The 71285-nt window shown below is 46.3% G+C and overlaps 4 protein-coding genes and 1 long non-coding RNA gene across 6 annotated transcripts; 3 read left to right on the top strand and 2 right to left on the bottom strand.

The window, feature by feature from the left end:
* Positions 1 to 30421: 30421 nt before the first annotated feature.
* Positions 30422 to 33138, top strand: LOC125535900 (beta-glucosidase 26). Its single transcript, XM_048698971.2, has 10 exons — positions 30422 to 30813; positions 30929 to 31004; positions 31136 to 31207; positions 31300 to 31387; positions 31484 to 31727; positions 31829 to 31944; positions 32039 to 32256; positions 32342 to 32373; positions 32491 to 32593; positions 32701 to 33138. The coding sequence occupies exons 1-10, from the start codon at positions 30514 to 30516 to the stop codon at positions 32979 to 32981; spliced, it is 1530 nt and encodes a 509-aa protein (XP_048554928.2). The 5' UTR covers positions 30422 to 30513; the 3' UTR covers positions 32982 to 33138.
* Positions 33139 to 33337: 199 nt separating this feature from the next.
* LOC125535901 (uncharacterized) lies at positions 33338 to 35816 on the bottom strand. 2 transcript variants are annotated; one of them, XM_048698972.2, is made up of 5 exons: positions 35046 to 35808; positions 34788 to 34938; positions 34344 to 34687; positions 34161 to 34230; positions 33338 to 33721 (listed from the first exon to the last, which is right to left on the bottom strand). In XM_048698972.2, the coding sequence occupies exons 1-5, from the start codon at positions 35285 to 35287 to the stop codon at positions 33710 to 33712; spliced, it is 819 nt and encodes a 272-aa protein (XP_048554929.2). In that variant the 5' UTR covers positions 35288 to 35808; the 3' UTR covers positions 33338 to 33709. The 2 variants fall into 2 exon arrangements, with proteins under 2 accessions (XP_048554929.2, XP_087399384.1); XM_087543258.1 differs by having other exon boundaries at positions 34788 to 35816.
* Positions 35817 to 52732: 16916 nt separating this feature from the next.
* Positions 52733 to 55511, top strand: LOC125535964 (putative glycosyltransferase STELLO1). The gene is made up of 3 exons (XM_048699045.2): positions 52733 to 54525; positions 54673 to 54799; positions 54893 to 55511. The coding sequence occupies exons 1-3, from the start codon at positions 52919 to 52921 to the stop codon at positions 55367 to 55369; spliced, it is 2211 nt and encodes a 736-aa protein (XP_048555002.2). The 5' UTR covers positions 52733 to 52918; the 3' UTR covers positions 55370 to 55511.
* Positions 55512 to 55710: 199 nt separating this feature from the next.
* GUN5 (magnesium-chelatase subunit chlH, chloroplast, putative / Mg-protoporphyrin IX chelatase, putative (CHLH)) lies at positions 55711 to 61281 on the bottom strand. Its single transcript, XM_048699044.2, has 4 exons — positions 59670 to 61281; positions 59479 to 59561; positions 56855 to 58657; positions 55711 to 56750 (listed from the first exon to the last, which is right to left on the bottom strand). Exons 1-4 carry the CDS (start codon positions 61060 to 61062, stop codon positions 55896 to 55898), a joined length of 4134 nt encoding a protein of 1377 aa, XP_048555001.1. The 5' UTR covers positions 61063 to 61281; the 3' UTR covers positions 55711 to 55895.
* On the top strand, positions 58540 to 59306 carry LOC147983988 (uncharacterized). The gene is made up of 2 exons (XR_015615783.1): positions 58540 to 58679; positions 59045 to 59306. It is a non-coding gene; the product is annotated as an uncharacterized LOC147983988 (long non-coding RNA).
* Positions 61282 to 71285: the final 10004 nt, after the last annotated feature.

Genomic DNA, 71285 nt, shown 5'->3' with positions numbered 1-71285 from the left:
GTTAGTAACTCGAAATAAAAGCTACGAAATAAACGGAGACTAGCTAAAGGTGAGCTGACGATATGTGTTGGAAGTGTTTCCAATGTTGATATGATCAAGCAACGCACGCTCCCTCTACCATCGAGATTGGTGTTAAACCTAAATAATTGTTATTTGGTGTTTGCGTTAAGCATAGACATGATTGGATTATGCCTATCGCAATACGATTATTCATTTAAGAAGAATAATGGTTACTCTGTTTATTTGAATAATACCTTCAAATGGTCTTACACCTGAAATGAATGGTTTATTGAATCTCGATCGTAGTGATACACATGTTCATGCCAAAAGATAGTAATGATAGTACCACCTACTTGTGGCACTGCCACTTAAGTCATATCGGTATAAAACGCATGAAGAAGCTCCATGTTGATGGATCTTTGGACTCACTCATTTTTGAAAGGTTTGAGACATGCGAACCATGTCTAGTGGTGTATATGCATGAAGAAACTCCATGCAGATGGATCGTTTGGACTCACTTGATTTTGAATCACTTGAGACATGCAAATCATACCACATGGGCAAGATGACTGAAAGCCTCGTTTTCAGTAAAATGGAACTAGAAAGCAACTTGTTGGAAGTAATACATTTTGATGTGTGCAGTCCAATGAGTGCTAAGGCGTGTAGTGGATATCGTTATGTTCTTACTTCACAGATGATTTGAGTAGATGTTGAGTACATTTATTTGATAAATCACGAGTCTGAATTATTGAAAGGTTCAAGTAATTTCAGGGTGAAGTTGAAAGATCGTCGTGACAAGAGGATAAAAGATCTATGATATGATCATAGAGATGAATATCTGAATTACGAGTTTGGCACAGAATTAAGACATTGTGGAAATTGTTTCACAACTAATACAGCCTGGAACACCATAGTGTGATGGTGTGTCCGAACATCATAACTGCACCCTATTGGATATGATGCATACCATGATGTCTCTTATCGAATTACCACAATAGTTTATGGGTTAGGCATTAGAGACAACCACATTCACTTTAAAAAGGGGCACCACGTAATTCCGATGAGGTGACACCGTATGAACTATGGTTTAGAGAAACCTAAGCTGTCATTTCTTAAAAGTTTGGGGCTGCGACGCTTATGTGAAAAAGTTTCAGGCTGATAAGCTCGAACCCAAAGCGGATAAATGCATCTTCATAGGACACCCAAAACAGTTGGGCATACCTCCTGTCTCAGATCCGAAAGCAATATGGGATTGTTTCTAGAATCGGGTCCTTTCTCGAGGAAAAGTTTCTCTCGAAAGAATTGAGTGGGAGGATGGTGGAGGCTTGATGAGGTTATTGAACCGTCTCTTCAACTAGTGTGTGGAAGGGCATAGGAAGTTGTTCCTGTGGCACCTACACCAATTGAAGTGGAAGCTTATGATAGTGATCATGAAACTTCAGATCAAATCACTACCAAACCTCGTGGGATGACAAGGATGCGTACTACTTCAGAGTGGTACGTAATCCTGTCTTAGAAGTCATGTTGCTAGACAACAATGAACCTACGAGCTATGGAGAAGCGATGGTGGGCCTGGATTCCAAAATGGCTCGAGGCCATATAATCCGAGAGAGGATCCATGTATGAAAACAAAGTGTAGACTTTGGAAGAACTACTTGATGGTCGTAAGGCTATTGAGTACAGATGGATTTTAAAAGGAAGACGGACAATGATGGTAAATGTCACCATTAAGAAAGCTCGAATTGTCGTTAAGATGTTTCCCGACAAGTTCAAGGAGTTGACTACGATGAGACTTTCTCACTCGTAGCGATGCTAAGAGTCTGTTGGAATTATATTAGCGATTACTGCATTATTTATGAAATCTTGCAGATAGGATGTCGAAACATTGTTTCCTCGACGATTTTCTTGAGGAAAGGTTGTATGTGATACAACCAGAAGGTTTTGTCAATCCTGAAAGATGCTAATAAGTATGCAAAGCTCCAGCAATCCTTCTAGGGACTGGAGTAAGCATCTCGGAGTTGGAATGTATGCTTTGATGATGATCAAAGATTTTGGGTGTATACAAAGTTTATGAGAAACTTGTATTTTCAAAGAAGTGAGTGGGAGCACTATAGAATTTCTGATGAGTATATGTTGTTGACATATTATGGATCAGAAATGACGTAGGATTTCTGGAAAGCATATAGGGTTATTTGGAAAGTGTTTTTCAATGGAAAGCCTGGATTAAGCTACTTGAACATTGAGCATCAAGATCTATGAGGATAGATCAAAACGCTTAATGGAACTTTCAAATGAGCACATACCTTGACATGATCTTGAAGGTGTTCAAGATGGATCAGTCAAAGAAGGAGTTCTTGCCTGAGTGGTAAGGTATGAAGTTAAGACTTAAAGCTCGACCACGGCAGAATAGAAAGAAAGGACGAAGGTTGTCCCCTATGCTTAAGACATAGGCCCTACAGTATGCTATGCTGTGTACCGCACCTGAAATGTGCCTTGCCATGAGTCAGTCAAGGGGTACAAGAGTGATCCAAGAATGGATCACAAGACAGCGGTCAAAGTTATCCTTAGTAACTAGTGGACTAAGGAATTTTCTCGATTATGGAGGTGGTAAAAGAGTTCGTCGTAAAGGGTTACGTCGATGCAAGCTTAACACCTATCCGGATAGCTCTGAGTAGAGATACCGGATACGTATAATGGAGCAACAATTTAGAATAGCTCCAAGTAGAACAGTTATTTGGAATAGCTCCAAATAGAACGTGGTAGCTACATCTAGGAGATGACATAGAGATTTGTAAAGCACACACGGATCTGAAAGGTTCAGACCCGTTGACTAAAACCTCTCTCACAAGCAACATGATCAAACCCAGAACTCATTGAGTGTTAATCACATAGTGATGTGAACTAGATTATTGACTCTAGTAAACTCTTTGGATGTTGGTCACATGGCGATGTGACCTATGAGTGTTAATCACATGGCGATGTGAACTAGATTATTGACTCTAGTGCAAGTGGGAGACTGTTGGAAATATGCCCTAGAGGCAATAATAAATTAGTTATTATTATATTTCCTTGTTCATGATAATCGTTTATTATCCATGCTATAATTGTATTGATAGGAAACTCAGATACATGTGTGGATACATAGACAACACCATGTCCCTAGTAAGCCTCTAGTTTACTAGCTCGTTGATCAATAGATGGTTACGGTTTCCTGACCATGGACATTGGATGTCATTGATAATGGGATCACATCATTAGGAGAATGATGTGATGGACAAGACCCAATCCTAAGCCTAGCACAAAGATCGTGTAGTTCGTATGCTAAAGCTTTTCTAATGTCAAGTATCATTTCCTTAGACCATGAGATTGTGCAACTCCCGGATACCGTAGGAATGCTTTGGGTGTACCAAACGTCACAACGTAACTGGGTGACTATAAAGGTGCACTACAGGTATCTCCGAAAGTGTCTGTTGGGTTGGCACGAATCGAGACTGGGATTTGTCACTCCGTGTGACGGAGAGGTATCTCTGGGCCCACTCGGTAGGACATCATCATAATGTGCACAATGTGATCAAGGAGTTAATCACGGGATGATGTGTTATGGAACGATTAAAGAGACTTGTCGGTAACGAGATTGAACAAGGTATCGGGATACCGACGATCGAATCTCGGGCAAGTATCGTACCGATAGACAAAGGGAATTGTATACGGGATTGATTAAGTCCTTGACATCGTGGTTCATCCGATGAGATCATCGTGGAACATATGGGAGCCAACATGGGTATCCAGATCCCGCTGTTGGTTATTGACCGGAGAACGTCTCGGTCATGTCTGCATGTCTCCCGAACCCGTAGGGTCTACACACTTAAGGTTCGATGACGCTAGGGTTATAGAGATATTAGTATGCGGTAACCCGAAAGTTGTTCGGAGTCCCGGATGAGATCCCGGACGTCACGAGGAGTTCCGGAATGGTCCAGAGGTAAAGAATTATATATAGGAAGTGCTATTTCGGCCATCGGGACAAGTTTCGGGGTCACCGGTATTGTACCGGGACCACCGGAAGGGTCCCGGGGGTCCACCGGGTGGGGCCACCTGCCCCGGGGGGCCACATGGGCTGTAGGGGGTGCGCCTTGGCCTACATGGGCCAAGGGCATCAGCCCCAAGAGGCCCATGCGCCAAGAGAAGAGAAAAAGGGGAGAGTCCTAAAGGGGGAAGGCACCTCCGAGGTGCCTTGGGGAGGATGGACTCCTCCCCCCCTTGGCCGCACCCTTCCTTGGAGGAAGGGGCAAGGCTGCGCCCTCCTCCTCTCCCTTGGCCCTATATATAGTGGGGGGAAGGGAGGGCAAACCAATCTAAGGCCTGGCGCCTCCCTCTCCCTCCCGTGACACATCTCCCTCCTCCCGCATAGCTTAGCGAAGCCCTGTTGGAATCCCGCTACTTCCACCACGCCGTCGTGCTGCTGGATCTCCATCAACCTCTCCCTCCTCCTTGCTGGATCAAGGCGTGGGAGACGTCTCCGTTCCGTACGTGTGTTGAACGCGGAGGTGCCGTCCGTTCGGCGCTAGGATCAGCGGCGATTTGAATCACGACGAGTACGACTCCATCAACCCCGTTCTCTTGAACGCTTCCGCGCGCGATCTACAAGGGTATGTAGATCCACTCCTCCCTCGTTGCTAGATGACTCCATAGATAGATCTTGGTGACACGTAGGAAAATTTTGAATTTATGCTACGTTCCCCAACAGTCACAACGTAACTGAGTGACTATAAACGTACACTACGGGTATCTCCGAAAGTGTCTGTTGGGTTGGCACGAATCGAGACTGGGATTTGTCACTCCGTATGACGGAGAGGTATCTCTGGGCCCACTCGGTAATGCATCATCATAATGAGCTCAATGTGACCAAGTGGTTGATCACGGGATCATGCATTACGGTACGAGTAAAGTGACTTGCCGGTAACGAGATTGAACGAGGTATTGGGATACCGATGATCGAGTCTCAGGCAAGTAACGTACCGATTGACAAAGGGAATTGCATACGGGATTGATCGAATCCTCGACATCGTGGTTCATCCGATGAGATCATCAAGGAACATGTGGGAGCCAACATGGGTATCCAGATCCCGCTGTTGGTTATTGAACGGAGAGTCGTCTCGGTCATGTCTGCGTGTCTCCCGAACCCGTAGGGTCTACACACTTAAGGTTCGGTGACGCTAGGGTTGTTGAGATATTAGTATACGGTAACCCGAAAGTTGTTCGGAGTCCCGGATGAGATCCCGGACATCACGAGGAGTTCCGGATTGGTCCGGAGGTGAAGATTTATATATAGGAAGTCAAGTTTCGGCCATCGAGAAGGTTTTCGGGGTAATCGGTATTGTACCGGGACCACCGGAAGGGTCCCGGGGGTCCACCGGGTGGGGCCATGTAACATCCCAAATTTTCAATTTGGAATGTTATACATTAGATCATCATGCATATCATATTTTATTTGCTTTGGGTTTTGATCCTAGAAAATTCTAAGCAACTCAAGGACCCACGGAGAGAGTTGGGGATTTCGTTATTTTCATATTTGAGTTTTCTCAAATTTTGAGAATAGGATCATTTGATTTTATTTATTTTATCATCAATTATTTCTATTACAAAAATATGAGAGAGGGAATAAAATGACTTTCCCAAAATATAGAAATATTGAGGATTTAATAAAAAAATCAAATAGTTTTATTTCGGAGTTTTTTTTGTTGTTTTTATTTGAATTAGGAAAAATGCGCGTTTTTCAAAATTGCATTTAGGGCCCAAATAAATGTTCACTTTGTCGGGCTTGATTTTAGAAGCCCGGGAAAAAAATTCGGAATTTTTGGAGTCCGTTTAGTATTTCTTTTTATTTTTCTTCCGAGCGAAAAAAAACGCAACCGACTATGTGCCGTACTCGGCCAGGACTCCGCCTGGCCGGGGCCTTTATAAGCCGGGGCAAGCCAGCCCGAAGGCCCAGCCGCCCGAACCCTAACCCTAGCCGCCAGCCGCCGCCGCCGCCAGCCGTCGCCGCCCCGCCGCCGATCCGCCGGAGCCGCGCGTCGCCGAGGTTCGCCGCACCTCGAAATCCATGCCGTTTAAAAAAAATCCATTCGTCGTTTTTCTTTTTCGTCGGATTTTTCCGCGGTTATTTTCTGATCGTGATTTCTGATCCGATTTTCGTTTTAGTTTTTCTTTTCGCTTGTTTATCGGAATCAGGCGATTCAAGCGCCTGGAGTTTCGTCTCGAAACCCTCTATCCGAATAATCAACTTAAACAAGTTTTTGCTACTGTAAAATTTGACTTAGGTTCAGATTACTAGAACGAAGTTGTTTTCTTTCGCCGTTTGACTTTCTTTGCTTCGTTCGATTTGATTCCTTTTGCCAACCGGAGTTCTTAAGTTGAACCTTCTGGTTAGATCTCTTATTTGAGTTTTACCTGTGCATTAGATGAGTACTTATTGTATGCTTGTTTGTTTGCCTGCGATAGAGTACCCGGAGTGCGCCGCCTGTTACTTCGAATCGTTAGGTTTCATGGATCATCAGCAAGGCAAGTAACACTTTGATCATACCTTTTCTACAACCCAGTTTTTTTGCATTAGATCAATCTTCACACATTGCATGATTAGGATCTAATTAAACTATGGGATGGGAAGTAGATGAGGTAGTACCTATTACCTGTTTATTATCAAACCTTTGGGAGTTACTTCTACATTTGCTTATTATGCCATGCTATACTAGTAGACGTGGATTGGGTGAGTGAAATCCATGACAGATGTGAGATTGATAATTAATGGTTTATCTAAGCTGGCAACTTAAATACACATCTGGGTGGATTGAGGCACCTGGGTATTCCAGGACATGCCTGTTTTCTTTTGGACCGCCACCCAGGCTCAAAGGGATCATGAGATTTTTCAAACTAGAAACTTCCGTGTGCAGCCACAAGCCATTATGGGCTCTGGCATAGTTGATTAAGTCGTGCGAACTCTTACAGGGTAGACTAGCAGATGTAGGGGAAAGTAGGTGTACCAGTCTATCCATCGTAAGGTGCTAGCGCTTCTGAAAGACTGTGTCTCGGTCATCCGTTTCTCAAACACCATGTAGTGCGAGAAATCCAACGGAGGCGATCGAGTCTTGTGGGGAAAAGTGCGCAAACCTCTATAGAGTGTAACAAACTAATCATGATTAGCCGTGTCCCCGGTTATGGACATCTTGAGTATCTAGTATGTGGATTATCATGTGAATCTCAACATGTTACTCTAAAATTAATTTTGCTTGGGTTATGTTAATGATGATGCTTAATTGGGATTGAGAATGCTGTCAACCATTCTCAATGTTTAACAACCACCATGATAGTAATTAAATTTATTCCTTTTGAAGTAGGGAAAATTGGCTTTATGCAAAAACTGTAACCATAGAGCTTTCCACCAGCCAAATATGCATATAGTATAGCTGTTTCATTCCATTACTCTCTATGTGTTACGTTGCCAGCATATTCCATGTGCTGACCCGTTTTCGGGCTGAAACATTAATGTTGCAGACTTTTCAGACGATGTTTAAGGAGATTTTAGGTCGTGGTTCTATACTCAGTGATGCCGTTGGAGTTGATGGACTCACTTATCTTCCAAGCCTTCCGCTGTTATCGTAATTAGATGGCCTTAAGCCATATTTATTGTAATAAGTTCTCTTTTGAGACACTCGATGTAATAAGTGTGTGATTGCTACTCTGCTATAAATCCTCCGAGTACTGTGTGGTGTCAGCATTACTGATCCAGGGATGACACCGGAGCACAGAGATCAGACTGTTTGAGGTCTGGTCGCTACAGGCCACCTATCCCGGAGGGCCCCATGGGCTGAAGTGGGAGGGGAACCAGCCCCAGATGGGCTGGTGCACCCCCCCATGGGCTTTCCCTGCGCCTAGGGTTGGAAACCCTAGGGGTGGGGGCGCCCCACTTGGCTTGGGGGGCACTCCACCCCCCTTGGCCGCCGCCCCCTTGGAGATTCAATCTCCTAGGGCCGGCGCCCCCCTAGGGGTCCTATAAATAGTGGGGGGAGGGAGGGCAGCCGCACCCTAGCCCCTGGCGCCTCCCTCTCCCTCCCGTGACACTCCTCCCTCTCCCTGAGCTTGGCGAAGCCCTACCGAGATCACCGTTGCTTCCACCACCACACTGTCGTGCTGCTGGATCTTCATCAACCTCTCCTTCCCCCTTGCTGGATCAAGTTGGAGGAGACGTCTTCCCAACCGTACGTGTGTTGAACGTGGAGGTGCCGTCCGTTCAGTGCTAGGTCATCGGTGATTTGGATCACGACGAGTACGACTCCATCAACCCCGTTCTCTTGAACGCTTCCGCGCGCGATCTACAAGGGTATGTAGATGCACTCTCCTTCCCCTCGTTGCTAGATTACTCCATAGATTGATCTTGGTGATGCGTAGAAATTTTTTGAATTTCTGCTACGTTCCCCAACAGTGGCATCGTGAGCTAGGTCTATGCGTAGTTTCTATGCACGAGTAGAACACAAAGCAGTTGTGGGCGTCGATATTGTCAATTATCTTGCCGTTACTAGTCTTATCTTGATTCGGCGGCATCGTGGGATGAAGCGGCCCGGACCAACCTTACACGTACGCTTACGTGAGACCGGTTCCACCGACTGACATGCACTAGTTGCATAAGGTGGCTGGCGGGTGTCTGTCTCTCCCACTTTAGTCGGATCGGATTCGATGAAAAGGGTCCTTATGAATGGTAAATAGAAATTGGCATATCACGTTGTGGTTTTGGCGTAGGTAAGAAACGTTCTTGCTAGAAACCTATAGCAGCCACGTAAAAACTTGCAACAACAATTAGAGGACGTCTAACTTGTTTTTGCAGCATGTGTCGTGTGATGTGATATGGCCAAAAGGACGTGATGAATGATATATGTGATGTATGAGATTGATCATGTTCTTGTAATAGGAATCACAACTTGCATGTCGATGAGTATGAAAACCGGCAGGAGCCATAGGAGTTGTCTTTATTTATTTATGACCTGCGTGTCAACATAAACGCCTCTCCCTCGTTTCTAGATGACTCCATAGGTTGATCTTGGTGATGCGTAGAAAATTTTAAAATTCTACTACGTTCCCCAACAGTGGCATCGTGATCTAGGTCTATGCATAGTTTCTATGCACGAGTAGAACACAAAGCAGTTGTGGGCTTGGATATTGTCAATTTGCTTGCCATTACTAGTCTTATCTTGATTCGGCGGCATCGTGGGATGAAGCGGCCCGGACCGACCTTACACGTACGCTTACGTGACACTGGTTCCACCGATTGACATGCACTAGTTGCATAAGGTGGCTGGCGGGTGTCTGTCTCTCCCACTTTAGTCGGATCGGATTCGATGAAAAGGGTCCTTATGAAGGGTAAATAGAAATTGGCATATCACGTTGTGGTTTTGGCGTAGGTAAGAAACGTTCTTGCTAGAAACCTATAGCAGCCACGTAAAAACTTGCAACAACAATTAGAGGACGTCTAACTTGTTTTTGCAGCATGTGCCGTGTGATGTGATATGGCCAAAAGGACGTGATGAATGATATATGTGATGTATGAGATTGATCATGTTCTTGTAATAGGAATCACAACTTGCATGTCAATGAGTATGAAAACCGGCAGGAGCCATAGGAGTTGTCTTTATTTATTTATGACCTGCGTGTCAACATAAACGTCATGTAATTACTTTACTTTATTGCTAAAGCATTAGCCATAGTAGTAGAAGTAATAGATGACGAGACAACTTCAAGAAGACACGATGATGGAGATCATGGTGTCATGCCGGTGACAACGATGATCATGAAGCCCCAAAGATGGAGATCAAAAGGAGCAAATGATATTGGCCATATCATGTCACTATTTGATTGCATGTGATGTTTATCATGTTTTACATCTTATTTGCTTAGAACGACGGTAGCTTAAATAAGATGATCCCTCGTAATAATTTCAAGAAAGTATTCCCCCTAACTGTGCACCGTCGCGAAGGTTCGTTGTTTCGAAGCACCACGTGATGATCGGGTGTGATAGATTCTAACGTTCGAATACAACGGGTGTAAGCCAGATTTACACACGCAATACACTTAGGTTAACTTGACGAGCCTAGCATGTACAGACATGGCCTCGGAACACGAAAGACCGAAAGGTCGAGCATGAGTCGTATAGAAGATACGATCAACATGAAGATGTTCACCGATGTTGACTAGTCCGTCCCACGTGATGATCGGACACGGCCTAGTTGACTCGGATCATGTTTCACTTAGATGACTAGAGGGATGTCTATCTAAGTGGGAGTTCATTGAATAATTTGATTAGATGAACTTAATTATCATGAACTTAGTCTAAAATCTTTACACTATGTCTTGTAGATCAAATGGCCCACGCTAATGTTGCCCTCAACTTCAACGCGTTCCTAGAGAAAACCAAGCTGAAAGATGATGGCAGCAACTATACAGACTGGGTCCGGAACCTGAGGATCATCCTCATAGCTGCCAAGAAATATTATGTCCTAGAAGCACCGCTAGGTGATGCACCCATCCCAGAGAACCAAGACGTTATGAACGCTTGGCAGTCACGTGCTGATGATTACTCCCTCGTTCAGTGCGGCATGCTTTACAGCTTAGAACCGGGGCTCCAAAAGCGTTTTGAGCGACTCGGAGCATATGAGATGTTCGAAGAGCTGAAAATGGTTTTCCAAGCTCATGCCCGGGTCGAGAGATATGAAGTCTCCGACAAGTTCTTCAGTTGTAAGATGGAGGAAAACAGTTCTGTCAGTGAGCACATACTCAAAATATCTAGGTTGCATAACCGCTTGACTCAGCTGGGAGTTAATCTCCCGGATGACGCGGTCATTGACAGAATCCTTCAGTCACTTCCACCGAGCTACAAGAGCTTTGTGATGAACTTCAATATGCAGGGGATGGAAAAGACCATTCCTGAGGTATATTCGATGCTGAAATCAGCGGAGGTGGAAATCAAAAAGGAACATCAAGTGTTGATGGTGAATAAAACCACTAAGTTCAAGAAAGGCAAGGGTAAAAAGAACTTCAAGAAGGACGGCAAGGGAGTTGTCGCGCCCGGTAAGCAAGCTGCCAGGAAGAAGCCAAATAATGGACCCAAGACCGAGATTGAGTGTTTTTATTGCAAGGGAAGTGGTCACTGGAAGCGGAACTGCCCCAAATACTTAGCGGACAAGAAGGCCGGCAACACTAAAGGTATATGTGATATACATGTAATTGATGTGTACCTTACCAGTACTCGTAGTAGCTCCTGGGTATTTAATACCGATGCGGTTGCTCACATTTGTAACTCAAAGCAGGAGCTGCGGAATAAGCGGAGACTGGCGAAGGACGAGGTGACGATGCGCGTCGGGAATGGTTCCAAGGTCGATGTGATCGCCGTCGGCACGCTACCTCTACATTTACCTACGGGATTAGTTTTAAACCTCAATAATTGTTATTTAGTGCCAGCTTTGAGCATGAACATTGTATCAGGATCTCGTTTAATTCGAGATGGCTACTCATTTAAATCCGAGAATAATGGTTGTTCTATTTATATGAGAGATATGTTTTATGGTCATGCTCCGCTGGTGAATGGTTTATTCTTAATGAATCTCGAGCGTAATGTTACACATATTCATAGTGTGAATACCAAAAGATGTAAGGTTGATAATGATAGTCCCACATACTTGTGGCATTGCCGTCTTGGTCACATAGGTGTCAAACGCATGAAGAAGCTCCATGCAAATGGACTTTTGGAGTCTCTTGATTACGAATCATTTGACACGTGCGAACCATGCCTCATGGGTAAAATGACCAAGACTCCATTCTCAGGAACAATGGAGCGAGCAACCAACTTATTGGAAATCATACATACTGATGTGTGCGGTCCAATGAGTGTTGAGGCTCGCGGTGGCTATCGTTATGTTCTCACCCTCACTGATGACTTGAGTAGATATGGATATGTCTACTTAATGAAACACAAGTCTGAGACCTTTGAAAAGTTCAAGGAATTTCAGAGTGAGGTCGAGAATCAACGTGACAAGAAAATCAAGTTCTCGCGATCAGATCGTGGGGGAGAATACTTGAGTCACGAATTTGGCACACACTTAAGGAAATGTGGAATAGTTTCACAACTCACGCCGCCTGGAACACCTCAGCGTAATGGTGTGTCCGAACGTCGTAATCACACTCTATTGGATATGGTGCGATCTATGATGTCTCTTATCGATCTACCGCTGTCATTTTGGGGCTATGCTTTAGAGACTGCCGCATTCACTTTAAATAGGGCTCCGTCGAAATCCGTTGAGACGACACCATATGAATTATGGTTTGGGAAGAAACCTAAGCTGTCGTTTCTAAAAGTTTGGGGATGCGATGCTTATGTCAAGAAACTTCAACCAGAAAAGCTCGAACCCAAATCAGAAAAATACGTCTTCATAGGATACCCTAAAGAAACTATTGGGTATACCTTGTACCTCAGATCCGAAGGCAAGATCTTTGTTGCCAAGAATGGGTCCTTTCTAGAGAAAGAGTCTCTCTCAAAAGAAATAAGTGGGAGGAAAGTAGAACTTGATGAAGTATTACCTCTTGAACCGGTAAGTGGCGCAGCTCAAGAAAATGTTCCTGAGGTGCCTGCACCGACTAGAGAGGAAGTTAATGATGATGATCATGAAACTTTAGATCAAGTTGCTACTGAACTTCGTAGGTCCACGAGGACACGTTCCGCACCAGAGTGGTACGACAACCCTGTCTTGGAAATCATGTTGTTAGACAATGGTGAACCTTCGAACTATGAAGAAGAGATGGCGGGCCCAGATTCCGACAAATGGCTGGAAGCCATGAAATCCGAGATAGGATCCATGTATGAAAACGAAGTATGGACTTTGACTGACTTGCCCGATAATCGGCAAGCCATAGAAAATAAATGGATCTTTAAGAAGAAGACAGACGTGGATGGTAATGTGACCATCTATAAAGCTTGGCTTGTCGCTAAGGGTTATCGACAAGTTCAAGGGGTTGACTACGATGAGACTTTCTCACCCGTAGTGAAGCTGAAGTCCGTCCGAATCATGTTAGCAATTGCCGCATTCTATTATTATGAGATATGGCAAATGGACGTCAAAACGGCATTCCTTAATGGTTTCCTTAAGGAAGAATTGTATATGATGCAGCCGGAAGGTTTTGTCGATCCTAAGAATGCTGACAAGGTGTGCAAGCTCCAACGCTCGATTTATGGGCTGGTGCAAGCATCTCGGAGTTGGAACATTCGTTTTGATGAGATGATCAAAGCGTTTGGGTTTACGCAGACTTATGGAGAAGCCTGCATTTACAAGAAAGTGAGTGGGAGCTCTGTAGCATTTCTCATATTATATGTGGATGACATACTGTTGATGGGAAATGATATAGAATTCTTGGAAAGCATAAAGGCCTACTTGAACAAGTGTTTTTCAATGAAGGATCTTGGAGAAGCTGCTTACATATTAGGCATCAAGATCTATAGAGATAGATCGAGACGCCTCATTGGTCTTTCACAGAGTACGTACCTTGACAAGATATTGAAGAAATTCGATATGGATCAGTCAAAGAAGGGGTTCTTGCCTGTATTGCAAGGTACGACATTGAGCATGGCTCAATGCCCGACCACGACAGAAGATAGAGAAAAGATGAGTGTCGTCCCCTATGCCTCGGCCATAGGGTCTATCATGTATGCTATGCTGTGTACCAGACCTGATGTAAACCTTGCCATAAGTTTGGTAGGAAGGTACCAAAGTAATCCCGACATGGAACACTGGACAGCGGTCAAGAATATCCTGAAGTACCTGAAGAGGACTAAGGATATGTTTCTCGTTTATGGAGGTGACGAAGAGCTTGTCATAAAGGGTTACGTCGATGCTAGCTTCGACACAGATCTGGATGACTCTAAGTCACAAACCGGATACGTGTATATTTTGAATGGTGGGGCAGTAAGCTGGTGCAGTTGCAAGCAAAGCGTTGTGGCGGGATCTACATGTGAAGCGGAGTACATGGCAGCCTCGGAGGCAGCACAAGAGGCAATCTGGGTGAAGGAGTTCATTACCAACCTAGGAGTCATACCCAATGCGTCGGGCCCGATGACTCTCTTCTGTGACAATACTAGAGTTATTGCCCTTGCCAAGGAGCCCAGGTTTCACAGGAAGACCAGGCATATCAAGCGTCGCTTCAACTCCATTCGTGAAAGTGTTCAAAATGGAGACATAGATATTTGTAAAGTACATACGGACCTGAATGTAGTAGATCCGTTGACTAAACCTCTCCCTAGAGCAAAACATGATCAACACCAGAACTGCATGGGTGTTCGATTCATCACAATGTAACTAGACTATTGACTCTAGTGCAAGTGGGAGACTGTTGGAAATATGCCCTAGAGGCAATAATAAAATGGTTATATTTCTTTGTTCGTGATAATTGTCTATTGTTCATGCTATAATTGTGTTATCCGGAAATCGTAATACATGTGTGAATACATAGACCACAACACGTCCCTAGTGAGCCTCTAGTTGACTAGCTCATTGATCAAAAGATAGTCATGGTTTCCTGACTATGGGCATTGGATGTCATTGATAACGGGATCACATCATTAGGAGAATGATGTGATGGACAAGACCCAATCCTAAGCATAGCTCAAAGATCGTGTAGTTCGTTTGCTATAGCTTTTCCGAATGTCAAGTATCATTTCCTTAGACCCATGAGATTGTGCAACTCCCGGATACCATAGGAGTGCTTTGAGTGTGCCAAACGTCACAAGTAACTGGGTGACTATAAAGGTACACTACGGGTATCTCCGAAAGTGTCTGTTGGGTTGGCACGAATCGAGACTGGGATTTGTCACTCCGTATGACGGAGAGGTATCTCTGGGCCCACTCGGTAATGCATCATCATAATGAGCTCAATGTGACCAAGTGGTTGATCACGGGATCATGCATTACGGTATGAGTAAAGTGACTTGCCGGTAACGAGATTGAACGAGGTATTGGGATACCGACGATCGATTCTCGGGCAAGTAACATACCGATTGACAAAGGGAATTGCATACAGGATTGATCGAATCCTCGACATCGTGGTTCATCCGATGAGACCATCGAGGAACATGTGGGAGCCAACATGGGTATCCAGATTCCGCTGTTGGTTATTGATCGAAGAGTCGTCTCGATCATGTCTACGTGTCTCCCGAACCCGTAGGGTCTACACACTTAAGGTTCGGTGACGCTAGGGTTGTTGAGATATTAGTATACGGTAACCCGAAAGTTTTTCGGAGTCCCGGATGAGATCCCGGATGTCACGAGGAGTTCCGGATTGGTCCGGAGGTGAAGATTTATATGTAGGAAGTCAAGTTTCGGCCATCGGGAAGGTTTTCGGGGTAATCGGTATTGTACCGGGACCACCGGAAGGGTCCCGGGGGTCCACCGGGTGGGGCCACCTATCCCGGAGGGACCCATGGACTGAAGTGGGAGGGGAACCAGCCCCAGATGGGCTGGTGCGCCCCCCCCCCCATGGGCCCCCCCTGCGCCTAGGGTTGGAAACCCTAGGGGTGGGGGCACCCCACTTGGCTTGGGGGGCACTCCACCCCCTTGGCCGCCCCCCCCCTTGGAGATTCAATCTCCTAGGGCTGGTGCCCCCCTAGGGGTCCTATAAATAGTGGGGGAGGGAGGGCAGCCGCACCCTAGCCCCTGGCGCCTCCCTCTCCCTCTCGTGACACTCCTCCCTCTCCCTGAGCTTGGCGAAGCCCTGCCGAGATCACCGTTGCTTCCACCACCACACCGTCGTGCTGCTGGATCTTCATCAACCTCTCCTTCCCCTTGCTGGATCAAGTTGGAGGAGACGTCTTCCCAACCGTACGTGTGTTGAACACGGAGGTGCCGTCCGTTCGGCGCTAGGTCATCGGTGATTTGGATCACGACGAGTACGACTCCATCAACCCCGTTCTCTTGAACGCTTCCGCGCGCGATCTACAAGGGTATGTAGATGCACTCCCCTCTCCCTCGTTGCTAGATGACTCCATAGATTGATCTTGGTGATGTGTAGAAAATTTTAAAATTCTGCTATGTTCCCCAACAGATGAACTGCAGGCCCTCCCTAAACTACATGTCAAGTGCCTCTCTGCTACCATTGCGTTCAGTTTCGACAGTAGCATTCAGATTCCACAATAAATTTCAGTTTCGATAGTTAAGTTCAGAGTCAACAGTTTTTACTTCATCTGTTGTAGTCAGGTGGTTTTTGGTGTTGTTAATTTTACATCCATTTTACATCATCTATTGGAGATGCTATTAGAATCCCACTTGAGATTGACGATGTCTGTCTTGTGCTGCTTCAGCCTTGACATCTTACAGTTCACCGGAGCTGCTCCAACGACAGAACGATCCATCACAACAGAGCAGTGCCCTGGACGCCGTCTACAGATTCCTCAGATCTTCCTCCACACCTCCGACAGCCACCTCTGTCTCAACTGCTTCAGTGACCAACCCAATGATGTTGAGGTCGACACGGCTACAGCAAAGAGGTTGTACACTTGTTGCATCACTTATTACTATGCATTCACGTCGATCCATCAGGGCTATTTTGGTTCAACGAAAAAACATCGATCCACTGGTTGTTACCATCACTCTAAATTTCTGCATGCTCTCCTTACATAATCTCACCATATTTTTTTCGTATGCATGTCAGATATTGTACACAGTCATGCTGAACATGTAGAGAAAAAGAGAAGAGTTTTGCATGGCAATACAATGTCATGGAGACATCGCTCCATGGTGGGTTCAATGGCAAGCCCTCCCCACCCCTCTCCAGATTGTAATCCAGAGGAAGATATCTGTTCTGAGGCGGATTCGGACACCGCTGACCACTCCTATTTACCCCCCAAGGTGTTTGCTCTACCTTGGCATGATGATGTTAGTCATATCATGCATATTTTGCCTTGCAGTGCCTACTTTTGACATCATATATGTCATCTGCTTAGTTTAAACATGTTCTGTAATGCCACCTGTTTAGTTTCTATATCATATATGGGAATTATGCAGTCTCATGTCTTTTAGTTAGCCATAATATATGTGAAATGTGCAATGCCATCCTGTTTAACCAGGGATCATATATTTGAATGATATCTTGCCCATCCTTTTCTTCATTACATTTCCATTTGTCGACAATGTTTGTACATTAAACTACTCTTCCTGTGAATCAACCATTTGGGTGGGAGATGGAAAAATCTGGAGTGAAAACAAGGCCTTCAGAGCAGACAGTGCTACATGTCGAAGCAGATCTCTTGTTGGGTCCCGATAGCTCCTCAGAGATGGATTCAGAGACAGATGACCAGTCCTATTCCCCTACTGAGGTGTATGCTCTAACTTGGCACGGTTATACTGCTCATATCATGCATACAGTGTCTTGCATTGCATAGTTTAGACATCATATACACAATATTCAACACCATGTTCTTAGTTCAGACATCATATCGAATGCCCTCTGTTTAGCATATAAATCACATATGTGAATTAAATGATGCGATCCTGATTACTTAGATAACATGTAGGTGAATTATGTCATGCGATCCTGTTTAGTTATTCATCATATCTTTGAATTATGTTATGCTATGCTATCCAGTTTAGATAGACATCATATATGTGAAATTATGTCATGCTATCCGTTTTAGTTGAACAATATACATGTCAACTATTTCATGCCCTCTTTTTTCCACACTATCTATTGCATCTGTCTCTCATACAATGTCTGTACATTCAACTATGTTTCCTGTTTATCAGCCATTTGAATTGGAGCGGGTGATGCCAGTATCTAGCGGACTAAAAACACGGTCTTCAAATAAAAAAGTGCTACCTCTTGGTGGAGATAGCACCCCGGTTGTACATGCACAAGAACCAGCCCTACCACACATAACACAAACTCTCGCAGATTGTACCCCTACTACGATGGACAGAGAACCAGCTTCACCCAATCTAACCCAAACACCAGCCGATAGTAACCCAGTTCCTGTTGACACAGCACCATCTCCACCACAGAGCTCCCAAACAAGAGTAGTTAGTAAGGCGGCTCCAGTGCCCAAAGGGCCAGTACTATCACGGCGAACCCCAACTCCACCAGTTAGTACGCCTATTCCTGTGGAGGAAGCACAACCAACTAGTCGTAGTTTAGCATCTATTGCATTTGATGTTGTTAAATCGTATGTGCGTATCTTCCCATCTTGGAAATATTATACTGAAGATGAAGAAAAATGCCAGTTGCAGGTGTTTGTCCAGGAGTTATGTGTAAGTAATGTTATTCATGGCAATTACTTTGCTTCGTCCCATACATCCTACCTCCATGATGGTTATAATACAGCAAATTTTCCCATTTTTCTCTATAGAGAAGGATCGATTTGGAAAGTCTGGATGAGGTAACCTGTGCTAATACCTCTGCTATCTTCAAGAATGCTTGGTGGCAGTATCAGAATTACCTAAAGAAAATGTACTTCACCGGCAAAGAAACTCATCAAATTCCCTTACGTTCTCCTGGGAAACATTTACTGGACGATGACTGGGAACGCCTTGTTCTGTACTGGTCCCGAACCAAGAATGTGGTAAGGTCTATGAGCTCATTTTCTATTTTTAAGTATTATATTCTTGCGTCTTACTGTACTCTGTTCATGTAGAACAAGTGCCTAAACCTGAAGAACAACTGTTCTAATTTAAGATTCCATTGCTACCATACGACATAGATATATGTTTGTTTGATGCTTTTATTATGTACTAGTACTTGGCAATAGAAGACTTGGTAGTTTAATCCTGTCCACCTTACTAATGAACTGGTTCACCGAAATGAGTTTCATATACTAGTACATGCTAAACTTGTTATGTGTCTGCTTGTTTCTTCTTTTAGAATGCTGACAGAATATTGGGGAAGAGTGCCTTATTAAGCAGCGGTAAAGGAAGTAATGTAGATAAGGTTCAGGATAGTGACACATCCTGTCTTGGTTTAGTGTTGGAGTTACTGGCCACTACCGCTTGCACAAGCTATTCAAACTCACTGTCTGAATCAGTTCGGTTTCTTGAGTCTCAACTACAAGCTAAAAGACATCGTCCAGTTGTGCTGCGACAAGAAGCGGAAGGACTGCGAAAGTCCCTGGAGCATTCAGATGCATACTTTCTGGTGCAACAGCAAGCATTGGAGGATTTTAGCGCCAAACAGGACAAAGCTAATCAGCTTGCTAAGCTTATTGCCAGCATGGTGGATACCCAGGATAACGTTTCTTGAGCTCTTCTGAAGTTGTTCCAGTTATGCTCTTGTTTTGCTGCCGTGTTTATTTGCACTGGTGGCCAATTTTGACGGCCAGTGTATATGATATGCTGCTTTGTTCCCTATATTTGCACTGGTGGCGAACTTTGATGCCCAGTGGATGTAATATGTGTAATAGCCGTGATAGCCTAGCGTTAGTTGCTTGCTTATTTATTTCCTTGCTGTCTTGTTTATTTGTTTGCTTGTAGTCATTGCAGTTCTTTTTCCGCGGTTAACTAGTGGCTCCAATAACCTATTTTTTAAAACTAGGCCACAATAACCATGGGCTAATATTTACTATAGTGACACTGGGCCTCCTATGGGCCGTAGAAACAGTGGGCCTTCTACGGGCCATAGAAACAGTAGGCCTTCTATGGGCCGTAGAAACAATGGGCCTTCTACGGGTCGTATCATCAATGGGCCTTATACGGGTCGTATGATCGATTGGCCAAACATGGGCCAATAACAGGCCGCATTATGGCCGTAAACGGGCTAGAGTTGGAATCGTCCGTTCATGGGATGACCGTAACGGGCCATCATTAATAGGACGTATTTGATGACGCTATGAAAACGGCCCAACGTATTAACGGACCACAAACGGGCCGACTGTAACCACGGGCTGAATTTGGCCCACTAGCAGAAAATGATAGTAACGGGCCGTAAGTAAACGAATGCTGGAAATGAGCCCAACAATAAATGGGCTCTGAGAAGGCCGAAAGATAACATGGGCTGGACACGGCCCAACGGAATAACGAGCCGTTAATGGGTATAAAGTGATACACTGTTCATTACGGGCCAGTTTCACCACGGGTCGTTAATAGGCCAAGAGTTACATAGGGCCTCATATGGGCCGAAAGACGTCATGGGCCATACATGGGCCAAAAGTGAAAACAGGCTGGAATCATATTGGATGGCCCAGATGATGCTACTGGGCCTAATTCGGATAGGGCGTAACGGGCCTTGGGTTAGCGGGTTGTAAATGGGCTATATGCGAACAGGCCGTTAACAGGCTTTCCATGGGCCGGCCCGCCACCTTTTGACTAAGTCAAACGGGCCGGCCTTTTCACAGGAATGGGCCTCTGTTGGGTCGTGCCATGTGTCGACGTATCATAGGTGTCTTCTGTCCAATGAGTGGATGACATCTGTCCCAACGATGAGCCCACACGTGTTTCCTCCAGCTAATGATGATTTTACACGTGGAAAATCCCCATTGGTCGGGGCTATTAACGGGTTATCGGATCCAAAACCCGACCCGATAGCTTAACGGCATTCCGTTACAGTGGATGCCACGTGTCGGTCACCCTTGACGAAACCACTTCTGTGACGCGCGATTTATCGTCATGGAAGTGGACACTTCCATGATGATAATTTTGGTAATGTCATGGAACACTTCTACGACAGCACAGGTATGACTATCTTGATTCTGTCATAAATTTGTCATGGATGTACATGCATGATAAAAAACGCGACCTACTGTGACAAACACGTATCATCACGGAAGTGTATTTTTTTGTAGTGATACTTGTGGCACTGCCGTTTAGGTCATATCGGTGTAAAACGCATGAAGAAACTCCATGCAGATGGGGTTTTGGAATCACTTGATTATGATTATGAATCATTTGATGCTTGCGAACCATGCCTCATGGACAAGATGACTAAAACTCCGTTCTCCGGAACAATGGAGCGAGCCACTGACTTATTGGAAATAATACATACCGATGTATGCGGTCCGATGAGTGTAAAGGCTCATGGCGGGTATCGTTATTTTCTGACCTTCATAGATGATTTGAGCAGATATGGGTATATCTACTTGATGAAACACAAGTCTGAAACATTTGAAAAGTTCAAAGAATTTCAGAGTGAAGTGGAGAATCATTGTAACAAGAAAATAAAGTTTCTACGATCTCATCACGGAGGCGAATATTTGAGTTACGAGTTCGGCCTTGATTTAAAACAATGTGGAATAGTTTCACAAACTCACGCCACCTGGAACACCACAGCGTACTGGTGTATCCGAACGTCGTAACCGTACTTTATTAGATATGGTACGATCTATGATGTCTCTTACCGATTTACCACTATCGTTTTGGGGTTATGCATTAGTGTTGGAGATATGCCCTAGAGGCAATCATGTATAATGATATTTCCTATGTGTTTATGAATAAAGATAGTCCTTGGACATTATCAATGATGTGTATCAGCAAGTATGTGACTTGTTTGTGGGACTATGTATTGTATGATGACTGTCCTAAAAGGTCCCTAGTTGAAAGGGTTGTGTGGACGCGCAGCCAACTAGACAAGCATATGACACGGTCGATGGCTTGGTCTCACTAGCCATGGAGTATTGGATGCTAACCGGATAATATGGACTTGGAAGGATCTAGTCGGATTCAACGTAGTCGGATCCGAGTCGAGATAAGGTCCGAGTCGGACAGACCCAACTATGAGACGCAGCGATATGTCATCTGTGAGTCTTCAGTACAACATATGTTATATGTCCTAAGACCTGAGCTGGCGCATGTACTCGGGATGGTGATAGACTTGCTTTGGGATGACCAAACGCTACTCCGTAATTGGGTAGTTATAAAGGTAGGTTTCAGGTTTGTCCAGAACCATGCTGCGAGACGTGGTCGAGTAAGATGGGATTTGCCCCTCCGATTAGGAGAGATATACTCTGGGCCCCTCGTGTGATCCGACCAGGATAAGCATGGCCATGCGACAAGGATTATGAGATAATCCGGTTTGTGGTCGGCATCACTGGAACGAGAAAGAGGTCGGGCTAGCACAAGGATGACAGACTCGCCTTGAGCCCGACAACATATATCGTGTGGCAAAAAGAATGGAATTATGATGTACAGGTTCACCTAACCAGCTTCATAGTCTGTTGGTGTTCGACATGCCTTGCTAGAGGCCGCTACTAACTATGCAGTTCGGAGGTGATCCGAACTGCGACCAAGCCGGCTTGAACCTAAGGGGTCATGCGCTTAAGGGAAGGAACCTACGAGGTCGGATCCGAGGACACTGGTCGGATGTGGTCCGAGTTGTATTCGGATTGTGGCCGAGTAGACTTATGGGCTTTAGGGTCCGTGCAAGGCCGAAGTGTTGAGCCTGTGACGGACGCCTATATAAAGTGGAGGTGCTTCACACTCACGTGATTGATCGCTTCGGCGCTGTCACTAGGGTTTGCATGTGTTGCGAATAGACACCTCCACTTGCCGCCGGTTGTGTGATCGGACCTAGCAGTCCGCCGCACCACGTTCCTCCTGCACGCATGGATACCGTTAGAGGCGGTGCACTTGCGCCGCTCCGGTGAACCTGTACGTGGGGACCGACTACCGGCTGTACGAGGGAGATCGGACGAGGAGGAGATGATCCACGCGGACACGCTGCCCCAACTCTTCTTCCGCTGCACGGCACTACGCGTCTAGTGGTAACGAACTGTGATCCATCTCCCGTAGCATGTTCTTGGTTGTTCTACGTGTAGGAAAAATTTAATTTGCAGTCGACGCACCCTACCGTAGAACCCAACAATTAGAGACAGCTGCATTCACGTTAAATAGGGCGCCACCTAAATCTGTTGAGACGACACCGTATGAACTATGGTTTGGCAAGAAACCTAAGTTGTCGTTTCTTAAAGTTTGGTATTGCAATGCTTATGTGAAAAAGTTTCAGTCGGATAAGCTCGAACCCAAATCAGAGAAGTGCGTCTTCATAGGATACCCCAAAGAATCTGTTGGGTATACCTTCTATCACATATCCGAAGGCAAAATCTTTGTTGCTAAGAATGGATCATTTCTAGAGAAGGAGTTTCTCTCGAAAGAGGTGAGTGGGAGGAAAGTAGAACTTGATGAGGTAATTGTACCTTCTCTCGAATTGGAAAGTTGCTCATCATAGAAAACCGTTTCTGTGATACCTACACCAACAAGAGAGGAAGCTAATGATAATGATCATGAAACTTCAGATGAAGTTACTACCGAACCTCGTAGGTCAACCAGAGCACGTTCCGCACCAGAGTGGTATGGTAATCCTCTTCTGAAAGTTATGTTACTAGACCATGACGAACCTACGAACTATGAGGAAGCGATGATGAGCCCAGATTCCGATAAATGGCGTGAGGCCATGAAATCTGAGATAGGATCCATGTATGAGCACAAAGTGTGGACTTTGGTGGACTTGTCCGATGATCGACAAGCCATTGAGAATAAATGGATCTTCAAGAGGAAGTTAGATGCTGATGATAGTGTTGCTATCTACAAAGCTCGACTTGTCGCAAAAAATGTTTTCAACAAGTTCAAGGTGTTGACTACGATGAGATTTTCTCAATCGTAGAGATGCTTAAATATGTCTGAATCATGTTAGAAATTGCCGCATTTTATGAAATCTGGCAAATGGATGTCAAAACTGCATTCCTTAATGGATATCTTAAAGAAAAGTTGTATATGATGCAACCAGAAGGTTTTGTCGATCCTAAAGGTGCTAACAAAGTGTATAAGCTCCAGCGATCCATTTATAGACTGGTGCAAGTATCTCGGAGTTGGAATATACGCTTTGATGAGGTGATCAAAGCATATGGTTTTATACAGACTTTCAGAGAAGCCTGTATTTACAAGAAAGTGAGTGGGAGCTCTGTAGCATTTCTGATATTATATGTGGATGACATATAGTTGATCAGGAACGATATATAATTACTGGATAGCATAAAGGATACTTGAATAAGATTTTTTTCAATAAAAGACCTCGGTGAAGCTGCTTATATGTTGAGCATTAAGATCTATAAAGATAGATTAAGACGCTTGATATGACTTTCACAAAGCACATACCTTGACAAGATTTTGAAGGAGTTCAAAATGGATCAGTCAAAGAAAGGGTTATTACCTGTGTTACAAGGTGTGAAGTTGAGTAAGACTCAAAACTCGACCATGATAGAATATATAGAGAGAATGGAAGTCATTCCCTATGCCTTAGCCATAGGTTCTATAAATTATGCTATGCTGTGTAGCAGACCTATTGTGTACCTTACCATGAGTTTGTCAAGGGGGTACGATAGTGATCCAGGAGTCGATCACTGGACTGCGGTCAAAGTTATCCTTAGTTACCTAAGAGGACTAAGGAAATATTTCTTCGTCGTAAAGAGTTATGTCGATGCAAGCTTTGACACTAATCCAGATGACTCCGAGTCTCGATCTGGATACATATTGAAAGTGGGAGAAATTAGCTAGAGTAACTCCATGTAGAGCACTATACACATAGAAAATTTGCAAAATACATATGGATCTGAATGTGGTAGACCCATTGACTAAACTTCTCTCACAAGCAAAACATGATCACACCTTGGTACTCTTTGGGTGTTAATCACATAGCGATGTGAACTAGATTATTGACTCTAGTAAACCCTTTGGGTGTTGGTCACATGGCGATGTGAACTATGGGTATTAATCACATAAAGATGTGAACTATTGGTGTTAAATCACATGGCGATGTGAACTAGATTATTGACTCTAGTGCAAGTGGGAGACTGAAGGAAATATGCCCTAGAGGCAATAATGAAGTTGTTATTTTATATTTCCTTATATCATGATAAATTTTTATTATTCATGCTAGAATTGTATTAACCGGAAACTTGATACATGTGTGGATACATAGACAAAACACCGTGTCCCTAGTAAGCATCTACTAGACTAGCTCGTTAATCAAAGATGATTAAGTTTCCTAACCATAGACATGTGTTGTCATTTGATGAACCGGATCACATTATTAGGAGAATGATGTGATGGACAAGACCCATTCGTTAGCTTAGCATAATGATCATTAAGTTTTATTGCTATTGCTTTCTTCATGTCATATACATATTCCTTTGACTATGAGATTATGCAACTCCCGGATACCGGAGGAATACCTTGTGTGCTATCAAACATCACAACGTAACTGGGTGATTATAAAGATGCTCTACAGGTATCTCCGAAGGTGTTTGTTGGGTTGGCATAGATCGAGATTAGGATTTGTCACTTCGAGTATTGGAGAGGTATCTTTGGGCCCTCTCGATAATGCACATCATAATAAGCCTTGCAAGCAATGTGACTAATGAGTTAGTTGTGGGATGATGCATTACGGAACGAGTAAAGAGACTTGCCAGTAACGAGATTGAACTAGGTATGGAGATACCGACGATCGAATTTTGGGCAAATAACATACGATGACAAAGGGAATACCGTATGTTGTCATTACGGTATGACCGATAAAGATCTCCGTAGAATATGTGGGAACCAATATGAGCATCCAGGTTCCGCTGTTGTTTATTGACCGAAGAGGTGTCTCGGTCATGTCTACATAGTTCTCGAACCCGTAGGGTCCGCACGCTTAACATTCGATGACGATTTTGTATTATATGAGCTATGTGATTTGGTGACTGAATGTTGTTCGCAGTCCCGGATGAGATCACGGACATGGCGAGGAGTCTCTAAATGTTCGAGAGGTAAAGTATATTGAACGATGATATTCGGACACCAAAAGTGTTTCGGGGGTACCGGGTGCATATCGGGTCACCAAAAGGGGTTTCGGACATCCCCCGGCAACTACATGGGCCTTAATGGGCCAAGAGGTGGACAGACCAGCCCCTAAGGGGCTGGTGCGCCTCTCCCATATGGGCTGGCCAAATTGGAGTAGAAAAAGGGGAAGGAGGAAAGGAAAAAGGGAATAGGATTCCCCCTTCCCCCTCTTCCCTTCCTACTCCGAATAGGAATAGGAAAGGGGGGAGGCCGAATTGGGAGGACCCCAAGTAGGATTCCTCCTACTTGGGGCGCCCCCTTGGCTGCCTCTCCTCCCCTCCAACCTATATATATGAAGGGGGGCACCGCTAGAACAGACAACAAACATTTTTAGCCGTGTGCGGCGCCCCCCTCCACAGTTTACGCCTCCGGTCATATTCACGTAGTGCTTAGGCGAAGCCCTACGCGGATCACTTCACCATCACCGTCACCACGCCGTCGTGCTGACGGAACTCTCCCTCGACACTTTGTTGGATCAAGAGTTCGAGGGACGTCATCGAGCTGAACGTGTGCAGAACTCGGAGGTGCCGGATGTTCGGTGATTGATTGGTTGAATCGAGAAGATGTTCGACTACATCAACCGCGTTAAGCTAAAGCTTTCGCTTTCGGTCTATGACGATATGTGGACACACTCTCCCCCTCTCGTTGCTATGCATCTCCTAGATAGATCTTGCGTGATCATAGAAATTCTTTGAAATTGCATGCTACGTTCCCCAATAGCAGCCATGTAAAACTTGCGACAACAAAGTAGACTACGTCTAACTTGTTTTTGAAGGGCATGTTGTGATGTGATATGGTCAATACATGATGTGATATACGTTATTGTATGAGATCAAAAGCACAAGATGATGACGGCCATATCATGTCACATATTTTGATTACATGTGATGTTATCTTTTATGCATCTTATTTTGCTTCGTACGGCGGTAGCATTATAAGATGATCCCCCTTCACTAAATTTTAATGTAAAAGTATTCTCTCTGAGTATGCACCGTTGCTACAGTTCGTCGTGTTGAGACACCACGTGATGATCGGGTGTGATGGACTCTACGTTCACATATAACGGGTGCAAGACAGTTTTGCACATGCGGAATACTTGGGTTAAACTTGACGAGCCTAACATGTACAGACATGGTCTCGGAACACTGGAGACCGAAAGGTCGAACGTGAATCATATAGTAGATATGATCAACATATAGATGTTCACCATTGAAGACTACTCCATCTCACGTGATGATCGAAAATGGTTTAGTTGATTTGGATCACGTAATCATTTAGATGACTCGAGGGATGTCTATCTAAGTGGGAGTTCTTAAGTAATATGATTAATTAAGCTTAATTTATCATGAACTTAGTCCTGATAGTATTTGCATATCTATGTTGTAGATCAATAGCTCGCGTATAGCTCCCCTATTTTATTTTTGATATGTTCCTAGAGAAAACTAAGTTTAAAGATGAGAGTAGCAATGATGCGGACTGGGTCCGTGACCTGAGGATTATCCTCATTGTTGCACAAAAGAATTATGTCCTTGATGCACCACTAAGTGACAGACCTATTGCAGGAGAAGATACAGACATTATGAACGTTTGACAAGCTCGGTATGATGACTACTTGATCGTTTAGTGCACCATACTTTACGGCTTAGAACCGAGACTTCAAAAATGTTTTGAACACCATGGAGCATATGAGATGTTCCAAGAGCTGAAAATGATATTTCAGACTCATGCCCATGTTAGAGGTATGAAACCTCTGACAAAGTACTTTGCCTATAAAATGAAGGAGAATATCTCAGCCACTGAGCATGTGCTCAAAATATGTGGGTACTACAATCGCTTGAATCAAGTGGGAGTTAATCTTCTAGATAAGATAGTGATTGACAGAGTTCTCTAGTCACTACCACCAAGTTACTAGAACTTTGTGATGAACTATAATATGCAAGGGATGACGAAAATGATTCCAAGCTCTTCGCGATGCTGAAATTGGCGAAGGTAGAAATCAAGAAAGAACATCAGGTGTTGATGATTAACAAGACCACTAGTTTCAAGAAAATGGGCAAGGAAAAGAAAGAGAACTTCAAGAAGAATGAGAAGCAAGTTGTTACTCTCAGGAAGAAGCCCAAAGTTGGACCCAAGTCTGAAACTGAGTGCTTCTACTGCAAAGGAAATGGTCACTCGAAGCGGAACTGTCGCAAAAACTTGGCGGATAAGAAGGATGGTAAAGTGAACAAAGGTATATTTGATATACATGTTATTGATGTATACTTTACTAGTGTTCATAGTAGCCCCAGGGTATTTGATGCCGGTTCAGTTGCTAATATTTGTAACTCGAAATAAGAGTTGCAAAATGAACGGATACTAGTTATGGGCGAGGTGACGATGTGTGTTTGAAGTGATTCCAAGGTTGATAAACTGGTAAATTGTATTTATGGTTTAGTAGTTGTTTTTCATATATATTTTTCAAAAATAGTAAATTGTAAACCTAAATTTGAATGAAACAAATACAATTTTCAACATCAAACAAACCATAAGTCTAAAGATGTTGCGTTCTTTCAAAATAGCACTAGATACTTGTGTGATTATTTGCATTGTTTCTTGAAAATGTTGAATTTTTAGCGAAAAAATTGAAAGAGCTAATAGTTAAGACCGCAATCGTAAGTCCTCGGTTTGACCTAGACCCAGACATGGACAGTCCGGCCTGAAAGCCCGACATCTTGGTCAGGCTCGGGCTCAGCTTTTCTGCCAGAAGCCGGGGCCGAAAGCCCCAAAATAAGCCCGAACAAGACATAAATTATTATTTTAGAGAAGTATAGGTATAATGTATATTTTAGATACCTCAAAAATTATTATTTTAATAAAAAAGACATTGTTCATGTGTTTCGGGGTGGGCTGAGCTCAGGCTTGAGATTTTGAGGTCGGGGTTTACAAAGCCCATTCCGACGAATGCCTAGGTCTAGTTTGACCTACTAGCTGATGTGGCTCGTTTCTTTGCCACATGCGCGCTTACATGGGAACCTACTCATCAAAAAATACATCAACATATCTAAACAATGAATTAGACCTAGCTGTAACGAATTACATCAATATGTGATGTTTTGTCAACTTTCTTGGTTTCAATCAAATTAAAGCGGAATCAGATTCACTTCAAGTAATTAATTTTTGTTCTGGTCATGCAGGATGGTGGGATGAAGCTGCGGCACTATTTGCAAAATGTGTGGACATAGGTACTGCAATTGGGAGGTCGTTTTAAGCATTGTTTTCGTTCATGTAATCAAGCGGCTCATGTGCTAGCTAACTATGGTTTTTGTAATAAGCCTACTCTTACTTGGTTGGACGAGCCTTCTGACTTTATTGTCGGCACGCTCGTAGACAATGTAAACGTTTCGTGATTTAATAAAACCAGCCATGATGGCCTTTTTTTCAAAATAAAAATATGTGGTGTTTTGTGCAACAAATCCGTAAAGTAGACGTTCTGTGCAACATCTGCACCGATAGTTGGTGGTTTGTGAGTCGTAATTTCCTCTGCGAACAAAACCCAACATGATGGATCGTGTCCCATCATCGCACATGCCGCTGCCGGAGGCCTTTCACCCCATCTCCCGTCACTGACAAGCGAACCAGCAGCGCGTGCAACGAAGATCTCTCCACCCAGCAGCGAATGCATCCCGGCGGAGAGATGAGGCGTACGTTCGCACCCACGGGCGTCGGTGCCCTGCCAGCGCCCGCGCCGCGAAGCCTGGCAAAACCGACGACAGGAAACCCGGCCGGCCGGCCGCGACGCCGTGCGAGCAACCGCGAGCGGCTCACCACGCACACGCCTCGTGCCCCCGTTGCCGTCGCACGGCAGCACGGCCCCGGGGAAACGAAAGGGTTTATTAGGGGGGGAGGCCCCAGGAAGCTTGCACGCGTCGGCGGTGCCGGTGGTCGCGCAAGAGACCACCATTCCACCGGAGAACGCACCCGTCGGTGCGCACGTTATCTTCTCTTCCCCTGTCGTGGCGCCCATACCGCCCCGGCCTAGGTACGTGTGCTAATCCATCCCATCTTATCTGATTATCTCCCACACGAAAATTGTTGCGTAGCGCAGTTCAAGTCCAACGAGTCACACATCCGGCCATGCGTGTGCGTAGGTACTAGGTAGGCACCGTGTACGTACTCTTGTACTCTAGCCACCAAACCAGCTGAACCAGGAGTAACTATACACCACCAAAGCTAGCACGGCAGGCATGCTCCAAGTGTAGCGCGTGCCCTACACACATTCACTCCCTTGCCTTACCGTACTATATATGCTTGCACCTTGCAACCTGTCACCGTCGCCGTTGCGTTCAGTGGCTTGGAGCCTTGGAGAATGGCATTTACGTACCACTGATAGTAACACCTGGGAACGTGTCAGCATCAAGGCCACGTCGCATCATAGTCGAGGCGGTCCATCAGAACCGTGACCAAGATACCAAGATGCGGATTGCGATCGTGACAACCTTTGCTTCGAACCGAGCTGCACGAAAGGTGCGATGCAGTGCAGCGAAGACAACCAGTCAGTAATCCAGCAGGAGCCTCCTTCCTTTATAAAGCCCGGAAGGCAGGGCTCGTGTCGCCGTCCTTCCTCCCTCCTTCCTCCTTCCTCGGTGCACGGGCAGACATGAGGACCTCCGCGGCACTGCTGCTGGTGGTAGTGCTAGCGGTAGTGGCCGCTCACCTGCTGCCGCTGGCGCAATGCGACGGGCCCAACCCGGAGATCCGCAACACCGGCGGGCTGAGCCGGCAGGGCTTCCCGGCGGGGTTCGTGTTCGGGACGGCCGCGTCGGCGTACCAGGTGGAGGGCATGGCGAGGCAGGGCGGGCGCGGGCCCAGCATCTGGGACGCCTTCGCGGCCATACCGGGGACCATCGCCGGCAATGGCTCCGCCGACGTGACGGTCGACGAGTACCATAGGTACAAGGTGTGTGTATTATACTGAATGAACAATCCTCCTGACTGCTATGTGTTTTCTCTTCTGGTGTTTCTTGGTGGTGTCCTCATGTTTCACAGAGGTCTTCATTCTGAGGTGTGTGTAGGAGGATGTGGGCATAATGAAGGACATGGGATTCGACGCGTACCGGTTCTCGATCTCCTGGTCCAGGATTTTCCCAGGTATATGTGACATGTGTGTCCTGAACTCCTGATCCCTCCAACTAAAGCACTTTGCTAATTTTCGATCCAAATTTTTTTCCCCTGGATCAAATGTAGTTTCTGATGTAGAGTTGTGTATGATAAAATTGTAGATGGGACTGGGAAGGTGAACCAAGAAGGAGTGGACTACTACAACAGGCTCATAGACTACATGCTCCAGCAAGGTAACTGAATTTTCTGCACCTAGGCAAGCAGCTCTCGGCATCAGGGCCCGGACTTCTGAGCTAATTAAACCTTGTATATAATGGTGGATTAGGCATCGCCCCGTATGCAAACCTCTACCACTATGACCTCCCGCTGGCGCTCCACCAGCAGTACCTAGGCTGGCTGAGCCCAAAGATTGTGTAAGCATTTCAGCATTTCAGACAGTGGTTTCCACATTTCAGAGCTGAATGTGAGCATGTCTTTGATGCAGTTTGCTTCTTTTTTGTATATAAAAGGGGCGCGTTTGCGGACTATGCCGAGTTCTGCTTCAAGGTGTTCGGAGACAGGGTGAAGAACTGGTTCACCTTCAACGAGCCGAGGGTCGTCGCCGCGCTGGGGTACGACAATGGCCTCCATGCGCCGGGGAGGTGCACCAAGTGCCCTGCAGGAGGCGACTCCAGGACGGAGCCGTACATTGCCACGCACAATATCATCCTTTCGCACGCCGCAGCGGTGCAGCTATACCGTGAGAAGTATCAGGTAGACTTAACCTTCAAGTCACTTTTCACTTGAATGCCCATAGATTCAGTGGGAGTGCCCAGGAGTGAATTTGAACTGTGTTCATTCTATTTATTTAACAGCCTCACCAAAAGGGGAGGATTGGAATTCTCTTGGATTTCGTGTGGTACGAACCTCACAGCGACAGCAATGCGGATCAAGCTGCGGCGCAGAGGGCAAGGGACTTCCACATTGGATGGTAAAACCCATTTCACCCAGGATAATTTTTTTCCTTCAGAAGTTCAGGTTGCAACACAGGGTCTACCCACCAACTGTCACTACTTCGTTTGCAGGTTCCTTGACCCCATAACCAATGGATGCTATCCATCGTCGATGCTCAAGATTGTCGGGAACAGGTTGCCGGGCTTCAGTGCCGACGAGGCCAGGATGGTGAAAGGCTCCATTGACTATGTTGGTATCAACCAATACACTTCTTACTACATGAAGGACCCTGGGGCGTGGAACCAGACGCCGGTCAGTTACCAGGATGATTGGCATGTTGGATTTGTCTGTGAGATCTTGCCCCTTCACTCCAAATCCTTCTGCTGTATACTTTACATTTTTCAGATCCTCATGATGTGTGTGTGCCTTTGCAGATGAACGAAATGGTGTGCCTATTGGACCTCGTGTAAGTGCGTTTTAGGTTTATCTTGTGTAGTATGAGTATACTGTAGTACTCCGTACATGGAGTAGTGCAGAGCCTCTGAGGAATTTTTGTAACTGTAAATTGGTTGAATCTATGCAGGCAAACTCCGACTGGCTTTACATTGTGCCATGGGGAATGAACAAGGCTGTGACCTATGTTAAAGAAAGATATGGAAATCCTATGATGATACTTTCTGAAAACGGTACTGATGATCTCAAATGATAACTGTTTCTTCCAATTAAACAACAAATTGAAACTTAGGTGTTCTCACTGACAAGGAAACGAATGATCAATGTTATGATCTGACAGGAATGGACCAGCCGGGCAACGTCAGCATCGCTGACGGTGTTCACGACACAATCAGGATCCGGTACTACAGAGACTACATAACCGAGCTCAAGAAGGCGATAGACAATGGCGCCCGAGTGGTTGGATACTTTGCTTGGTCTCTGCTTGACAACTTCGAGTGGAGACTCGGCTACACTGCCCGTTTCGGCATTGTCTACGTGGACTTCAATACTCTGAAGAGGTACCCCAAGGACTCAGCCTTGTGGTTCAAGAACATGCTCTCTGAGAAGAAGAGGAGCTAGGATTGCAAACAGGATCAGGGAGGATCAGTTGCTCACTTGCTCCAGCTTTCAGAATAAAATCATAACGTAGTGTATGTTTATCATAGCACCTCAGACTTTTAAGAAACTTAAAATAAAAGGCCATTGAGATTGTGGCTTTGCCCGCCCTTATATATAATACAGTGGGAAGCAAAGACATGTCTTCTAAGTCTTGTTTCCCAAGAGTCAAAACACCACAAGCAGATCAGTTTAGGTAAACTGAAGCACATGAAATAACTGAATATCATAATATCAAATGAGACAATTTCAACAGCATACGCATGACCTCACAGAGGAAAGCCAGATGAGCAATTCGCTGCAAACCAGTACCCCAAAACTGAACTCAACATATTTTATTATACTGATTCCAACAGTATCAATTATTTCTCGTGCTTCTTGCAAGGATTATACTGATTCTCAACATACATGAATAATGACTTCATGATCATGAAACTGCTATCTATACGACTACCCATTTATCTTTCTATCCAAGAGCTTTTCACCAGTGCTTTGCAAGCTATTGCGAATAAGTAAATATCTATTCCTATCCTATATTTCTTATCTGCGGGGAGGCTAGGCAAAACTGGATCGATTAAACAGCAGGTGCCAGAAATTACTAAATACTCTTCAAAAGCTAACTTGACCTTTCCAGTAGATATATATAGGTGCCAACTCCTTCGCTATAACACGGCTTACTTAACTTCACCATTTCAGCCTGCAATCTGAAAATTCATAGAAACAATCAGTATACATGAGAAGCCTGGGAATTGGTAAGTACAGTATGCATGCAGCTAAGTTAGAAAGTCTCAGAATGTGATCAAAATAATTACTTAAGGATCTGGGCTACCAAGTTGATCGTCAGACATCAAGGTTGCCACAAAATTTGCAGTGTTCAGGGTTCAACTAATGGGGCTTCCAGGATTATAGAACTGAGGCTGTGAGTGGAACTAGGACAAGTTAATCAGATTTAACATTGCTTTCAGATTCCACTTACTCTCTACTGGGTAACTGGAAATTACTACTCCAATAAGTAACAGTGAGTTATACTGATTGCAAGTTTTATTCAGCTACCTTGAGCAATCATCATCCAAACATACATAGTATATTTTGAAATCCACATTTCCATTCCAACGCAAACTGTGTGGCATAAATTTCACGTACCATGTACACATACGGATCCGGGCGGCCACCAGTGCCTGCACGACGCAACCCTCTCTTCTGCTTCAGCAACCTGCGAATTCCGAACAGAGAGACGCACGGACAAACAGAGATGGGTCAGTCAGGCAACAAATTTCAGAACATCTTCAGAGATGATAGCTGGATTGGAGGAAGTGTCCTACTCACCAGCGCAGAGCCTTGCTGGTCACAGCGTTGTCGCCGACGGCGGCGCGGATGGCCGTCTCCGTGGCCGGCCCAGCCTTCGGCCGTGAGAGCCACTTCATGATCGAGTCCGCTCTCCGCAGCAGAGCGTCACCACCACCGCTCGCCAGCGGAGGTCGGCGGCATCTCCCCGACGTGGCCGTGGACCGGGAGGACGCGGCTCCCGTGATGGTGCTCCCCTCGCTGGCCACCACGCTGCCCCTCTCGCTCTCCTCCCCCTCCTCGCAGTTGCTGATCTCGATCCAAATTCCCTTCCGCCTCTTCGCCGGCTCGCCCTGGAACAGCTTGCTGGTCGCCTGCGCCAGCACCTAGAGCCACCGACCAGAACCATCGATCAGCGCTGCGCATCGCCACAGAAGACAGGCACGACGGACAAACCGCGAACTAGCAGGCGAGGAGGTTGGTTACCTTGGGGTCGACGCGGCGGAGGGAGGCGATGACGGCGAGCACGCGGAGGGGGTCGATGGGGCGGCTGCGGCGCGCCGCGTCGGACACGCACGACCTCGCCGAGGTGACGGAGTAGGAGGAGGAGGAGCCGGAGTAGGAGGGGAGCTCGTCGCTGCAATTGCGGAGACGCGCACGCGGCGGTGAGCGCCCCGCGCGGAACGGGAAGCGGGTGCGGGCAGAAACCAGAAACCAGCAGCGGTACGGCGGATTCGCGGTTACCTGAGGGTGGGGAGGAGCGGCGCGGGCGGGGAGTCGGCGAGGCAGAGCAGCGCGCCGGCGAGGGCGACGTCGGCGGGGGTGGGGAAGGCCGCGGCGCGGGACGCGGTGGCGGGGGCCGCTCTCATGTCGCCGGCAAGGGGGCAGGCCGTGGTGATGTGGGAGAGGAGGCAGTGGCGGTGCTGGATTTTGTTGGGGAATTGTTGAGAAGTTTTGGGGGAGGATGGTAGCAGTAGCGGTGCCATTTTGAAATTTCAAAGCGTGTAGCGCCCGTGTAGGGAGGCGTGCGGCGCGGCGGGGGTTCAGGGAGGCTGACATGCGGGGTAGCCGCTGGCCATGGCAACTCTTTCTGTTGCATAACTTTCATTTGCCTATCATTTTTTGTAAGTATCCGTCTTAAAATGTAATCCCTCGGTTCATAAATATAAGATGTTGGATATTTCAATATGAACTGCATACGAACTGAAATAAGTGGACAAACAAACTAAAATATGTTTATATATACATCTAATTCAGAAAAAGAGTAGGAAACAATATTTTATATTTATGAACGGAGGGAGTAACTCCGTACTAGGTGTCAAAAACGCTCTTATATTAAGTCACGGAGGGAGTATAATAGTACTAGTGCCTGTTGTTGGCACCCAAACTCCATGAGTTCTTATCAACGAGTGTGTAAGATTGGCATGTTGTAGCAGTAGGTCTGAGGCAGAAGATCGAGGATTCCAGGAATGCGGTTGTCCTAGGAATGGGGACCTCCCCGCCATTACTACTATTAGGAACATTTGTGTTGATTTTAAGCTATGAAAATATTCGGTTTAGAGAACATGTTGATAAGGAATCTTGTTGAGGCGATTACGGCTCCTCACGATTTGTCATGATCTTGTAATTTTAGCTCCAAGCTAAGATTTAAGTAAAATATATACATGTGGGGATGGCGGTTGGTGACGCCCCCCTAGCCTTCACATACCTCCGCCACTTCGATTTTCATGCATAAGTCCACAACACATGGATCATGATTCGATTTTTCAAGAGAGATTCTCATAATTTCATTTAGAATCGTGGGTGAGATTTTTTATTTAATTTATGAATATCTCATCTCCCTCTCTGTGTACCTAAAAGTTCATAAACCACACTTGCATTGGCTCCTTCCTTCCTACAAATAGGTTTTTCATGTGGTACAGATGAATAGAACGGTCATTGTTGGGGAACGTAGCAGAAATTCAAAAAATTCTACGCATCACCAAGATCAATCTATGGAGTACTCTAGCAACGAGGGGAAGGAGAGTGCATCTACATACCCTTGTAGATCACTAAGCGGAAGCGTTCAAGTGAACGGGGTTGATGGAGTCGTACTCGTCGTGATCCAAATCACCGATGATCCTAGTGCCGAACGGACGGCACCTCCGTGTTCAACACACATGCAGCCCGGTGACGTCTCCCACGCCTTGATCCAGCAAGGGGAGAAGGAGAGGTTGGGGAAGACTCCGTCCAGCAGCAGCACGACGGCATGGTGGTGGTGGAGGAGCGTGGAACTCTAGCAGGGCTTCGCCAAGCACTACGAGAGACGAGGAGGAGAGAGGTAGGGCTGCGCCTTGGGAGAGTTCATCTCGTGTCTTGGGCAGCCCCAAAACCTCCACTATATATAGGGGCAAGGGGGAGGGTGAGGCGCCCTAGGGTTTCCCCTAGGGGGGCGGGGCCAGGGCAGATGGGATCTCCCCCTTGGGTGACTTGGCCCCCAAGCCAGGAGGTGGGAACCCTAGATGGGGCGCCCCAAACCCCCTGGTTACGTGGGAATAGGTGAGGGGGGCGCACAGCCCCTTAGTGGGCTGGTTTGCCCCCTTCCCTTGGCCCATGAAGCCCCCCAACACTTGTCGGGGCTCCCGAAACACCTTTCGGTCATGCTGGTCATCACCCGGTACCTCCGGAACACTCCTGGACTCAAAAACCCTTAGTCCAATATATCAATATTTACCTCCGGACCATTCCAGAACTCCTCGTAATGTCGGAGATCTCATCCGGGACTCCGAACAACATTCGGTAACCGCGTACATACTTTCCCTATAACCCTAGCGTCACCGAACCTTAAGTGTGTAGACCCTGCGGGTTCGGGAACCATGTAGACATGATCGAGACACCTCTCCGGCCAATAACCAACAGCGGGATCTGGATACCCATGTTGGCTCCCACATGTTCCATGATGATCTCATCGGATGAACCACGATGTCGAGGATTTAATCAATCCTGTATTCAATTCCCTTTGTCTAGCGGTATTGTACTTGCCCGAGATTCGATCGTCGGTATCCGATACCTTGTTCAATCTCGTTACCGGCAAGTCTCTTTACTCATTCCGTAACACATCATCCCGTGATCAACTCCTTGGTCACATTGCGCATATGATGATGTCCTACCGAGTGTGCCCAGAGATACCTCTCCGTCACGCGGAGTGACAAATCCCAGTCTCGATTCATGCCAACCCAACAGACACTTTTGGAGATACCCGTAGTGTACCTTTATAGCCACCCAGTTACGTTGTGACGTTTGGCACACCCAAAGCATTCCTACGGTATCCGGGAGTTGCACAATCTCATGGTCTAAGGAAATGATACTTGACATTAGAAAAGCTTTAGCATACGAACTACACGATCTTTGTGCTAGGCTTAGGATTGGGTCTTGTCCATCACATGATTCTCCTAATGATGTGATCCCGTTATCAACGACATCCAATGTCCATGGTCAGGAAACCGTAACCATCTATTGATCAACGAGCTAGTCAACTAGAGGCTTACTAGGGACATGGTGTTGTCTATGTATCCACACATGTATCTGAGTTTCCTATCAATACAATTATAGCATGGATAATAAACGATTATCATGAACAAGGAAATATAATAATAACTAATTTGTTATTGCCTCTAGAGCATATTTCCAACAGTGTTTCTAGTCTAGTTGTGTCAAATCGGGTGTGAAGTGTCCTTCTAGGTGCTTTGACCGCTCTTAAGGTGCCCGCACTCTTGGCTTGAATCGCCGACTTGTGTCCCACTTGCACTAGAGTCAATAATCTAGTTCACATCGTCATGTGATTAACACTCACAGGTCACATCGCCATGTGACCAACATCCAAAGAGTTTACTAGAGTCAATAATCTAGTTCACATCACTATGTGATTAACACTCAATGAGTTCTGGGTTTGATCATGTTGCTTGTGAGAGAGGTTTTAGTCAACGGGTCTGCAACATTCAGATCCGTACGTACTTCGCAAATCTCTACGCTATATTTGGAGCCATTTCAAATAACTGTTCTACTTGGAGCTATTATAAATTGTTGCTCCATTATGCGTATCCGGTATCTCTACTCAGAGCTATCCGGATAGGTTTTAAGCTTGCATCGACGTAACTCTTTATGTCGAACTCTTTATCACCTCCATAACTGAGAAACATATCCTTATTCCTTTAAGGATAATTTTGACCGCTATCTGGTGATCTACTCCTAGATCACCTTTGTACCCTCTTGCCAGACATGTGGCAAGGCACACATCAGGTGTGGTACTCAGCATGGCATATCGTATAGAGCCCATGACAAGAGCATAGGGGACGACCTTCGTCCTTCCTCTTTCTTCTGCCGTGGTCGAGCTTTAACTCTTAACTTCATACCTTACAACTCAGGCAAGAACTCCTTCTTTGGCTGATCCATCTTGAACACCTTCAAGATCATGTCAAGGTATGTGCTCATTTGAAAGTACCATTAAGCGTTTTTGATCTATCCTTATAGATCTTGATGCTCAATGTTCAAGTAGCCTAATCCAGGTTTTCCATTGAAAAACACCTTTTCAAATAACCCTATATGCTTTCCAGAAATTCTACATCATTTCGGATCAACAATATGTCATCCACATATACTTATCAGAAATGTCGTAGTGCTCCCACTCACTTTATTGTAAATACAAGTTTCTAGCAAACTTTGTATAAACCCATAAACTTTGATTACTCCATCAAAGTGTATATTCCGACTCTGAGATGCTTACTCCAGTCCTTTGAAGGATTGCTGGAGCTTTGCATACTTGTTAGCATCTTTCAGGATCGACAAAATCTTCTGGTTGTATCACATACAACCTTTCCTCAAGAAAATCATCAAGGAAACAATATTTTGACATCCTATCTGCAAGATTTCATAAATAATGCAGTACCTGCTAATTCCAACAGACTCTTAGCATCGCTACGAGTGAGAAAGTCTCATCGTAGTCAACTCCTTGAACTTGTTGAAAAACATCTTAACGACAAGTCGAGCTTTCTTAATGGTGATACTTACCATCATTGTCCGTCTTTCTTTTAAAATCCACATGTACCTAACAGCCTTACGACCATCAAGTAGTTCTTCCAAAGTCTACACTTTGTTTTCATACATGGATGTTCTCTCGGATTTTATGGCCTCGAGCCAATTTTCGGAATCTGGGCCCACCATCGCTTCTCCATAGCTCGTAGGTTCATTGTTGTCTAGCAACATGACTTCCAAGACAGGATTACGTACCACTCTGAAGTAGTACGCATCCTTGTCGTCCTACGAGATTTTGGTAGTGACTTGATCCGAAGTTTCATGATCACTATCATAAGCTTCCACTTCAATTGGTGTAGGTGCCACAGGAACAACTCCTTGTGCCCTGCTATACACTATTTGAAGTGACAGTTCAATAACCTCATCAAGTCTCCACCATCCTCCCACTCAATTCTTTCGAGAGAAACTTTTCCTCGAGAAAGGACCCGATTCCAGAAACAATCCCTATTGCTTTCGGATCTGAGACAGGAGGTATACCCAACTGTTTTGGGTGTCCTATGAAGATGCATTTATCCGTTTTGGGTTCGAGCTTATCAGCCTGAAACTTTTTCACATAAGCGTCGCAGCCCCAAACTTTTAAGAAACGACAGCTTAGGTTTCTCTGAACCATAGTTCATACGGTGTCGACTCAAACGGAATTGCGTGGTGCCCTATTTAAAGTGAATATGGTTGTCTCTAATGCCCAAACCCATAAACTATAGTGGTAATTCGATAAGAGACATCATGGTATGCATCATATCCAATAGGGTGCAGTTATGACGTTCAGACACACCATCACACTATGGTGTTCCAGGCTGTATCAGTTGTGAAATCATTTCCACAATGTCTTAATTCTGTGCCAAACTCGTAATTCAGATATTCATCTCTATGATCATATCATAGATATTTCATCCTCTTGTCATGACGATCTTTCAACTTCACCCTGAAATTACTTGAACCTTTCAATATTTCAGACTCTGTGAAGTAAGAACATAACGATATCCACTACATGCCTCAGCACTCATTGGACTGTATACATCAAGATGTATTACTTCCAACAAGTTGTTTTCTTGTTCCATCTTACTGAAAACGAGGCATTTCAGTCATCTTGCCCATGTGGTATGATTTGCATGTCTCAAGTGATTCAAAATCAAGTGAGTCCAAAGATCCATCAACATGGAGCTTTTTCATGCGTTTTATACCAATATGACTCAAATTGCAGTGCCATAAGTATGTGGTAATATCATTACTATCTTATATCTTTTGGCATGAACATGTGTATCACTACGATCGGGATTCAATAAACCATTCATTTTAGGCGCAAGACCATTGAAGGTATTATTCAAATAAACAGAGCAACCATTATTCTCCTTAAATGAACAACCGTATTGCGATAGACATAATCCAATCATGTCTATGCTCAACGCAAACACCAAATAACAATTATTTAGGTTTAACACCAATCCCGATGGTAGAAGGAGCGTGCGATGTTTGATCACATCAACCTTGGAAACTCTTCCAACACACATCGTCATCTCACCTTTGGCTAGTCTCCGTTTATTCTGTAGTCTTTTATTTCAAGTTACTAACACTTAGCAACCGAATCGGTATCTTATACCCTGCTGCTACTAGGAGTACTAGTAAAGTACACATTTAATATAATGTATGTCCAATACATACTTCTTTCAACCTTGCCAGCCTTCTCATCTACCAAGTATCCAGGGTGGTTCTGCTTCAGTGACCGTTCCCCTTATTACAGAAGCACTTAGTCTCGGGTTTGGGTTCAACTTTGGGTTTCTTCACTAGAGCAGCAACTGATTTGTTGTTTCATGAAGTATCCCTTTCTTGCCCTTGCCCTTCTTGAAACTTAGTGGTTCTACTAACCATCAACAATTGATGCTCCCTTTTGATTTCTACTTTCGCGGTGTCGCGAATAGCTCAAGGATCATATCTATCCCTGATATGTTGTAGTTCATCACGAAGCTCCAGTAGCTTGGTGACAGTGACTTTGGAGAACCATCACTATCTCATCTGGAAGATCAACTCCCACTCGATTCAAGCGATTGTTGTACTCATACAATCTGAGCCCATGCTCAACGATTGAGCTTTTCTCCTTAGTTTGCAGGCTTAGGAAACTTGTCAGAGGTCTCATACTCTTGACGTGGGCACTAGCCTGAAATCCCAATTTCAGTCCTTGAAACATCTCATATGTTCTGCGATGTTTCAAAAACGTCTTTAGTGCCTCAATTCTAAACCATTTAGCATTACGCACTGAACTATCATGTAGTCATCAAAACGTGTATGTCAGATGTTCGCAACATCTACAACTGACGTTCGAGGTTCAGCTCACTGAGCGGTGCATTAAGGACATAATCCTTCTGCGCAGCAATGAGGACAATCCTCAGTATGCGGACCCAGTCTGCATAATTGCTACTATTAACTTTCAACTAAATTTTCTCTAGGAACGCATCTAAAATAGTAGAACTAAAGCGTAAGCTATGACATAATTTGCAAAGTCCTTTTGACTATGTTCATGATAATTGAGTTCATCTGATTATTTCATGAACTCCCACTCAGATAGACATTCCTCTAGTCATCTAAGTGATACATGATCCGAATCAACTAGGCCGTGTCCGATCATCACGTGAGACGGACTAGTCATCATCGGTGAACATCTCATGTTGATCGCATCTTCTATACGACTCATGTTTGACCTTTCGGTCCTCCGTGTTCCGAGGCCATGTCTGTACATGCTAGGCTCGTTAAGTTAACCTAAGTGTTCCGCATGTGTTCCGAGGCCATGTCTGTACATGCTAGGCTCGTCAACACCCGTTGTATTCGAACGTAAGAATCTATCACACCCGATCATCACGTGGTGCTTCAAAACGACGAACCTTCATAACGGTGCACAGTTAGGGGGAACACTTTTCTTGAAATTTTAGTGAGGGATCATCTTATTTAAGCTACCGTCATTCTAAACAAATAAGATGTAAAACATGATAAACATCACATGCAATCAAATAGTGACATGATATGGCCAATATCATTTTGCTCCTTTTGATCTCCATCTTTGGGGCTCCATGATCATCATCGTCACCGGCATGACACCATGATCTCCATCATCATGATCTCCATCATCGTGTCTTCATGAAGTTGTCTCGCCAACTATTACTTCTACTACTACAGCTAACGGTTAGCAATAAAGTAAAGTAATTACATGACATTTATGTTGACACGCAGGTCATAAATAAATTAAGACAACTCCTATGGCTCCTGCCGGTTGTCATACTCATCAACATGCAAGTCGTGATTCCTATTACAAGAACATGATCATCTCATACATCACATATATCATTCATCACATCCTTTGGCCATATCACATCACAAAACACTTGCTGCAAAAACAAGTTAGACGTCCTCTAATTGTTGTTGCAAGTTTTTACGTGGCTGCTATAGGTTGCTAGCAAGAACGTTTTTTACCTACGCCAAAACCACAACGTGAATTGCCAATTTCTATTTACCCTTCATAAGGACCCTGTTCATCGAATCCGATCCGACTAAAGTGGGAGAGACAGACACCCGCCAGCCACCTTATGCAACTAGTGCATGTCAGTCGGTGAAACCGGTCTCACGTAAGCGTACGTGTAAGGTTGGTCCGGGCCGCTTCATCCCACAATGTCGCCGAATCAAGATAAGACTAGTAACGGCAAGATAATTGACAATATCGACGCCCACAACTGCTTTGTGTTCTACTCGTGCATAGAAACTACGCATAGACCTAGCTCACGATGCCACTGTTGGGGAACGTAGCAGAAATTCAAAAAAATTCTACGCATCACCAAGATCAATCTATGGAGTAATCTAGCAACGAGGGGAAGGAGAGTGCATCTACATACCCTTGTAGATCACTAAGCGGAAGCGTTCAAGTGAACGGGGTTGATGGAGTCGTACTCGTCGTGATCCAAATCACCGATGATCCTAGTGCCGAACGGACGGCACCTCCGTGTTCAACACACATGCAGCCCGGTGACGTCTCCCACGCCTTGATCCAGCAAGGGGAGAAGGAGAGGTTGGGGAAGACTCCGTCCAGCAGCAGCACGACGGCATGGTGGTGGTGGAGGAGCGTGGAACTCTAGCAGGGCTTCGCCAAGCACTACGAGAGACGAGGAGGAGAGAGGTAGGGCTGCGCCTTGGGAGAGTTCATCTCGTGTCTTGGGCAGCCCCAAAACCTCCACTATATATAGGGGCAAGGGGGAGGGTGAGGCGCCCTAGGGTTTCCCCTAGGGGGGCGGGGCCAGGGCAGATGGGATCTCCCCCTTGGGTGACTTGGCCCCCAAGCCAGGAGGTGGGAACCCTAGATGGGGCGCCCCAAACCCCCTGGTTACGTGGGAATAGGTGAGGGGGGCGCACAGCCCCTTAGTGGGCTGGTTTGCCCCCTTCCCTTGGCCCATGAAGCCCCCCAACACTTGCCGGGGCTCCCGAAACACCTTTCGGTCATGCTGGTCATCACCCGGTACCTCCGGAACACTCCTGGACTCAAAAACCCTTAGTCCAATATATCAATATTTACCTCCGGACCATTCCAGAACTCCTCGTAATGTCGGAGATCTCATCCGGGACTCCGAACAACATTCGGTAACCGCGTACATACTTTCCCTATAACCCTAGCGTCACCGAACCTTAAGTGTGTAGACCCTACGGGTTCGGAAACCATGTAGACATGACCAAGACACCTCTCCGGCCAATAACCAACAGCGGGATCTGGATACCCATGTTGGCTCCCACATGTTCCACGATGATCTCATCGGATGAACCACGATGTCGAGGATTTAATCAATCCCATATTCAATTCCCTTTGTCTAGCGGTACTGTACTTGCCCGAGATTTGATCGTCGGTATCCGATACCTTGTTCAATCTCGTTACCGGCAAGTCTCTTTACTCATTCCGTAACACATCATCCCGTGATCAACTCCTTGGTCACATTGCACATATGATGATGTCCTACCGAGTGGGCCCAGAGATACCTCTCCATCACACGGAGTGACAAATCCCAGTGTACCTTTATAGCCACGCAGTTACGTTGTGACGTTTGGCACACCCAAAGTATTCCTACGGTATACAGGAGTTGCACAATCTCATGGTCTAAGGAAATGATACTTGACATTAGAAAAGCTTTAGCAAACGAACTACACGATCTTTGTGCGAGGCTTAGGATTGGGTCTTGTCCATCACATGATTCTCCTAATGATGTGATCTCGTTATCAACGACATCCAATGTCCATGGTCAGGAAACCGTAACCATCTATTGATCAACAAGCTAGTCAACTAGAGGCTTACTAGGGACATGGTGTTGTCTATGTATCCACACATGTATCTGAGTTTTCTATCAATACAATTATAGCATGGATAATAAACGATTATCATGAACAAGGAAATATAATAATAACTAATTTGTTATTGCCTCTAGAGTATATTTCCAACAGTCATGCCATATGGCCACTTTGTCTCATAGCCAATTCTTTTTATTAGTCCTAAGTGTAGTGCATATATTCCTTGTAAATAACTTGTCACTGTTGGGGAATGTAGTAATTTTAAAAAAAAATCCTACGCACTCGCAAGATCATGGTGATGCATAGCAACGAGAGGGGAGAGTGTTGTCCACGTACCCTCATAGACCGTTAAGCGAAAGCGTTATAACAACGCGGTTGATGTAGTCGTACGTCTTCACGATCGACCGATCCTCGGTACCGAACGTACGACACCTCCACGTTCAGCACATGTTCAGCTCGGTGACGTCCTGCGAACTCACGATCCAGTAGAGCTTGGAGAAGAGTTTCGTCAGCACGACGGCGTGGTGACGATTTTGATGAAGCTACCGACGCAGAGCTTCGCCTAAGAACTGCTACGATATGACCGAGGTGGATTATGATGGAGGCGGGCACCGCACACGGCTAAGAGATCAAAAGATCAATTATTGTGTCTATGGGGTGCCCCCTGCCCCCGTATATAAAGGAGCTAGGGAGGAGGCGGCCGGCCAAGGAGGAGGGCGCGCCAGGGGGGTCCTACTCCCCCTCTTTTCCTAGTTGGAGTATGAGAGGAGAAGGAAGGGAGAGGGGAAGAGAAGGAAAGGAGCCCCCCTCCTTGTCCAATTCGGACTAGAGGGGGAGGGGGCGCGCGGCTGCCCTTGGCCGCCCCTCCTCTTCTCCCACTAAGGCCCATTAGGCCCAATATACTCCCCGGGGGGTTCTGGTAACCCCCGGTACTCCGGTAAATGTTTGAAACCTCCCGAAACACTTTCGATGTCTGAACATAGTCATCCAATATATCGATCTTTACGTCTCGACCATTTCGAGACTCCTCGTCATGTCCGTGATCATATCCGGGACTCCGAACTACCTTCGGTACATCAAAACACAAAAACTCATAATATCGATTGCCACAAAACTTTAAGCATGCAGACTTTGCGGGTTCGAGAACTATGTAGATATGACCGAGACACGTCTTCAGTCAATAACCAATAGCGGAACTTGGATGCTCATATTGGTTCCTACATATTCTACAAAGATCTTTATCGGTCAAACAGCATAACAACATACATTGTTCCCTTTATCATCGGTTTGTTACTTGCCCGAGATTCGATCGTCGGTATCTCAACACCTAGTTCAATCTCGTTACCGACAAGTCTCTTTACTCGTTCCGTAATGCATCATCCCGCAACTAACTCATTAGTTGCATTGCTTGCAAGGCTTATAGTGATGTGCATTACCGAGAGGGCCCAGAGATACCTCTCCAACAATTGGAGTGACAAATCCTATTCTTGATCTATGCCAACTCCACAAACACCATCGGAGACACCTGTAGAGCACCTTTATAATCACCCAGTTACGTTGTGACGTTTGGTAGCACACAAAGTGTTCCTCCGGTATTCGGGAGTTGCACAATCTCATAGTCATAGGAACATGTATAAGTCATGAAGAAAGCAATAACAGTAAACTTAAACGATCAAGTGCTAAGCTAACAAAATGGGTCAAGTCAATCACATCATTCTCCTAATGATGTGATCCCGTTGATCAAATAACAACTCATGTCTATGGCTAGGAAACTCAACCATCTTTGATCAACGAGCTAGTCAAGTAGAGGCATACTAGTGACACTTTGTTTGTCTATGTGTTCACACATGTATTATGTTTCCGGTTAATACAATTCTAGCATGAATAATAAACATTTATCATGATATGAGGAAATAAACAATAACTTTATTATTGCCTCTAGGGCATATTTCCTTCAGTCACACCCGAGAATTATTATTCTCCTTTGAGATCTCAAACATGAAGTAAGTATATGAGGAGAAAAACTTCCATTGCCCTTGCACATAATGAATTTGGGTTTGTCATTAACCTCATCCCTTGATTTCCTAACATTGATATGTTGAGAAGATGAGTAGTATATCTTAAGCCATGCTTCAGTTGTGCTATTTCTTCCCATTTGTTCCAATACACATTTTGTTTATCATAATCTCCCCACAGTAGGATATTGCCATTCTTGTGGTTAACCTCTTAGGATAAAACAACTAATTTAATATGTTTGAACTACCTGCATTGCAACTTTTATCAAAACTTCTTGGCATGATGAACCATAAAAAACTCCTCCATCAAGGTTGTTAACTCTTGCACATAGTTTCTCAAAAAATTATGTGCCACTTCTCCCCAGGGTTGTTGGCAGTCCTAGGTATTTTTCTTCAAGTGCCTATGTTCTAATCCCCAAGGCTCGCTACATTTCATCTTTGATCTCTTCACTGCTATTTGGACTTAATATAGCTGATTTATCTTTGTTTACCAAATAGCCTGATCCCTTGTTGCATATTTCTAAGAAATCCCACAATCCTTAGGCTCCTTTTCTTGATGCTTGTGCAAAAACCATACAATCATCAGTAGATAACAGGTGGGATATCCCATGGAGCATCGATATCCACTCTAATTCCCTTAGACAAATTTTGAGACCCCCCACATTCCAGATTGGATAAGCACTCGTGACACAGTGAAGAAGGCAAGGAGAGATGTCAGATCAGGTGAAATGACTCTATCTCAAGAAAATTAGACTAAAACTCATGTTCCACATGAATTAGGTTAATTTTGGTATATAGAACCCGAGTTTTAGTATAATTAGACATTAGTCATGTCTATCTTTTATTGCACTACCTTGAGTTTCCCCTTTGTTCCCCTTACAATGTAGTGAATACATTCATAGGTAATAATCACATTATTTTTCCCAATCTAAACCACTTAATTTTCCAATCTAAGCCCCCACCTAGTCTTCACATAGCTCTGCCACTTGGATGTTTAATGCACAATTCCACACCACATATATTAGCTATATGGACTATGCAAAAGGTAAAAAAAGAGGGGGAATTGCACATCTCGAAGATGGTGATCATGCCTTCAAAGGGACAGCCAAAGCAACGTCATGGACATGAGTGTTCAACAACAATAATACGCCACGACCACAATGACGACGTCCATCAAGATGACGTCAACTTCGATGGCAATCTACATGCAGTATGAAGGTTGGGAGTTGAGACTGCCATTCTAGGCCAACATCGCGATGGCGACCATACTAGCTAGCGATGCCACCTTCGGAGACCCCCCGACACGTCGTAGGGTATTGCCATTCTCGACTACCTTCCTTGTGCAAATATGCTAGCATAGCGTGTTTAGAATTATAGTCACAAAAACTAAAAAAAAGGAAGTAATTATAAGTGAAAAATGAGCCATGGAATTGTGTGTTTACGAGAGAAAAAATGTTTTTATTTGCAAGCACGTGATCTATAACTGTGGACATTACTACGAATGGTGCGTTTTAATCACCATTCTGTCAATTTTATTTGTGCATGCCAAGTTTGAATTTATTTCCTCATAAAATCTAGCAAACTATAGTGCACTCAAACATAAAAATAACAACGTTCTTATTTTAAAAAATGTAGAGCATACTTTTTTGGGGGTTACCAAGGGTTGAAAATTATTATTATTATGTAATACACTATAATTGTACATTGCATCACATGTTTTTGGGAAAAGCCATAATCACAAAAAAAATGGGGCATCTCACAACTGAATCTGAGTTGAGGTCTAAATTAACGAAACAATACCATTCATGCACTTCACATGAGACACATGAAAATAGGATTATATCTCCATCGCGCTATCTGCACAAAGAGTCAATGACAAGGTTCCCTTTAATCAAAGCATTCCAATTTAAATTTAAGAGGATGATAATCATTAGGAAAAAATTACGTGGTGTTCATAGTAGGATTGAATCCTATGGATTTATGTTTATTTTAAAGAATCCTATGGATTTCTTTTATTTCCCTAGGATTTTTCTACTACATTTCATTGTGAATTCCACCTCCACTCAAACCTCTTGAAAAATCATCTTTTTCATGTAATACAATCAAACATAAAAAATCAAGTAGGATTAATATAGACATGACACGACAATTATGTATTTTTTTTACCATTTCTACAGTCTAAGAATCATACAAATCAAAGAAATCCTAAAAACGATAAGGTGCAATGGTATCTAGTCGGAACTAGAGCTTCGAGTCTTCTTGAAGAGTTACTTTGTTCTCAAATAATAAGACTAAGAGTACGTTGACAATGAGTCCCTATTTTTTCTGTAACCACCACTCTAAACCCTAGTGTGGCTCCGAAGATCTAATCCCTCTCTTCCACCTTCGGCCACCGCTTTGGTGCCGTGGGGAGGATGTGGCGATTTCTCGGCCTTTATTCTCGTGCATGCAAGAACCTTTCTTATGTTTGATTATGCTTTGATAATAATGTTATTTTCAACAAAATCTCCTAGCTGCAATCCTCTATCTCGGCGGCACTTGCTTCGGTCACCAAAGATCATGAGAGTTTGTGTCCGTGTCGACCACTACAGACATGCATAGGATGCTCACTTGCAATTAACTACTCTTCCCATAATGTAAGAGTGTCAAAAACGAGAGCGGCGGTAGAGCACACGAGCTCGCCTGCTCCCGCTACTTGTACCAATGGGACAAAGACGTGTTGGTATGCATATTAAATGCAATAGTAGAGAGCAGAGAAAGATATGCAACGTCCAACACTATCAAACGGTGACGGCGCCGTCTGAAATGAGACACCACGGCGGTGCAAAATTCTAACCTGGAAAGTAAAAAAAAACTCATTGTCATGATGTGTTTGTGTTTTTGTGTACGCCACATATAAAACTGTAAAAAAAAGATCATTTTGATGGTATACATCTATATGTATCGTGTACTTTTTCAGAATTTTGAGATGTGAATCTCAAAAAAGAAATTGATACGTGAAAGTACAATTTTAGAAATAAAAATGGGCTTGAAGGAACCCATCATACGGATGCCCTTTTCGTGGTGATTTTTTTTGTCGAACTTGGAGAGCTTTATTCAACAAAACCACGATGAATTCAGAAAGAATGTCCATCGTGTACTTGAACGGAAGTTTCACCGTGTATTAAAAAATGGCCATGATGAATTCAAAAAGGTTCATCATGCACTTTTTGTTCAATGGATATTTTCTAAAGCAATTTACGATCTATTAGAAAAATGTTCATCACATTACAAGAAATATTCTAACTTGTTTAGAAAACTAATTCTATTTTTAAATGTGGGAACAAGTCTATTTTAACATCATGATTAGTGCGTTTTTAAAATACGGGAACGCCATAAAATGGTAGTAACACTTTTCTGGAACAATGTTTATCGTGTTTTCAGAAAAGAGCACCATGATTTCAAAAAATCATCATGTTTTAAAAAATGTACCACATTTTTAAAAATATGAGAAGACTTTTATTTTTACATCATGATTAACGTGTTTTTGAAATATGGGAACACTACAAAAATGTTAATGGTATTTTTAGAAAATCACATCAAGATTAAAAAATATTCATCATTTTTAATGAAATGTTCATTTTTTTAAACATGATAACACTTTTATATTTACATGATTTTTTATAAATATAATTTTTTTAATTGGTCAATGATTAAGGTTGTAGTGCAACTAATACTTTCTAAAACACGATGTTATTTTGGGAAACAAATGAAACAATAATAATACACGATGAATATTTTTAAAATATATGATGAATATATTTTCAAGTACACGATGAACATCCCGCTGCTGAGGGACGGCGGAGATGCATGGAGGCTGGATCTGGTCATCCTAGGTCGGATCCGGCGTGGCTTCACCTAAGCGGGAGCGGTGCGAGATGAGCTACTGCGTGCAGCGTCCGCAACGGTTCCTTGGTTGAGCTGCGAGCTCCGAAGGGCAGCGTGGTTGGGGATCAAATGGTGGACAGTGCAGTGTCGGAGTGTGTGTGCTGGGAGGCGCATGCGCGCAAGGGGTTGGGCGCTCTCCTGTTGCTCTGTTGGCCGGGTGGCGCAGCTGGGTGCGTGGGTCTGGTGAGGTGGCTCTGGTCCCCTAGGTAGGGTTGGCGTGTACGAGCAGAGCAGCCTCGAGTGTCGACTGCGGTTGCTCGGGTGATGAAGATGGTGGCTCGCCTGGTGTGGGGCCTCGGGGTCGGTGTGTGTTGATGGTGCCATGTTGTTGGTTTGTTGTAACGGTTTTCACCCGGGTTTTCGTTAATTAATCAGGCAACTCTTTTTTACACTTTAACGAATCGAGCCCTAAGGGACCTTGTTTTAAAAAAACAAAACATTTAACGAATTTTCCAATACACGACTAATATTATGAACATGTGTATGAGGACCTTTTTTTATTATACATGAATATTCTTGTAGAAAAAATGTTCCCGTACCGTGGAAGTACATAGCTACACTCTCCTGAGGCTATGACTCGACGTCGACCACATGACGGATGAAGTCCTCTAGCAACCTAACGACGTTACAACGCTTGGTGGGCCAATAAATGCATTACAGCAGCGTACTATGTCCCATCAGCATTTGGCGTGTCAGATCTTTGTGGCGTGTACGGTGTAGGATACCATGAGCAGGCGAAGACGTGCACTCCTTTGAATTTTCGTGTCAAAAACGCTCTTCAAAAGAATGCTCTCTTATATTATGGGAAGGAGGAAGTAGTCAATCATTTTTATCTCACAAGAAGTTACTTTTTTCAAAAGGAATTCTAGAAACAAATCAACGTCTTACTTTAGGAGAGGGATTCAAACGAGTCAAGTCGCGAGAGTCTCACAGATCTCGCACATCCAGGCCACAGGTTGAGGCCTTTCTGCCCACTCCACCCAGCAGCACAGCTCAGCAGAGGCCCGGTCCGAAACGGCAAAAATCCCCTCCTCCGGCGGCGAGCTTTTTTATGGTACCCTATACTGCTAGAAGAAGGGAGCAGTACCCTTCAAAAAAAAAAAGAAAAAGAAGGGAGCAGTATATATCTAATCTCACCGTTGATTTCTCAAGGGTAGTTTAGACCCTAATTTTCACATTAAAACTCTTCGTTTGTATCTATTAAGAGAAAACGCCGCCGCCTAGCAATCTCACCTCACGCCACGGCTTCAAGCAGTCACGCTTCACCTCAATCCCAACTCGTCGTCCCCGCGCGCCCAGCCAGCCGTTCAACTCCCCTCGGCCCCCTTGCTGCGGCCGCTGCCGCTGCCACTGCGTTAGTTGCCTCCGTCCAATCGCCATGCTTCTCTTGTAGACCTTGCAAGCTCGCACATATCGGTGACCTTGAGGCAGGCCTCGACATCCGCTGCCTTCTTATGGATTAGAAGTTCAGTTATCCATGATTGGGTCGTATATGTGGTATGCTTGCATCATAAAATTTTCTTGCAGGTGCTAACTGCCGCTCCTAGGAAATAACCGAGCATCACTCGATTGCCAACAGACTGAACTAATATACTTTACAACTTAAAACCTGAATTTGCGTTGGACATGGACAACTCTACGAAGGTGAATACTAAACTATCCATGAGCACCTGTCGCCTACATACTGCTGCCTGGGAGCCGAGGCGGGGGATGATGTATTTCTGTATGGCCTTCTCTTCGACGGCGGCAAGCTCTTCAGCGGCGTCCGGTGTTTTTGCCACCACCGCCATGAATCAGGCCACGATGAGCAGCCTAAGCCAGCTCTCCTCACATACGGCCAGGCGATGAAGAGGAGGACGGGTAGGAGACGTCAGGTGAGACCTGCTCCAAGCCACCGAGCGTCTGGTTGACGAGCACGAGTTGATCGAGGAAGGGACGGGAGATGGGCCCGCGGAGATGCATGTGTGCGACGGCGGAACAGAATGAGAGGGAGAACGAGTGGGTCGCAACAATCCATCGGATGAGCTGAAAATATCTTCCCAAATTGCCCTTGGATCTCGTATACTGCTCGGGTTAAACAACCAGTGCACGCTGTATACACCCCTTTGGGACGTTAGATCTTCAGGAATAAAAGGCCAATATTCATTTCAGGGTACCATAAAAGAGCTCCCGGCAGAACCACCCCCACCGGCTGCGCGACCCCGCGTCGCTCGCCGGCGTTGACTCCCACGCCCTGCCGACCCACCAACCAGCGCCACCAAGCCACCGCGAGCTCCTCCCCTCCGCCGCGCCCAAATGCCGCCGCCCGCCGCCCCCGTCGCCACCACCGGCTCCAGGCGCGCCGTCTACCTCCTCCTCGCAGCGCTCGCGGCGGCCCCCTTCCTCCTCCTCCTCTTCTTCAACGGCGGCGCCTCCCCGTCCGCGCTCTGCCGCTCCTCCCCCGCCCCCCGCCGCATCCCGTACCCGTCCGTCCTCTGGTCCCGCGTGCCGCCCCTCCCGGGGCTCCCCTCCTCCCCGCTCCCCGACCTCCGCGCCTCCCACTGGATCGTCTTCTCCGCGTCGCCCCACCACCAGCGCCACCGCCCGCTGGCCGCCGCCCCCGGCTGGCAGCTCCTCGCCGTCGCGGACGAGGCCACCCCGCCCGGCTGGTCCCACCCGGGCGCCGCGCTGCTCACCCTCGCCGACCAGGCCCGCCTCGGCTTCCGCTCCGTCGAGTTCCTCCCCGCCCGCGGCCACGCCCGCAAGGCCGCCGCGTACCTCTTCGCCGTGCAGCGCGGCGCGCGCGTCGTCTACGATGCCGACGCCCGCAACGCCGTGACCGGCAACAACCTCACCAGGCACTTCGATGTCGATCTGGACCAGCGCCAGGGGGGCGGCTCCGTTCTGCTGCAGTACAGCCACGCCGATCCCAACCGCACGGTGGTGAACCCGTACGTGCACTTCGGGCAGCCGTCGGTCTGGCCGCGGGGGCTGCCGCTGGAGAAGGCCGGGGAGGTGGGCGCCGAGGAATTCTACACGATGGTGTACGGCGGTGGGCAGTTCATACAGCAGGGGCTGTGCAATGGCCTTCCAGATGTTGACGCTGTGTTCTACCTCACACGAAAGTCACTGGAAATGGAGGCTTTCGATGTTCAGTTTGATGCAGACGCACCCAAGGTAGCATTGCCACAGGGCGTGATGGCGCCAGTCAACTCACTGAACACAATGTTCCATGCACCGGCGTTCTGGGGTCTTGCATTGCCGGTCTCGGTGAGTCCGATGGCGTCCGATGTTATCCGTGGGTATTGGGCGCAGAGGATACTATGGGAGATTGGGGGCCAACTAGTTGTGTACCCACCGACTGTGCATCGCACTGATAATGTGCATGCTCATCCATTCGACGAGGAGAAGGATATCCATGTCAATGTAGGGAGGCTGATAAATTTCCTGATGGAGTGGCGGTCGACGAAACCGACACTCTTTGAGCGGATTCTTGATTTGAGTTATGCGATGACGGAGGAGGGTTTCTGGTGGGAGAAGGATTTGCATTTCATGGCTGCGTGGCTGCAAGATCTGGTCGCTGTCGGGTACAGGCAGCCAAGGTTGATGTCATTGGAGATCGACCGCCCGAGAGCGGCCATTGGTCATGGGGATAAGCAGGAGTTTGTCCCCAAGAAGCAGCCTTCTGTCCATCTTGGGGTTGAGGAGATTGGGGAAGTAAGCACTGAGATTGGCAATCTCATAAAATGGAGGAAGCACTTTGGTGATGTTGTGCTTATAGTGCATTGCACCGGACCTGTGGACCGGACTGCACTAGAGTGGAGGCTTCTTTATGGCCGGATATTCCGGGCAGTGGTTATTCTTTCAGAGCATGGCAATTCAGATCTTGCTGTCGAATCCAGCAACTTTGCACATGCATACAAGTGAGTTCAATCAGCTTGATCTGTAACCTTGCAATTTTCTTCATGTTTCCATAAATCCTACTGTTGCTTCATCCAGTGAGGCTTCATTTGCTTGGATACCAAAATTGTAGAATTGATTAACCACTTACTGATAAGTTCCCATCACAGGTACTTGCCCAAGGTGTTTGATCGGTTTGCAGGCGCTGAAGGATTTGTATTCCTTCAGGATCATATGGTCCTAAATTATTGGAACCTATTGGATGCTGATAAATCCAAGCTCTGGATAACCAACAAGGTGCGTACCCTTTTCCTGGTTTGTGAAATTTGTGAATTATAGAACATTCAAATATTCTGATCTGTCAAAACTAACTTCTCTGGTTCTCACCAGGTGAAGGAATCATGGTCCGATGTCCCTCTACCCGGAAATAACAGTGAATGGTTTATGAACCAAGGAAATATGGTAAAAAAGGCGGTTGACAGTTTTCCAGTTCACCATCAAGCCAATTACAAAAGAAGCATAGGTGAAGATAAGATAATTCATTGCAGCAGTGAGATATTCTACATACCTCGACGGTACACCGGTGACTTCTCCTACCTCGTTAAAGTTATCGGAAACCTAGATATCCATCACACCATTGGAGTCCCCATGTTGTTCCTTGCAATGGATGTACCGAGCAATTTTGAACCCAAAGCTTTGGGAAAACTTGCTTATCGGACAAACTTGCCATCAGATACCACTTTCTCGGCGATATATACTCCTGAAGCACATGCTGTGTACCCTATGAAGGTTGAGAATGAAATTGATTTTGTAAAACTAATCAGAGTCATGGCTTCAGGAGATCCTTTTCTTCTGGAGTTGGTCTGATCCAGGAGACTAGAGTCCACTAAAATTGTATAATTTGGGTTGGGAAGGGGAAACAAAACCACGATCGTTAAAGTTATTGTTTTGTTCCTCTTCATCCTCCCTTTCAGTTGTAAGTTCAATTTAACAAGAGACTTTTACCTTATCAGTAGTCTCACATGATCACATTAACACCATTGTTTCCTAGTGTGAAATCTTTACCTATTGGACTGTTGCAGTTCAATGTAAAGATAACAATGAAGAATGCTAAACTTCAAATGTTATTTTGTTAAAACAGTTAAAAATGACACTCCATTCTCTGTTACTATATCTGTAGATGAACATGTGACAGCAAAGTACCAATATTCCCCAAAAAGGAACTTCTACTCATGCTTCCTTTTTACATTCACAACGAACCACCCTCTTTGTTAAAGGTCTGTATTGCATGTTACAACTTTTATAAATCACAAATTATACAAGTTTCAACTCAGCAAGGCAGAAGAATTTCTTCTTGGTCAAATGCTGGAACTGGTTGATCAGTGAAATGAGTTCACCGGTCAATTCCTTCGATCTTGTCTTCAACCTCCGAGTAGAGCTCCCTGAGCCTTTCCAAGTTATCCTCTGATGTCTCCCAGTAGCCTCTGCCATTTGCTTCTAGGAAGGTTTGAAGCAGCTTCCTGAACGAATTGGGATTTGTGTCCATCAGCCTCTTCCTCATCTCTTCATCTTCGATGAATGTGGTGTTTGCTTCCTCGTAAACCCAGTTGTCCACCTGCCCGGATGTTGCACTCCATCCAACAGTATTCGTCAGCCGCTTCTCGATCTCTCTAACTCCCTCATAGCCACTCTTCATCATCCCCTCGTACCACCTAGGGTTCAGTAGCTTTGTCCTTGCATCAAGACGCACCGTCTCCGACAATGTCCGCACCTGTGCATTTGCTGTGGTTGTGTCTGCTATGTACGATGAAGGTGCCCGCCCATCCTTCCGCAGCCCTTGCACCAGCTTCGTCGGGTCTGAGTCGAAGTAGTGGCTGACATCTGTCAGTGAGATCTCCGAGGAGTCCAGGTTTTGGAATGTGGCATCTGCTGTTGCTAGAGCAAGCTCAAACGTCTTGCGTTTCTCTAGCATGCCTACCCCTGGAGCATCACTGTCGAATGCAAAAGATTTGCGGCTCAGGTACATGTCCTGGAGCTGCTTCTCATCTGTCCATGATGCATTCTCCACTGCTAAGTTCACATTCGACGAATAAGAGCCTGATGCATTTGAGAAGATCCTTGTTGCCGCCTCTCTTACCGAGACACCGAGCTCCTCTGCCTGCTCCTGGGCATGCTTGCGCACATAGTTCATCTCAATTGGCTCATCTAGTTCAGCAACCATCTTTACTGCCCGGTCCAGCAGATTCATCTGCATTGGTCAGATGTGTAACATTAGTGCATGAGTTAAGTGATGAATAATTTAGTTATCTGCAAAATATACAAATCAAATGCAGAGGCGGTATTAGTTCGTACCTGGTTGATGAAAAGATCTCTGAACACACCCGAGCAGTTGACGACGACATCAATCCTAGGGCGTCCAAGCTCCTCAATGCTGACGGGCTCCACACGGTTGACACGGCCAAGCCCATCAGTAACCGGCTCCACACCAAGCATCCACATCACCTGGGCCAGCGACTCGCCGTAGGTCTTGATGTTGTCGGTGCCCCACAAGACAAGTGCAATTGTCTCAGGATACTTGCCACCATTGTCAGCCTTTTGCCGCTCCAGCAGACGTTCCACAACAATCTTGGCACTCTTCATGGCAGCTGCAGTCGGGATAGACTGCGGGTCGAGAGCATGGATGTTCTTCCCTGTTGGGAGAACCTTCGGGTTACGGATGGGATCACCACCAGGGCCTGGCTCAACATAGCTTCCCTCAAGGGCAGTCTTCAAGGCTCCCAGCTCATTGTCTGCCACAATCAGCTTCAGGCACTCTCCCAAGAATCCAAACAAGGTCCTCAGCTTATCTCTGTCCGCCCTGATGAACTTGGTTTGGGACAGGTACTCCACCCATGGCTCTGAGAGACTAAAGCCAAGGATGGAACTGAGTTTGTTTGTAACATCAACAACTTGCCCTTTGCTGTTTGTGCTCTTCTCAACAAAGGCACTTACGGCACCTCGTGAAGCTTCAGTGATCTGCTTCAGGAGTTCAACATCAGCCAGTATGCCCTTGTCACTACCCCTGTAGACATCTTCAATGGTCCTGCCCACCGTCGCAGCAAGAATGCCGGGCAGCGAGAATATGTTCTCCTCTGGGCGGTCAAGAGCAGCTATGTTCACCAATGTGGCCACAGCTTCGACGGCAGTTGGTGGCTCACCTATCACATGCAGACCACATGGCAGTAGCCGTGACTCTATCTCCATGAGCTTTCCATACACCTTCCCGACGACGAGGTCACGCTCATTGGCTGGGAGCTCCTCGCCTTCATCGGGCAAGTCAACATCCTTGTCCAGGTTACACTGTTTTGCAGTGCTGATGATTGAGCTCACAATCTGGTTGCCACGGCCCGTGTCCTTGAGAGACTGGTAAGAGGCGATGAGCTCTGACAGCTGCTTCAGCCCCTTGTACAGACCGGCATTCTCAGCTGGTGGTGTCAGGTAGCTTATAGTGTTTGCATAGCTTCGGCGCTTGGCCACTGTTGCCTCTGAAGGGTTGTTTGCTGCATAGTAGTAGATGTTGGGGATGTTACCAATCAGACTATCAGGGAAGCATGCATCACTCATCCCAACTTGTTTCCCGGGCATGAACTCAAGGGACCCGTGTGTGCCGAAGTGCAGCACAGCATCTGCCTTGAAGATCTTCTCAACAAAAGTGTAGTATGCTGCAAACCCATGGTGAGGGCTGGCAGACTTTGAGAACAGAAGCCGCATTGGGTCACCTTCATAGCCAAAAGTGGGCTGCACTCCGATGAAGATGTTGCCATACTGCTTCCCATAGACAAGGAGGTTCTCACCATCAGAGTTGAGATGCCCAGGTGGCTTGCCCCAGTTCTCCTCCAGCATGTTGGCGTAGGGGGTGAGTGCTTGGTACTCCCGCACATTCATGCGGTAAACAACATTGAGGTTGGGGCTGTTGAACTGGGCCTCCTTATCATGAATAACCTCCTCAATGAGTTCTTCAGGTGTCTCTGGAAGGCCCTCGACATTGTAGCCATCCTTCTTGAGGTCCTTGAGGACAGAATAGATGGAGCTGAAGACATTCAGGTATGCTGCAGTGCCAACATTGCCCTTGTCTGGTGGGAAGCTGAAAACGGTGATGGCTAGTTTCTTGTCCATCTACAACAAACAAGTAAAAAAGGTAATTAATTTATGGTTTAGTTTTTGCAAACCTGTGCATACAAGAACCGAGAAACATGTATAATGTTTTCGGCCATGAGGAGTTTCACTACCCCAAAAATTAATTATCAGGAATTTGACATGAAAGTGGAAAGTAGATCACATAACTGAAGTTTAAGATTCCGCAGTGAAGTATTAAATTTTGTCCTCACATGATCTTTTGTTTCATTTTGAAGGAGTAAGTAGAAGTTCAGTCAGTTAGCATTTGCTAGCTTAACCTTGCGACGTGCTGTTACTATTCATTGAACTTTGACTTGATGATAGATAGGCATAATCAGGATGCACTGGACTTTTCATCATTTATTTAACATCTCATTCTCATAGCAGATTAGCAGGCTTACGGCGTTGATATACACAACAAACTGTTCAGTGGGTGAATGGTTCAAGATACAAGAGTTAATCGATCAACTGAGCGAGTAGTTTCAGTTTTCAGCATGACAGTTACGTTAGTTGAGCTAACATTTTGATTAGTTTGTCTGTTCCTAAGGGGACTCAAATTTTCTTAAAACATTTTTTTTGACATTCAATTTTTTTCTTAAACATGGTTGAAGGTTTGATGCACAAATTGAATAAGCAGTCCCAGTTTTCAGCTTGACAGTAAACTAGTTGTAGTTGAGCTAATATGTCGATGAGTTCATCTATTTACACCTCAAGAAGAGATGGGCGTCAGAACTCAGAAGTACCTATAAGCTAGCTTTTGCTCCTTAGCATTGACAGTACAATATGGACAACAGCCGTGTGGATCGATGTGAGATGCATACCTTAGTTTTCCTCTTGAGTTCTGCCCATCTGATTGCTCTGGTGCAGAGCTGCTCCACCCTCTTGTGCAATGCATGCGACTTCCCTGCATCAAACACAAGAAACAGCATTCCCAGTTCAGCTCAAAGTACATTGATCAAGCAAATCAGAGCAACAGGCCAATGAGTTATAATGGGATGTAGAAGTGGCTTGCCTGATCTCGGGTCCCGGCCGGCGAACACGATGGGCTCCATGCCGCCGTCGAGCTCCGGAAGCGCGACCTGCAGCGCGACCTGGATGGGGTGAAGGCCCAAGGTGCTGTTGAGCCACTCCTCCGTGGTCTGGAACACGAGCGGCAGCGCGACGATGTAGGGCACGTCGAGCTTCATCAGCGACGCGATGGCCTTGGGGTGGTCCTGCCTGGCCGGCCCGCCGACGAGCGCGAACCCGGTGAGCGACACCACGGCGTTCACGAACGGCTTCTTGGTGATTGGGTCGACGAGGTAGCGCTCGATGGGGCCCGAGAAGTCGAGCCCGCCGGCGAAGATGGGGATGACCTTGGCGCCCCTGGCCTCGAGCTCCATGATCACGGCGACGTAGTGGCCGTCGTCGCCGGTGACAATGTGGCTCCGCTGGAGGACGAGGCCGATGACGGGCGCCTCGGGGTTCTTGAGCCTGTCGTTGGCGTCGCGGCGGGTGCCGTACCAGTTGAGGTACTCCTTGACGTCGTCGAACATGGCGGGCGCGAGCGGGTGCCAGATGCCGGTGTCGAGGAAGAGCACGGGGTCGCTGTACTTGATGTCGGCGCCCTTGAGCGCCGGCACGTAGGAGACGGCGATCATCTTGAGGAAGTTCTGGAGGTTGTCCGGCGAGCCGCCGAGCCAGAACTGGAGGCTGAGGATGTAGAGGCGCGCGTCCTGCGCCTTGTCGGAGGGCAGGTACTTGAGCACCTTGGGCAGCGTGCGCACCAGCTTGAGCATGCTGTCGGCGAAGCCGCTCGAGTCCTTCTTGTTGCGCTTGAAGAGCTGGAAGAAGGGGCTCTTGGACTGGCCCAGCTGCGCCATGCTGAAGGACCCCAGCTTGTTGAGCCGCATCACCTCCGGCATGGACGGGAAGACGAGCACGGCGTCCATCCGGTCCCGGTGCGCCGCCACGGCGTCCCGCACCTTGAGCGCCAGCTCCTCCACGAAGATGAGCGAGCCGATGAAGACGTTGGCGGCGGCCACGTCGTCGCAGAAGGCGGCGTACGTGTCCGCGTCCCGCAGCTCCTCCACCAGGTACCCCACCACCTCGAACTCGGCGGCGCGGCGCGGGTCGGCGTTGAGCTGCATCACCGCCGCGGTGACCGAGGACTGGTACTGCGCCTCCAGCACGACGTAGACCACCCTGACCCGCGGCAGGCCGCGCTCCGCCGGCACCACGCGGCGCACGTCCGGGTTGGTCTGCGTGAACAGCCCGTTCCCGGCCACGGCGCACCGTATCGTCGCCGCCGCCGCGCGCCGCCCCCGCCGGCCGGCGAGCAGGAACGAGTGCAGCGGCGCGGGCGCGCGCGCCTTCTTCCGCGCCCCGGTGGCCGTGGCGAACGGCGCGGACACCAGCGACGACATCTTTATCCCCTCCCGGATAAAATAATACGGGCCCTCACACCCCCCCAAGCCAATAAAAAACTACCACTAGGAGTGTATGTTATTCAACAATGGAGCGGCAATCCGACTGAGAGGGTGGCTCTCCGTTCTTGGATTCTGTTGTCGTGTCCCTCTGAGGCAGGGGAGGAGGAGGAGGAGGAGGCGAGGAGCGAGCTGGGGAGTGTGCCAGCTCGGGAATGTATAGGTTTGTTGGCAAGTATGGAGGGTGGCCGGCAAGCGGCGGCCGGGGGCATCCGGTGGCCGGAGGCGGCACACGTTGGCGGGTGACGGGGCGGTGGGGGCGCGGGGGTGAGAAAAGCGGATCGCGATCGGGGCTGCGCGCGCTGCGATTGGCCGCGCCGGATTCCCTGGGCGCGCCCCGCCGGGGGATGCCGATGAGGCGGGCGGATAGCCCGCGGTCGCTGTTCGCGGCCTGCGCGTGGCACACACCCCGGCCGCAAAGGGCACCCCCCAACCTCCTGCCTTCCCGTGCGTGGGTCGCCGCGTTGGCGGATTCCGTTTCTCCTTCCTTTGTTTTTCCGATCTTGGGCCGTGCATTCTCGTTTGATGCTCTCCAGTTTGGTGGTGCCCGTCCGTCCGTGTGTGTGATGTTTGTGGGGCCTTTTGCTTTGTGGTTCGTGGAAGGGGTTCGTTTGCTGGTTTGCTGGGCCTGATGGTCCGAAGCTCTGGACGACGCGTCCGTGAGGCATGGGGACAAGGGTTGTGATCTCTGCCTTTCTGCCGTGGGAATGGGATTGTTGCCCTGCAACTGCAGCCGCATGGTGGCCAGGGGTTTCGGTTTTTGGCGGCTCTCGTGTTATGAATCTTAGTCGACGTCAGCCACGCATGGCCGCAGGTTGTGCCTTTTCTTCGATTGTTGGCGATATTCTAAGGTCTCTGCCAAGATTTTCATGCTGCATTGCGGTTTAGGGTGGTAGATGAAACGTGCCAAGTGTCCCGAGCCTTGCCTTTCTTCGGTAGGTTGTGTCTTTAGGTGAAGGTATAAGCATGGGAGGATATAACCTGCACCAATCTCTAGGATTTGCGACCTGAGAGCAGGGTAAGAGTAGATACCCTATCTGATCCGTACAAAACTGTTAGTGATCCATGCTGCATACCAGTATATCTATTGCACAGATTTTTACTGGACCATTTGAGCTCGGGATTAGAAGGACACTTTCGTGTATGAACACTCCAAAAAGCTCGTGATAACTACCACCGTTTCACCAGCGAATAACTCTGTGGTTCCCCGTCGAAAAAAAGAAAACTCTGTGGTTCTAGAAGGGTCCAGTGATGCGTACGCAGCGAGTGCAGACAAATGCTCTCGACAGGTTGACTGATGGGCTTGCTATTGAGGAATTCTTTCTTTTCATCGTTGGGCCCCGACCCAAGTTGAATGGTCTACTTTCACAACCCTGAACATCCCAAGTCCAGTGCTTGGATTAGAAGATTGGGGACTGAGAACTGGGCCGAATATGAATATGAATATGAATGAACGACAAAAGCCGAAGTTCAGTTTTTATATTAGCACCTTTTATCTTTTGTAGTTTTCTGTGCTATAAACATTTTGTAATATATGGTGAACACTTTTCAGATACACACCGAACTTTTTCTATAGAGTGAGTTTTAATGTACGTGATTTTTTTAATATACTCCGACATTTGTTTAACACGCATTGAACTCTTCTAAACACACACAGATTTTTGAAATATATTTATCTTTCTAAATATGTTTTAATTGCTTAGCTTCGTAAAAAGAACCCAACAACAGGATACAAAAAGCAACCTAAGAAAAAGTAAAACAACAACAACAACAACAACAACAAAGAAAACCACTCACGTGAACTCCTTAGATAGGGCTGGCCCATTTGCCCATCGCTTCAGGCGTGTTCTCCACTGTTTGACGCTCACTTGCACCAAATATGAGGTCTCATTTTTATCACTACACAAAGCAGTTATAGTGCTGCAAACACTTTGGATGCTACTGTGCTACCCATAACCTAAAATGCAGTGATTTTTTAAGTTTTTTAGAATCAATGATAGATGTGACTAGAATTTCCAAAAAAAAAAAAGAATTTTGGCTAGCACATGGAAGTCAAATGTCCACAACTTCTAAGTCAACCACCCCAATCCCATTGGCTTCAAGGTTTTTTTGAACACAGTATAACGCAAGCGCTCATACATACGCGCATGCAGTCACCCATGTGAACGCACACACGCACACCCTACCCATATGAGCATCTTCGAGAGACCGAGCCGGCTTATCATCTTGAGATTTATGAAGTCACCGTAGGCGCCTTGTCGTCGACAGGAACGTCTCCTCCCAGTGAAAACGCATCGACCATTAGCCTCAAGGTTGACAGATAGTTGTCCAGTTAACCAAATGATCTTTTCCCGCAAAGGAAAACTAAATGATGCTTCATAGCCTCAAGTTAATCTTTGCCAAAGTTAACTAGAGTGTCCACAACCATGACACCCGAGATGCTGCAAGGACTTGGGGTTGCCGTTGCAGTGGGCCGATCGGGAGCCGTCGCTTGCATGCGACACGCAAGGTCAGGCACCGAGGTGTTGGAGGCGGGGGACCGGGCGTTGCATACCAATGCGCCAATGCCGCAAGCACAACTTCGACCACCGTGCACTGCAAGGTTAGGATATTGCACGGCGGGGCATCAAGGTGTTGCATGCCGGGCCACTAGGCTGCTCAAGGCATGGGCTTCCGAGCCCATCGATGATGTAGGCATGCACCGACTATTGCAAATAGGTGTGCTGATGTGCAAGGACGTACCGGTGCGGGGAGCCTCAGTGCCGGTGCTGAAGGGAGAGAGGGGAGGGAATATCAGACGCTTCAAAGGGCCGCACGACTACATTGTTGCAGGTGCAACGACCAACGGTGCAACACTGCGGTGTAACGCTCCGAGGCCGTTGCGCCAGGTGTCTTCCAGTTATTCGCTATTGTTGCCTTGTCATTTGTTTGCGTGTCATGCATTTCATATCATATCATCATGTGCATCGCATTTGCATACGTGTTCGTCTCATGCATCCGAGCATTTTCCCCGTTGCCCGTTTTGCAATCCGGCACTCCTATGTCCTCCGGCGTCCCCTTTTGCCTCTTTTCATGTGCGGGTGTTAAACGTTCTCGGATTGGACCGAGATTTTCCAAGCGACCTTGGTTCACTACCGGTAGACCACCTGTCAAGTTTCGTGCCATTTGGAGTCCGTTTGATACTCCAACGGTTAACCGGGGAACCATAAAGGCCTCGTGTGTGTTGCAGCCCAACACCCCTCCAAAGTGGCCCAATAACCCATCCAAACACCCTCCATCCTCTCGGCCGTTCGATCACGATCGCGTGACCGAAAACCGCACCTCATTTGGACTCTCCTAGCTCCCTCTACCTATAAATATGTGCCCCTCTCCAAAATTCACGGTCTAACCCTAGATCTTTCCCCTCTCGCCCGCAGGACATGTCCGTCCCGGACCGGACGAATTGCGCCGCCGCTCCCAGCCTCTCCCGCGCCGCCACGTGGCTCCGTCACGCCTCCCACGCGCCGGCCTGTCGAGCCCGCGCGGCCCGCGTGAGCCCATCCGGCGCCGCCTCGCGCCCGCGCGCCCTCCGTCGCTGCGCGCCTCGCTCCCACCGCCGACGAGCGCCCCGCTCGCCGGACTTCGCCGCCACCTCGCCGGCGCATCGCAGGACGCCGCCCCGGGTCTCGCCGGACTTCGTCTCGGCTTCTGCGCCGCCTGTCTTCGCCGCTGCACGCCGCTCCTCCGTCGCCGGCCTCCGCCGCCTCCTTGAACCGCTCGCCGGAGCGTCGCACGGACCACCCTTCACCTGCGCCGCCGCCCTCTTCACCGGGGTTCACCGGAGTGCGCCTCCCCGCGCCATGGCGTCCCTGCCCGGCCTCGCTATCGACGGATCCGGGGATCCCGCACCCGGATCAGCCCATTCCTGCTCGCGGCCGGCTCTTCCCTCACCGGAGCGCCGCCCGGATCCCGCCGGCCGCGCCTGCCACCTTCGTCGGCCTCGTCCCGCTCGGAGACGACGACGGCCACGTCGACCCTCCGCGTGGGCCTCGCAAGCCGCGACCTCGCTGAGGCCCATCATCGCCGGCCCGCTACCGCCTCCTCTTTTGGGCCAAGTCCACGTGGTGAGCTACCCCCCCTAACCTCTGCCCCGAGCGAACTTTAGCTATTCTACGCTCGGGTATTTTTTTCCCACTAAGTCCCCAGATCTGTGATATTTTCTAGTCCTGTTCATCACTTCATAACTCCTCATCCGTAGCTCCGTTTCATGCATATAATATAAAATGTTCATCATGATGTGCTCTTCATTTCATTCCATTGCACCATGCTTGTTTGAGTCCATCTTTATGCCCTAATGACTGTTGCAAGGGGGCTATAAAATGTTAGTTCCTATTTCTTATCAGATTATGAGCATTTTTCATTTTTGCCATGATTTTTGTGTGCTGCATATGAGTATGAGCTCTACATGTGTTTAATTATAACTCATGGCATCTTTACAGGGGTGTATGCCATGTATTTTTGTGATCAATGTGGTGACTAGCACAAGCATGCAAAGTAGCTCTCGTGATATTGCTGATTTTAGAGACTTAGAATTTCACTAAGTCTTTGTCTGCTGTTATTTTTATGCCATGTATTCATGTTGCTACAGAGAGATCCATGCTTCTTTTGAGTATGTTCAGTAAGGATGATTTTGAGATATTGGTATTCTCTATCCATCCATGCCCTTGTTTGCATTTATGGAGCACCCTATCATGACGCAATCTTGCTCTACTTTTGCTATAAAATGTTCCTGGCAGATTGTTTACATGTTAATCAATTTTGCCAAGGTTGTTGTAGTTGATCCATGCATTCTATGAACTTGTTCTTGCTTAGGTTTGCTTCATGAAAATGTCTTCTTGCTGGTAGTATGCTTAGTTTGTCATGCAATGCCTTGTGTTCAGTGCATCGAGCTCGCAAACATGCCTTCATAATTCTGTTTATGCCGTGTCCAGTTTTCTGCTAAGTCTGAATCTGTTAACGAAACTTGCTATGTTTACATGGGTGCCATCATGTCTTCTGCTCCTTTTTGGCTTATGGTCAGTAAGGGACTTTTGTTATATGATTTGAGTATATTCATGTCGTGCCTTGTATTTCTATGATCTGATCCTGTAGCATGTTGTTATATTGCTCTAAACATTGCTTCCTGATGTTAATTCCTGGCATGTTAGTATTTTCACAAAGTCTGTGATGCTGATATCTTTTGCCCTTTTGCCATGCTTGTTTGAACCTGCTATTGTGTGATTTAGCCATAGCTTAGTGTTCATCTTTTGTCAAGCATCTTGAGTAGACCACCACCATGTGCTTTGTTGCTATGTTAGAGTGTAGTAGCTTAGTTTCTTGTTGCATTTTAGATGGCATCGTGTTGTTAATCACAGAATCGTGCCATTATTGTTTTGCTTGCCATTTGCAAACCGTGCATCCGTTTCCGGTGATCTTTATATCGATTTCGACCGGAATCAACTCATCTTTCCAGCGGCACTCTTGGTTTGCCAAGTTGAGGCTTGGTTCAATCTGTTCCTTCCGGAGCATGCATATGCATTGCATATCACATCCCGCATATCATGCCATGTTTTGCATCATGTTGCTTGCGCATTGCTCCATGGTTGATTGTGTTTGCCTTTGCTTGTGTTCTTGCCTTGGGTAGAGACGGGAGACGAGTACGTGATCGAGGAACCCGTTGAGTATGCTTACGAGGATCAAGCTTACGTCAACTCGGAGAACTTTGCAGGGAAGATGACCATACCCTCGAAATCACTTCTACCTTTGCTTACTAGTTGCTCGCTCTTTTGTTATGCTGCGATACCTACCACTTGCTTTATCATGCCTCCCATATTGCCATGTCAAGCCTCTAACCCACCTTATCCTAGCAAACCGTTGTTTGGCTATGTTACCGCTTTGCTCAGCCCCTCTTATAACGTTGTTAGTTGCAGGTGAAGATGGAGTTTGTTCCATGTTGGAACATGGATATTTGTTGGGATATCAGAATATCTCTTATTTAATTAATACATCCATATACTTGGCAAAGGGTGGAAGGCTCGGCCTTATGCCTGGTGTTTTGTTCCACTCTTGCCGCCATAGTTTCTGTCATGCCGGTGTTATGTTCCTTGATTTTGCGTTCCTTACGCGGTTGGGTTATAATGGGAACCCCTTGACAGTTCGCCTTGAATAAAACTCGTCCAGCAAGGCCCAACCTTGGTTTTACATTCGCCTAACAACCTATTACCCTTCCCTTGGGTCGGCCAACCCAAGGGTCATCTTTAATTTAACCCCCCCGGGCCAGTGCTTGTCTAAGTGTTGGTCCAAACCAGGCAGCCTGCGGGTCCACTTTGGGGCAACTCGAGGGTTGGTTTTACTCGTAGCTTGACCTATCCGGTGTGCCCTGAGAACGAGATATGTGCAGCTCCATCGGGATTTGTCGGCACATCCGGGTGGCTTTGCTTGTTTTGTTTTACCATTGTCGAAATGTCTTGTAACCGGGATTCCGAGTCTGATCGGGTCTTCTTGGGAGAAGGAATATCCTTCGTTGACCGTGAGAGCTTGTGATGGGCTAAGTTGGGACACCCCTGCGGGGTTTTGAACTTTCGAAAGCCGTGCCCGCAGTTATGGGCAGATGGGAATTTGTTAATGTCTGGTTGTAGAGAACTTGAAACTTAACTTAATTAAAATGCATCAACCGCGTGTGTAGCCGTGATGGTCACTTCTCGGTGGAGTCCGGGAAGTGAACACGGTTCTTGTGTTATGCTTGAACGTAAGTAGTTTCAGGATCACTTCTTGATCACTTCTAGTTCACGACCGTGCTTTGCTTCTCTTCTCGCTCTCTTTTGCGTAAGTTAGCCACCATATATGCTAGTGCTTGCTGCAGCTCCACCTCAATACCTTTTCCTACCCATAAGCTTAAATAGTCTTGATCACGAGGGTGTGAGATTGCTGAGTCCCCGTGGCTCACAGATTACTTCCAAAACCACCTGCAGGTGCCGTTGATACCAGTGTAGATGACGCAACTGAGCTCAAGTGGGAGCTCGATGAAGATCGTGTTCGTTGCGTTGTTTCATTTTCTAGTTGATCAGTAGTGGAGCCCAGTCGGGGCGATCGGGGATATATTGCATTAGGGGTGGTCTTCTTTTATTTTGGTTCCGTAGTCGGACCTTGATTGTATTTGGATGATGTAATGCTATTATGTATTGTGTGAAGTGGCGATTGTAAGCCAACTCTTTATCCTTTTCTTATTCAGTACATGTGATGTGTAAAGATTACCCCTCTTGCGACATGCCTACAATGCGGTTATGCCTCTAAGTTGTGCTCCGACACGTGGAAGATATAGCCGCATCGTGGGTGTTACAAGTTGGTATCAGAGCCTTATCTGACTTAGGAGCCCCCTGCTTGATCGAATCAGTGGCATTGTTGAGTCTAGAAAAAAATGTTTTGAGTCTTTTAGGATTATATATCTCGGAGAGTAAGATTCTTTTTACTCCTCAGTCCCTTCGTCGCTCTGGTGAGGCCTCCTGACGTAGAATTTTGACTCTTCTCTTCTCAAATTTCACTAAATTTTTTTAGGATCACGCGGGTATCTTGGAATCGTTCCGATGGTTTTGTGACGAGAACATTGTTCTTGGTGCCTCCTGACATTTAGGGGTTGTGGCAGTGTCTCGGGGAGTTGAGCTCCGAGGTGTTGTCGTCACAATTTTATCGTTGCAGTCCTGGAATACCTGAGTTTCGCCGACATCGAAAATCTCTTTTATGCAGTTATTGGTGAGATAACCTCGACGCCACCCAGTACTGGGGTGGGAGTTCGGGAGTATTGCTGATGTAGACCGAACCCCGTTGGCGAGATCCGGTCTGTTGTTGCGGCCCGACCTTTCACGACAGTCCACCTTCAGCAGCAGTAGCCTCTCACCCGTGCACGCGATATGCACGAAAAATAGAGGGTTTGAACCTTGCGGCCCAGCACGAGATAACCAATCTCGACGAAGGTACTCACGTGCAAAACAATTTCCACGAAGAGAAATCGCAACACAGAGGTTTTCTAAAGATCCCTCCAAAACTTGATACGGGTGTCTACCCTGAAAAACACATCGTGTCTATTTCATATAAAAATAACCTCCCATTACATTGACGCAATTGGCTTTATATATAGCCTGCACAAACACCTACGGTACATGATCTCAAAGAAAAAACAGTAACCGACCAACACCTCATGTATGTAACCAGGACAATAAACTAGCACACGTAAACACTCTTTTCTAATTAAACTACCTTTTAAACCTCGGCTGACCCTAAACTTACAACCGAATAATAATGGTGGTGGACCCCAGCCCGTGTCTTTTAATGACATGAAATCACGTACTAACTTCCAACTCTTTCCACGTTGAGCACTTTTCTCTTTACGTGTTGGCGGCAAAAACAGAAATAAATATCTGCCTTTTATCTTCTTGATGGATCCCAACAAATCAGCCAATATGTCTCCTGTTTTATTATCTCTGATCAAAGTACGTAACTTGCATGCAAATTCATGAGCAATCCTTGGCCGATCTATTTCCTTCAAAAGATAAAAGCAAACTCCCTTTGTACTGTGCGTGCATGTACTAGTTTGTTTTAGCATGGACCCAATGATGCACCCGGTCAGCTCTAGGTTTGCTCCTCTAGTTGAGTCATGTGTAATTTCCTGATTGGCCAATGTAATTGTCATTTGTCTGAACTTGCTCTGATCGTTGCACCATGTTGCATGCACGCATGTAACGGCGACTTGCTCATCAGCGTCTTCGTATTTCTGCTGTATCCAGGTTGAAACATATACATCACCCTCTAAGACTACTACTGGCGCGACGACAACTGGATCTTGAATATTAGCTTATGTGCCATCATTGTTGTCGGTACACTTAGAACCGGTCGTATCATCCTCCTCCCCTTGAAACAAAACCGTCCTCGGTTTTGAGGCGATCTCTTGAACAATATTTTGATTTGCAGATTGAACGACAACCGTGACAATTTCAGCAGCTTCGACCCTTTTATTGTCTACTTCTTTCTGCTTATTAATCTTATCAAGATGTTCTTTCCTCCAAGCAATAAAACGGTCGTCTCCCATGGGCACGAGGTCGTACTTCTTTCCCTTCTTGAGGGTATATGTGTGTGTTAGACAATCAAACATAACATCATGCTCTCTGTATCATGGCTCGCCCAACAATAAGTGACACGAAATCATCGGTGTCGAAATCACGTCGCACAAGACCTCACAAAAATATTTTCCCAAAAAAATGATACCTTGGTCTGGTGCGTGACAGTGAGCTCTTCATAACCCCAACAAAACGAGTATGGTTGTGGATGTGGTGTCATTGATAGCTCCAACTTCTCCACCATCTCGATGCTTGCGGCGTTGGTCAAACTCATGTGATCGATCGTCATGGCACACGATCTCTCTCTCACCACCACACGGGTGTGAAAAAGCCCGGCCCAGCGGCCTTCCTCCTCCAACTGAAATCCATAGCTTAACTTACTAAATGATGATGCGCTCGTCACCTTCTCCATAGTGTCGTGAACAACCTTGCTCTGAATACCACCTGATGTAGACCGAACCCCGTTGGCGAGATCCGGTCTGTTGTTGTGGCCCGACCTTTCACGACACTCCACCTTCAGCAGCAGTAGCCTCTCACCCGTGCACGCGATATGCACGAAAAATAGAGGGTTTGAACCTTGCGGCCCAGCATGAGAAAACCAATCTCAACGAAGCTACTCACGTGCAAAACAATTTCCACGAAGAGAAATCGCAACACAGAGGTTTTCTAAAGATCCCTACAAAACTTGATACGGGTGTCTACCCTGAAAAACACATCGTATCTATTTAATATAAAAATAACCTCCCATTACATTGACGCAATTGGCTTTATATATAGCCTGCACAAACACCTATGGTACATGATCTCAAAGAAAAAACAGTAACCGACCAACACCTCACGTATGTAACCAGGACAATAAACTAGCACACGTAAAAACTCTTTTCTAATTAAACTACCTTTTAAACCTCGGCTGACCCTAAACTTACAACCGAATAATAATGGTGGTGGACCCCAGCCCGTGTCTTTTAATGACATGAAATCACGTACTAACTTCCAACTCTTTCCACGTTGAGCACTTTTCTCTTTACGTGGAGG

This window comes from Triticum urartu, chromosome 2A, assembly GCF_056163025.1.
Source record: "Triticum urartu cultivar PI428250 chromosome 2A, HENAU_Tu73, whole genome shotgun sequence".
Taxonomy (NCBI): domain Eukaryota; kingdom Viridiplantae; phylum Streptophyta; class Magnoliopsida; order Poales; family Poaceae; genus Triticum; species Triticum urartu.
This window is presented reverse-complemented; position numbering and strand designations above follow the sequence as displayed.

Excerpts from the sequence above, each read along its gene's own strand:
- LOC125535900 (XM_048698971.2), top strand. The coding sequence starts at position 30,514 with ATGAGGACCTCCGCGGCACTGCTGCTGGTGGTAGTGCTAGCGGTAGTG. Across the intron at positions 31,208-31,299 it reads AGACTACATGCTCCAGCAAG|GCATCGCCCCGTATGCAAAC; the intron begins GTAACTGAATTT and ends ATGGTGGATTAG. Across the intron at positions 31,728-31,828 it reads TATACCGTGAGAAGTATCAG|CCTCACCAAAAGGGGAGGAT; the intron begins GTAGACTTAACC and ends TTTATTTAACAG.
- LOC125535901 (XM_087543258.1), bottom strand. The coding sequence starts at position 35,360 with ATGTCAGCCTCCCTGAACCCCCGCCGCGCCGCACGCCTCCCTACACGG. Across the intron at positions 34,688-34,787 it reads TCCGCCGCGTCGACCCCAAG|GTGCTGGCGCAGGCGACCAG; the intron begins GTAACCAACCTC and ends CGGTGGCTCTAG. Across the intron at positions 34,231-34,343 it reads ACCAGCAAGGCTCTGCGCTG|GTTGCTGAAGCAGAAGAGAG; the intron begins GTGAGTAGGACA and ends CGGAATTCGCAG.
- LOC125535964 (XM_048699045.2), top strand. The coding sequence starts at position 52,919 with ATGCCGCCGCCCGCCGCCCCCGTCGCCACCACCGGCTCCAGGCGCGCC. Across the intron at positions 54,526-54,672 it reads AACTTTGCACATGCATACAA|GTACTTGCCCAAGGTGTTTG; the intron begins GTGAGTTCAATC and ends TTCCCATCACAG. Across the intron at positions 54,800-54,892 it reads AGCTCTGGATAACCAACAAG|GTGAAGGAATCATGGTCCGA; the intron begins GTGCGTACCCTT and ends GGTTCTCACCAG.
- GUN5 (XM_048699044.2), bottom strand. The coding sequence starts at position 61,062 with ATGTCGTCGCTGGTGTCCGCGCCGTTCGCCACGGCCACCGGGGCGCGG. Across the intron at positions 58,658-59,478 it reads AACTCAAGAGGAAAACTAAG|ATGGACAAGAAACTAGCCAT; the intron begins GTATGCATCTCA and ends TGTTTGTTGTAG. Across the intron at positions 56,751-56,854 it reads GAGATCTTTTCATCAACCAG|ATGAATCTGCTGGACCGGGC; the intron begins GTACGAACTAAT and ends TGACCAATGCAG.